This window comes from Antechinus flavipes, chromosome 4, assembly GCF_016432865.1.
Source record: "Antechinus flavipes isolate AdamAnt ecotype Samford, QLD, Australia chromosome 4, AdamAnt_v2, whole genome shotgun sequence".
Classification (NCBI taxonomy): Eukaryota; Metazoa; Chordata; class Mammalia; order Dasyuromorphia; family Dasyuridae; genus Antechinus; species Antechinus flavipes.
The window spans coordinates 195,603,239-195,654,485 of record NC_067401.1 but is presented as its reverse complement, the minus strand read 5'-3'; the positions used below and the strand labels follow the sequence as shown (position 1 = coordinate 195,654,485).

At 36.7% G+C, this 51,247-nt stretch overlaps 1 protein-coding gene and 1 long non-coding RNA gene across 2 annotated transcripts; both read left to right on the top strand.

The window, feature by feature from the left end:
* The first annotated feature begins 5,816 nt into the window (after window positions 1-5,816).
* On the top strand, window positions 5,817-19,057 carry LOC127559212 (uncharacterized). The gene is made up of 3 exons (XR_007953086.1): window positions 5,817-6,677; window positions 9,721-9,848; window positions 18,402-19,057. It is a non-coding gene; the product is annotated as an uncharacterized LOC127559212 (long non-coding RNA).
* Window positions 19,058-26,172: 7,115 nt separating this feature from the next.
* Window positions 26,173-50,386, top strand: ETV7 (ETS variant transcription factor 7). Its single transcript, XM_051996646.1, has 8 exons — window positions 26,173-26,384; window positions 28,990-29,092; window positions 35,080-35,244; window positions 39,691-39,816; window positions 42,510-42,728; window positions 44,698-44,840; window positions 47,359-47,459; window positions 47,591-50,386. Exons 1-8 carry the CDS (start codon window positions 26,280-26,282, stop codon window positions 47,706-47,708), a joined length of 1,080 nt encoding a protein of 359 aa, XP_051852606.1. The 5' UTR covers window positions 26,173-26,279; the 3' UTR covers window positions 47,709-50,386.
* The last annotated feature ends 861 nt before the right edge of the window (window positions 50,387-51,247 follow it).

Sequence of the window (51,247 nt, the reverse complement as noted above, 5' to 3'; positions counted from 1 at the left end):
TCTTTTGTTCCGTTTTTTTTTTTCATAATGTGATTAACATGGAAATATATTTAAAATGATCATATATGTATAACCTATATCCGATTACTTACTGACTTGGGGAAGGGGAGGTAAGGGAGGGAAGAAGAAAAAGAAATTTGGAATTCAAAATCTTACAAAAATGAATGTTGAAAACTATATATGTAATTGGAAAAATAAAATATTATTGAAATTCTTTTAAAAAAGTAAACACCCAGAAAATAATTCATGTGAAATCTTGGATGGACATATTAAGGAACAAAATATGCTTCTTTGTCTCTACATCATCGCTATCTAGGGTGGGATATGGAAGGAAAACTATAGCAATTAGTTTGGGCTATTAAATAGAGGATAGCATATGTGACCAGTGAAAGAGATGGGTCTTAAGGACCACGTGTGTTTCCCTAACCTATCTCAGAAATCTCTTGGATTTCTTTCCATTCCACTCTTATTTTCTGCTCAAAGCCATTATTTTGCTCCATGTTCCCACATTCTATCAGCTCTGAATGATGAATCCTCTGTGGCTACTCTATTGCGTCTTTCACCCAATATCACCCTTTTATAGAAGTCCAAATTCAAAATCAAAACCATGAAAACTTGGAATAGGAGAATTCTAAGTATTAGATAAGTATTATCTGCTCTGCCTCAAATCAACATTATATCCCTCTTCCTAGGTTTCCATGGCCTCACCTGTGGATGTGGCAAAGGCATACTACATAAATAGCAAATGTATCATTATTGACATAAAATTCTCTACTCAAACTGTATAGACAACTCTACTATTAAAGGACACTAAAGGGCAATCAAGGATTCTGGTGCATCATATAGAAGAGAGGAAAGGACATTTTTTTCAAATCTAAGGTAGCATACTGTAATCACAGAAATTTAAGAGTTAAAAGCCACCTATTGTCCAGTTTCACTTCACTCAATCATCAATTTCATAATTTCTTAAAGAACTTCATTTTAACAGAAATAGTCTCTCCTTAGTTACAACTTGCTATAACTATGATTTGCTTTTTAAATTACTTCTATATCTCCCAAAATGTATCCTATTATAAGAGGAAGGATTGGCAAAATTGGCAGCCTCAGCAGCTAGCCAATCAATACTGCTTACTCAAGAGCATTGAAGAATAAAATAATAGTTTTCTAATTGGGTGCCTTGTCACTAATCTCTTCTCACTCCAGACCCTCCTTCATGTGGCTGCCAAAATAATCTAATGCACTCTGAGCATGCCACTACTGTTTAAAAAAAAAAATTAATAATAAATCTTAGTTAATTCCCTATTGCCTGGAGCTAGAGAGTGAAATCAAACTTTTTATTTTTTTTAAAGGAATTTAAGAAACCTAAACTTGAGCTTCACTCCTAATTTTTCAGTTTTAAGTTCCAGGAAGACTGAACTATTAGCTGTTTCCTGAACCTGATCTTTCCCTTCATTCCCTATGAATTTACAAAGGTACTCCATTATATGTAGGCTGAGTCAGAAAAATAACACAACTTTGCGCTGCATTTTGGTTTCACAATAAGGCAAGCATCTAAATGTTTAAGTGCAAAAAGAAGAAAAAAGAATATTTCTCTACTAGATACCAGTATTCTAGTCATGCAAATTCCATATTTTTTGTATGGAATTTCAATTAAGAATTCAACAATTCAACAAGTATCAGTACTTAAAAACTCATGAAAATCACAGATGGAAATCTTTTTTTGTGTGGTTTGTTTATTTTTTAAAATTACCTCCTTGGGATTCATTGACACACGAGGGAAAAAAAAAATCCAATAGTACAATTACATTATAATTTTTGTGTGTTTGCCAGTTTCTTAGGATCCAGGATGGTGTCCAAAATTGATAGTCCTAGGTAGAAAATCTCTCCTAGGGCAAAATGTGAAGCCTCCCTGAATGTCCTGAGGGCCAGATAGGCTGCATTTTCCTCCTCAGGAAGTAGTATCCTTTTGTCTACTGCCATTAGTTCAAACTTTGACCATTATGTTCCATCTATTTTAGGAACCCAGTGACTAGCTCTCCACTATTTAGATACTTAATATTGGGTCATTTTTATTTAATTAAATTTAATGTTTAATAATTTAATTTAATAAAAAGTATTTAATTCATAGATTAACAAGGACAAGAACAAACAAACATTTCACACCATTGGCTCAGGGGCATAGTTCCTCCATATACTATCTTATGTCTTTGAGATGAATTAAGTTCTAATTTAGCTCAGCTGCCATGTAGCACTGATTTCCCCCAAGTCTATATACCAAAAAGACATTGCTGCTACCTCCTGTTGGACTTCAGCCTTGATAGACATTTCCAGTGATTGCTGTGTTCCTTAGGTCATCAGTGTTGAGCAGACTGCAGATTTCTATGGTCCATGTGGCAGGTTTTTAAAATTTGAAAGATTTGAGACTCTGAACTTTACATCACAGGGACTCTTATTGTGTTATGAGTAAATGAGTCATTTTGCTTTCCCAAATTCTAATATCTCAAAGAAGAGAGGGAGCCACAGATGAATCAAGTCCTTCTGTAGACACTGATAAGAATAGAAAAAGACTTTTCCCAAACTTGTGTTATATTAGTGGGAACCAGTTACAGAATGTCCACACACATGTACTTCTCTCACCCAGCATCATCATTCTCTTAGAAGCAGCTGCTTAGTGTCCTTTTTGTAGAGATGTGCCAACCCCATATTACATTATTATATTGCATATTCTCTTTATCCCTGTCTTTCAGAATCCTTCACTCCTATCAAAACCTAGTTCAGGTGCCAATAAAGTTTTTTTCTTATCTCCCTTGTTGAAATTATTTTATTCCTCATTAAATTCTCTCAGTGTTTTGTCTGGATCTTTTCTTTGCCTTTATCATACTCTATTCAGTCTTATTATATCTTTCTGTGTAAATCTCCAAGCCTCTTCCTCTAGTAAAATCTAAATTACGTGAGGGTAAGGACTGTGCCATTTTAATTTTCGTATTTTCATTAATGAATATGATGTCTTTCATATTGTTGACAATTTTAAAAAGAGTTTGTTAAATTGAACTAAACTGAATTGAATTGGAAAGATGAAAATAAACTACATTAGAAGAATATAAGACAGACTCAATATTTAAAAAAAAATCAATTCAATAGCAGAACTTCAGAGATCCTGTCAGCCAAAGCAAAAATCTTTTTTACAGGGATAAAGGCTTTTTCACATGTCAACAAAACCATATGCTAATTCATTTTACAAGAGAAGGTAAACAAATAAAAAGAAACATGGTGGCTCTATACAAAGTAATAAATTGTTACAAATCATAACATATAACATTGTTGGCAAATTCTATTTTTAAAAAGCCATACATGACCCAACTTGTCAGAGCACAGCCAGTCTTCAAACATGTCACAAAACACAGGTAAGGAATTATTTATATTATATTTATATTAATATTCTAATATTAATTAATTAATATTTATATTAATTTTTCTCTCTTTTGGATTGTGAGGAATCTGACAGGGTAAAAAAGTAAACTAACAAAAACTAATTCTATTGAAAAGGTATCAAATTTTCAATGTCCTAAAATCTTGAAGAAAAACTGTTGAAAACCTAAAAATTGTTTGATGACAACAATACCATTTAACTTTTAATTTGGATATAAGCAACACAGAATTGTGTTAACATCAAGTTCAAGTATGGTAACAAAAAGACAAACAAGAAAAACATCAAAACTAAGGCTTAAAGCATGTCAAAACGTTCTTTAATAGAGTTTGGCTTTGCATTTGATTTGAATGTATATATTTCTTTGTAAGATAAATTCCAAACAGAGACCTAACACCTATCTTGGTCTTATCTGTTTTGCTATAAATTTAATAACAGAACAGATAAATTATAAGTTTTGCTTTATTTTGAATTCACCAGAATTCTGTTGTGTTTTCTTAAGAATAAGAATCATTGAGAGGTTTCGTTAAATTTAGTATGTATCCTATTATAAGGATTTAGTTAAATTTTATGTATATCAGTTAGTATAAATGTATAATTATATATAAATGTATATTTATAAAATACATAAATTTAGTTAAATTTTATGTATAGTTTAGGCATCAGAAGAAAATTTTCTTTAGCAAAGGATTTTTAGTAACTGCAGAGTTAGGCCCAAACCTTTGATCCTTCAACAACAGAATTATAATTATAATTATGTGGCATAATTATAATTAGGTTATTGGTTCAATTAAATTATATCCATTCAACAGTAATCATAAGAAAAATGAAAAATTTAATCATTAGAAGTCCAGATTTTAAATTTATAATTAATAAAGATAAAATAATTAGCCAAGATTTACACTTTTTATTCAGATATTAGAAATGAAAAGACACAATCTTCTGGTACATAGTAAGTACAAAAATTGCATATTTTATCTAATATTAATGAGTTGTATAACGTAATATTTCAACATTCTGTAATTTCAGTATAGGTATTGGCTCCAATAACACTGATCATAATCTAATAGTTGGTTTTCCAGAATTATTGTGTCAAAAATATACTATATTTTTAGCTATAAGCTGACCTAGGGAGGAAGCTCTCTAAATTTAGCTACACTGTCCTTGGTAAAACAAAAACAAAACAAACAAACTCCCTTCCCCTCCCCCCAAACTGTATCCTGGGCATTTCCACCTCGGTAAATCCTACCAGCTGTCTTGACCTTTAAGAACTCAGGTGTACTTCCACATCATAAGATCAAAGGATTTGTGAAAAAGAATAATACAAACAGCTTTTAATATTTTTTTTTCAATGTGCTCATAGCCTTTCTCCCTTCCCCCCTCCCCTCCTCTTTACAGCATCCCTGATTATTTTCTCTAGGTACCTAATAAGGTACTTTGCAGCCTAAGTATTTTCACAATGTTATTTTCTTTTTTTCCTTTTTAAAGGCAGAGAGTTCAGTAAAGAAAATTAGTAGCTTGTGTTGGTGTAGGTAGATTGGATAGATCGATAATCAGACTCCCAGTGTTCGTGATGGGAATGCTATTATCCTCATTCCCTACAAGTAACTCAAAAGTACTTTTGTTTCCATCCCCAAGGAATACCTCCCATCTACTACCAAATATGGATAATGCTGTCAGTGACTGATCATTCACTTAAGTAAGCCATAGTTAAGAACGATATGTGAAAGTCAATCATGCAGATAGTACCTTAAGAGCTAGACAGTGGCAGATTTTCTAATCTTCCACACCCCTCTTCCCCCTCCCCCCCATTTATTATTGTTTTTTGTAATCAGATGATGGCCCATAATGCATTTACATTGAGATTACTCCCCTTTCCTCTCCGTTTCTACCTAGGATGGATCAGAAGGTGGGGGGCTGCAAGCGGCTGAATTTAAGGCTCTCAGCGGGGGGCGGGAGCTGCGGAAAACTCTTCAGGCTTAGGGGCTATTTTCTGCTGGAGTCCATGGACTCTGGGAGAGAAAAGAAAAATCCCTTCACTGCCACAGAGAAAGGGAGCTGAATCTCGTACTCTGGCGCCACCTTTCCCTTTATCCTTTTCCCGCCTGTTCACTCCTTTTCCCGCTTTCCTCCCCGCCTTTTTTGTTGCCTTTCCCCGCCTTCTAGTTTCATCTAATATCCATCACAGTGCGGAGGACGTGAGGGAAGGGTGGGAGGTCGGGGGAGCTATCTGCGCATGCGTCATCTCAGACCGACGCCCAACCCTGCAACTCCAGCTTCCCTTTCCCCTCCCCCCTACAATTCTCGTCTCCAGACCGCTTTAGTGCGCAGCCGCTCTGAATCTCCCTAATACTTAGTTCCTCTACAGAGCCCAGGGGAAGCGCGCACTTCTCGCTCTCCCTATTGGTCACTCTTGGGCCATGTGACCCAATAACCGTCAGACCCGCCGCCTCGGGAGTTTGAGAGGTCTCTCTCTGACTGCTGCTTGGCTACTGAGATGGCGGTTGGGGTGGATAGGGCGCGGCGGTTCAAAAGGTCCTCATAAAAATTGTAAACGGAATTTGACAAACAAAAACCAAAACCCGATCTCCTCCTACCTTTTGCTCCCTTTCGCTCAAAGTAAAGCTCCCGGGGAAGCCCACTTGATTATTTAAGGCTCTTACAAGTTCCTGCAGCCTTTGTCTATGTGGGTCGTTTCATCCTCAGCCTTTCTACGTTAGGAAAGCCTGTGTCTCTAGTATCTAAGTGTTTTCCATCCGCTCGTTCCCTGAAAAAAAGAGGGGGAAATAAGCCGCGTGCTGTCAGGAGCCTCCCTCTTTGAAAATGACTAATATTTCCTTTCATAGATGATCCTATGGTCATCCAAATGTTCATCCAGAGGATCCCAAAACTCATAAATAGAGGGCAGGAAATGAAAAGGGCAAGAATTTCTATACCAGGGAAGGAAAAAAAGCCTCTTGCAGTCGTTGGATGGGGACGATAGTAAATGAGGATAATTAAAATTTACAAACAAGGGCCTGCCTTGTGAAGAGTGCTTTTTAATATCATTCAATCAATACACTTATTCCGTGCTTTCCAAGTGCCAGGTGCTGTGCTGAGCACTAAAACACGAAGCAAAAACAAAAACCGTTTCTGCCCAGAAATGCATCGTTTTTTGCCAGAGACGAACAAAAGGGCAACACCTGCTCTAAAACGTGTGGATGGGGCTAGTGGATCTGCTTTCTTTTTAATCTAAAGCTATCCATAAAAGGTAAACCAAAGTCTGCTTTAAATTTTTTTTTTCAATTAATATTTTTCTCTTTCCCACATCTCCACTAGAAAAAAAAAGAAAAAAAAATAAACTCTTATAACAAATAATGCATAGTTAAGCAAAACAAATTCCCACATTGGCTTGTCCAAAAATCATCTTTTATTTCTCAATTGTGAATCCATCTTCTCTAAGAAAATAGCCTATTTCATCATCAGTCTTCAAATACTAGTGAATCATTTACTGTATTGATCAGTTTTCTTGTTTTTCTTCACTATGCTGTTATTCTAATACCATAATTTATTTAGCTGCTATTCTCTGTGGGTCCTGCTTTCTAGTTCTTTACCACTTCCAAAAGATCTGTTATAAACTTTTTTGTATATGTGCTTCCTTTTCTTCTTTGAATCCACTTTTGTGTGGCATAGAGAGATAAGATGAAGAACTTACAGGAATATGTGAATTCTTTTTCTGTATTTTATTTTCATTATTTCTGTGTTTCCCCTATGACCTGTATAATATGTGCAGGCCCATATTTACTTGAGCCTTGGCCAGCTATAAACATCTTTACTTAACCTGAGCTGATGACATTTATCAATATTTGACATTTATTGATATTTAGTCTATTAGCTTGACCACTATCTGCTTGATTATGTGCAGGTCCATATTTACTTGAGCTTTGGCCAGCTATATCTGAACCCTGATGGCCTGATTTCCTGTTTCCTAGAAATCAGGTGATTTCAGGGAAACAGAAACCTTCCATTCCAATCTCTTCAGATAGGAACAATTAATTAGATGCCTCCCCCTCCCCTTCTCAATGCTCTCTTACTTGTGATGTAATCTCTTGTATAAAAGCTGTATATCTTTACTACTCCTTTAGTCCTTCTACCTAGAGCTTTCTCTTTCCCTTATCTCGTGATAGATTATCTCGATAATCTATCAAAGATAGATTAAACCTCCTGAAGTTTAATAAACAATCTTTCTGCTTTCTATTTTGAGTAATCTCTGAGTAGTCATTTTGGGTAAGGGTCCTCTACATCCCTCACACTTTGGAATCCAAGGCTGCTTTTTAAAAAACAGTAAAGCATAAAACTCAGTTAATTGGTATTGGTGACTGGCTCCCCAGCAGCTTATAGGTTTTTAAATTTTATTTCTATTTTAAATAGAATAAATGAAGGAATCTTAACTTTTGAAATGAGTCATCCTATTAATTGATTCATTCTATTAATGGGTATTAGAAGAATGACTCATGGGTGGATCCCTTTTCTCCCCATCATCTCAACTATGCAAACCAGAATTTCCATTTGGGCCTTCTTTCTTTAGTTTTTGGCTGTGTTTGGAAATTCCCATGACCAATTTTCGCTGCTGTCATATTAGCTAGATAGCATTTATGTAGTGCTTTAAGCTTTGAAAAGCATGTAACATGTTATCTCATTTGATTTGATACCTTTCTGAAACCTCAGTTTCTTCTGATCCCATGTTATCCCCTTAGGGCCAGGTTCAAGTTGCCTTTCCAAAAGACAATTAGACAACCTAATTGTACATTGTGATTATGCAATAATGGGAGAAAACTAAAGAAGTTTTTTGGGTCCCTCTTTCCAGTTCCCACAATGTGTTTTTTGATCAAGCCTTTTGGAAATAATAATTTCACTGTTTTATTGGATTAAACTGTATAAAATAACCAAATGTATAAAACAGTACAGAAGAGCTTGTTGTAAAACCTTCTTAGCATCACTTGAAATGTTTACATTTTAATACTATATTATAATATATATCTATATCTCTATTAAAACATGCATAAATAGTATATATAAATAATAATAAATGCAGGTCTTCATGTCATATTTTAGGGATAATGATGAAAATGGTTTCTCTCAAAAATGTCAATCCCTAGTATAGGGAAAATATTTTTGTTGCTGTTATGAATAAAGAACTAATTTCACAAGTAGATATTACATATATATACACTTAGAATGAACATGATGATTTAATGGCTACAATTGATTTTTGTTTTAAGGTTTTTATGTTACCTATAACCTATAATAAGACAATACATCTATCTCTAATTTTAATTTCCTATAGGAAGAGACTGCTAATTCGCATTATACCATGCCTAATCTAAGGAAACTCCACATTTAATTATATAATTAATATCAAAACATCTTGATTAATTGGAATCTTTGAACATAACTTTTTTCTTCTGAACTCATTTGTTATCAGAAAGAGGTAAATGACAAAAAATATAATTTTGAAAATAATTTTAAGGTATGCTAATATTAAGTCCAGTGTGTAATTGGGTTAATTATAAAATATGTATATCTGTTCTGTGTAATTATAATTTGAGGTCATGATGAGTTTTGAGGCATATGGAATTTTAAATTATCTCTAGTATACTATGGCATGGCATAGTAAGTACAGGGTTAGTCTCAAAACCAGCAAGACCCAAGTTCAAGTATATATATCTCTTGACACCTACTGGTTATGTGACTATGGATAAGTCACCTAACTTCCTAGTAGACCAGGTAACTCTCCAAGACTGATTTACAACAATCAGTTGTAAAGATGCTAATTTGCTTTGGTAGAGAGAATTCCTTCACATGGGAGTTCCCTATTCTAATGAAATCATAAGTTCAGTCTTTATAGTATACCTACTAAGTTATATACTATATACTATATACAACTACTAAGTTACTACTAAGGTAACAAAAACTATTACTAAATGGATATTAGAAATATTTTCAACAGAAGTAGAAACATCAAGGCTCAGTAAATTATTAATGCTTAATTAAGCAAAAAGTCAAATACCAAAGAATTAAATTACCTAAAAACTCAATTATCTCAGCATTCCAGTTAATCAAGGTTTTACTATAAATACTTTTGGGAGATTATTGGGAGAGTGATGAGGGTCCATCTCTCCTATTCTCCAAAACAGTTTAATTGTCACTATAAATAACAGTTAGATGATTTTCTAGACATTAAAAGCATGTCTCAAATTTCAGTCAATATAAGTTTAAAACTTAACATAACAAGTTACAATCTACCCCCACAGGTGATTATACTCTTTCTCAGCTGAGAGACAACAGTAGCTGTATCTATGATGAAGAGGAAATGTTACAGAGATTGGCTTTGCAGCTGAGATGCACTGGAGATGGAATCAATAATAGCGTGGTTCAAGAGGTGAGATATTATATATACCATCCCTAATAGTGCTACCAAGTAGATAGGGAAATTAAATGAAGAGAAAATGTCACAAAAAATTGGGGTCATTTCCAGGAACTACTTAGAAAAACTGCTTTGCTGAAATTTTTAGAAATTTTACAAAAAGTGCTTTGTTGAAATTTCCTTCAACATGAAGAGAAAGCCATTTTACATAGCTATAACCTTCAAACACATAAATAATTACTCTGAGACAGACCTAAGTTTCATCAAACCCAGTAATCTATCTGACAAGAGATATCAAGGGATATATTTTGGAAAGAAAGCCTTGATCATCTTATTAATAATAGCTAACAAAGTTAAAAATATTATCCTCACAACAACCCTCAGAGGTAAGGGCTATTATTATCCCCATTTCTACAAATGAGGAGATTGATGCAGAAAAAAAGGTTTAAGTGATTTGTTCAGGTCACACAAATCATGCTAGATTTGAACTCGAGACTTTCTGACTTTAGAGTCAACACATTTGATTCACTATGTCTCCTAGCTGTTTTGTCTTTTGTAAATGATGTGCAAAAGATAAGAGACATAACCTCTAAACCATCTAGTTTCTGTTAATAACCTGCTATGGATCTGTGGATAACTGTTGTTTTTATTTGATGTCTTGGGTTGATGAACTCATAGATGATATTTTTTCCTTCTCTAAACTGCCTCTTTGTGGGAGAATGGAGGGAAATGATAGCATCACTTATCTATCACTGTTCAACTCAGGAATGTCTTTTCTTTTTCTTATTTTTTAAATTGGTGGGATTATATGTTTCCTTGCCATATACAATATAGAACAATTTATTGAGTGACATCTGCTTCCTTTTATGGCTTAGCAAATCTAGTTTTCTAAAGCCTGTTATTTCCCAATAGGTACTATACCCACAATTCAGGTAAGGTGGTGACACCTGACCTTATGCTTTATTGTTGTTCTAATAGCTGGCTTCCAAAAATTAATCAACAAGCATTTATTAGGTGTTGAGCACTGGGGATCCAAGAAAGGCAAAAAGTAGCCTTTCCTCTCAAGAATTTACATTTTAAAGAGATAAAATATCATATATAAATTATATATTTATATATGTATAATATATATACATATATATATATATGATTTACTATGAAAAGGGTTGAGTCAAAGAAAATATAGCATTCTTTCAGTTGCTTTCCTGTTAAAATAGAATTCTTTGATAAAAGGTAAGCATAAGAAATTTATCAATCCTATATTAATATTAAAGTTGTTGTTGCTCATTTCAATCTATGTACAAATCTTGGAATACCAAAATTGAAGATCTTGTGCTCACTTCTTCCATTTTTGCTCAAATGTTACTCACTATCAAGTTTGGCCTCTAATTTGGCCATGTTTAGTCCTGTGATATCTACTCTGATAATTAGTCACTTAATCTATTCTTCCTCATCCTTGCAATATGACCTGCCTCGCATCTTTTTGCAGGCTAGACTACTTCCAACACACCTATACTTGTCTTTTATATAGTTTCTCAAATTTTTTATGGAATTACATATATTTCTTTCCATTTACTGAATCTGAAATTCAAAGTTTTAAAAACAAATGTAAAAATGGTTTTATATATAACTGGAGAAAATAAAAATATTAAATAAAAGCACACACACAAAAAACTCTCATCTTCCTTCAAGATTCAATTTCAGGTCACCTCTATGTAATCTTCCCTGATTCCTCATACTTACTTGTTACTGCTCTTTCCCTTCTCAAATTCATATAGCTAGCTAACTATGGATAGCATTTTTATCATAAGTCATTCAGAGCAGTCTTGGATCATTGTATTGCTGAAAATAGCAATCATTCACAGCTGATCATTCCACAACATTGCTCTTACAACATAGTGCATTTCATTTTCCTTAAATTCATGGAAAACTTTTCAGGTTTTTCTGAGAGTATCCTGCTCATCATTTCTTATGGAACAGTAATAATGCATTTATAATTACATACCATATTTTATTCATTCCCCAATTAATGGGCATTCCTTCAATTTCCAATTCTTTGCCCTGAGAAAAGAGCTGTTATAAAGATTTTTGTACATATAGGCCCTTTTCCTTTAAAAAAAAAAAATTCTTTTGGGATTCATGCCTAGTAGTGGTATTGTTAAGTCAAAGGATATGCATGATTTTATAGCCCTTTGGGTATAGTTATTTTTTTGATCATTTATCAATTGAGGAATGGCTCTTATTTTTTATAAATTTAACTTGATTTTTCTTACATTTGAGAAATTAGCCCTTCATCAGAGAAACTTGCTTCAAAATTCTTTTCACAATTACTATTGCTAAATGTATTCTTTTTTCTCTCTCCTTTCACACTGTCCTTCCTCAAAAGTGTTTTGCTTTTGACAATCTCCTCCCCCAATATGCTCTCTCTGTCACCCTTCCTTGGAAGATAAAAATTTTAAGAAGAAATGAGAAGGGAACATGGGAGAGGTGGCTTATGTAAATTTAGGAGGTGACATTCCTAATTCAGGAAACAGCTATTAGTCCAGTTTTGTTGAAACTGAAGAAAGTAATGTAAGATAAAGTTGGGGAAAGGTAGGTTGTAGACTATAGCCACAGAATGGAGAATTGCCAATCTCAAGAGTTTATAGTTTCTTTTTCTGTGACTTTAAGAAAAAGAAAGCCTTCTTTATGACTACTTTCTATTCTTCATAAGAAAGAATTTGTTATCTTCTCAGGTCCCTCATTCAAAAAAATCATTCGTTCATTTATTCACTCAGCTATAGAGATAGAGCATTTCTGCACTGGCTAGAGGCTTAAAAACAAAAGAAGTAGATTAATGTTTTAGTGGTAGATATTTGTAATAAAAGAAGGAATGCAACACAGATCTTTATCTCTTGTTGTTGTTGTTGTTTTGGGCCATATCTTCCTTTGCAAAGCAATCTAAAAAATTAGAAATAAAGTTACTTTAATTGCTCTGGCCTCCATACAAATCTTGAGATTTTAGGCAGCAGAGTCCCCAAAATGTTTTGTAGACTCAGGTTTATAATCAGGTTTTTAATATGAATTACAAGAACATTTTTAATTCTAAATCAATAAATTTTCTGGTACCATAGACTTTTATCAATCTCAGCAAATGAGAGGATAGTTTTAACCTAGGAATATTCTTTTGATTTTCATTATTAGAAAGTTTTCTAGATATTATATTTTAATGAATTAATTTTATTAATTTTAATGAATGAGAGAAGTCTAGTGGATGGCCCTGAAGATCTGAAGCCCAACAGATGGTAGCAGAGATCAGCTTAGAGACCATAAGAGAAGTACAACAATGACAAAATAATATTTAATAAGAGTATGGAAAAGTGACACCTAAAAGATAGTAATACAATGTCATCAGAAGTATATGTAGTGAATATTCAACTCATACTCTATGCAAGTCTATAGATGTCATAAGAGGATGTCAACAGTAATATATGAGTTGTGAATTGCCTCTGCTATATGTACATCCTGATCCCATGTATTCCCTCTGTATATGCATGTATTCCCTTTATGGTTTATAAACCTTAAACATGTTTATCCTGGTCATATAGGTTTCTGACATATATATCTTTTTGCTTGGGTCCTCTATGAGTATCTAGTGTCTACAATATGTTCCCGAATCACATGTGTTCTTTCTATGAATGGCTTTAAAAGTATATCTGGGGGCAGCAAGGTGGTGCAGTGCCTAGAGCACCAGCCCTGAAGTCAGGAGGACCTGAGTTCAAATCCGACCTTAGACTCTTAACACTTCCTAGCTGTGTGACCCTGGGCAAGTCACTTAACCCCAATAGCCTCGGGGGGGGGGAGGAAAGTATACCTCATATATAATATATTTGCAGGTATGCATGTATATATAGATCTTCCCTTATAACTACTTATTTTTCTGTTTGATAAAATATCTTTTATTTTTAACTGTGTCTTCTAGATGGCCAGTACAAGTAAATACATTGATGGGGTGTATTAGAATATGGTTTCTTGAGCTATGATTCACAAAATCTCTACTTGTGCTAGTGTGCCCTAAATTCTACATAACAGAAATGTCTTGAGCTTTTGCTATTTGAAAAACACTTTGTTAACTGCATTGTAAATAGTCAACTCTATGACTAGTGTGGATTCCCTTTTTTCTTTTGTAAATAGCATTTATATAGTGCTTTTTAAAGTTTACAAAGTATTTTATAATCTCATTTATCTCCTTTAATTCTCACAACAGATCAATGAGATGGGTGCTATAATTATCTTGATTTAACAGATGAGGAAACTGAGGAAGAAGTTGAACAACTTGCCAGCTCACACAACTAGTAAGATATCTGAGGGAAGATTCAAAGTCAATTTTCCATTTCCAAATATAGCACTCCATCTACAATGCTACCTATTTTAAGGGAAAATGGAAGTTCTTTGTTGGTCAGAATTATCTGTATTATTCATGTATATAGAAATGCTTTTTGTATGGCAAAATGGCAATGGTGTTATGCAATTCAATAGAACACATATTAAGCTGGAAATACTTTTAAGCATTGTGCCAGGCTCTGAAAGTACAAAAAAAGAATCAGCTCTGTCCTTAGAGAGCTTACAGTCTAATGAGCATGAAGATACATAATCACAAATCACAAAGGTAATTATCACTAGTATAACATAAAGAAGTTTGGGGCACACCTAAATAGTGCAATGGATAGAGTAACAGCTCTGAAGTCAGAAGGACCTGAGTTCAAGAAATCCAACTGCAGACACATAATATTTATTAATTATATAATTCTCGGCAAGTCAACCCAAATTGCCTCATAGAAACAAAACAAAGAAGTTTGGGCAACTTTCTATAAGATATGTAGAGATAAATTCAGAGGAAAGTGAGTCAGAGAAGGCTTTTTGGAAAAAAAAAAAAGTGGTGTCTGAATTTGGACCTAAATGGAGGAATTTCAAGAGTTTTTTTTATGTTTAACTTAGAGGGTGAACAGTTTTAGTTTAGGGGAGAACAATGGTCAGGGAATGGCTCCGTATGATTGAAAAATAAAGTACATGAAGGAGAGAGATGTGAGGTGAGGCTGGACAGATAACTTGAAGCCGTGTCATATAAATTGTGCCTCAGAACCTTAATTTTAGGTTTACGTGGACTGGGTTCAGTATGGAGTGTAGGGGTTCTCCTAAATCTTTGATTCATTTCCCAGGAAAATGTAAATGGGTGTTAGACCAACGTGAAGCATTTAAACTTCATTAAATATAGGATAGTCTTTATTTTACTTGAAAGAAAATAGGAGACATAAAAGCATCACACTAGAGTCCATAAATATCATTTGATCAAATGATAAAAGTTTAGAAACTAATCTAGATTAAGAGATGAAGGATTTTGGCTTTGAGGTAGTGTGACAAGGCCAGTCAAATCAACCTGTTACTGGATCAGAATTACTTTAGGATAAGGGATCTGTCCTTCATAAATTTAGCCTTTTTATGCTTTTATTCTGTTTTGTTGTTCTCTTAGTTGCCTAATAAAGATCTTTTGAAAAACAAAAACAATTGTATCTCTGCTGAACAAAGAAAAAAAGTGAAAATTCAGAATTGGTAAAATTCCCTTAAAATTGGTAAAAGTCCCTTAAAAAAGTCTGAGGGTAGAAGGTTGGTCCATTATAAATTTATTATTGTTCTATGGTACTTGGATTCTTTCTTTTTTGCTCCTTTGAACCAGAAGCTCCTGATTTTGGCTATAATGTTCCTGGAAGTTTTCATTTTGGAATATCAAAAAGAGTTGTGAATCTTTTCTATTTCTATTTTGCCCATTAGTTTTAGGAGATACAAGCAGTTGTCTTTTAAGATTTCTTGAAATATGTCTAACCTCTAGCTTTGATTTGACATTCAGGTAATGTAATGATTTTTAAATTTTATTCTCCTCAATCTGCTTTCCATTTACTTCAATTTTTTTTATCTTTCTGATTTTGTCTTAATATTTCTTGTATTATGAAGTCATTGACCTTTATTTGGCACATTTCTAATTTTCAGGTTGTGTATCTTTTGTGCAAAGCCGCTAATCCTTTTCTGATTCTTCCATAGTTCTCATTTTCTAATTTTTTTCTTTTACTAATCTCATTTCATTTGTAACCACCTCCCTTCATCTCTTCTAGGAATTCTAATTTAATTTGTTTCATTTGTGGGTTGTTTGGTTATTTGTTTTGAAGCTTTGCTTGGAGATGTTTTGGAGTCCTCTTCTTCTGGGTTTTATGTTTTGAATATAGCTGTCACTATAATAGCATCTTATAGTAGAAATTTTTTTGTTGTTCATTTTCCTAGACTAGTGTCTGACTTCACATGAGGGTCAGGCTCTGTGCCCTTTTGAAGGGAAAGCCTAGGTCAGTCTTGTTGCTGCTCTCTTTGGTACTGAGTATTGTATTATTATAGATCACAAGGACAGCTTAGGTTGGGTCCCTGCAAGCTTTCAGTATTTCCAAAGTAATCTGATCCAGGACAAAGTCCTGTCCCGACCATCAAATTAGTTGTGCAAGTTCCTGATCTGAGTCTGTGAGTGAACACCACCAGACTGCTGCTGAATTTAGCCTCTATTGACTAGTTGGGGAGCTCTGCTGATATCAAAACAGTGAGTTTTCCTTTGGTCCCTGCTTAATTCCTCTATAGGCTGCAGATTGGACCAGAAGTTGGAACTGATATCCCACTTTAGTCCTGGCATCTGAACCATACCATTACTAATTGCTTCTGAATAAGCTCTTCACTAAGTGTACCACCTGGAGCCTATTATCTCTTTTGCCCCAAAATGCTTCCTTAGTAGGCGTTAGCCTCAGATAGCCTTGGATTTGTGACCTGGGATCTAATAGTGGACAACAAAACATCTGTTGCCATTGCAGTGTCCTCTTGTCCTAATGCACAATCTCTCTCTGTGCTGTGTTTCTCACTGTGGCTATGCCCCAACCAGACCCCATATCTAGTGTCCATAAACTTCCCTTTATGCTGAATTAGGCTGGAAAATAACTCATAGTGACTCTTTCTTGGATTTGGTCTAGTGAATTTTCTAGGTCTGTTTAGGGGGAGGATTATTTTCTAGGTCTGTCTCGGGGAGGAGAGCATGCAATACTTCCTGCTAATCCTATCTGGGTTCTACTTCTTTCTATTACTATTACTTTTTCCTGCCCTCCTAACTTTGCTCCACCCCCAAAGCAAACAGACATAATTGTATTCTTGTATTCTTATCCTGTCCTCTCTGATAACCAAGTCTTTACTATATAATTTCTTTCCTTGAAATGACTTCCCTATACTTTTTCTTGAAGTTCCTCCCTTCTTTTAAGATCCAATTCAAGTGCCTTTTCTACTAATCATCAGAATCATAGGATCATAGATTTAGAACTGGAAGACAAATTAAAGGTCTTGAAGTTTCTGCCCCTCTCCCACTTCTGTATTTTACAGATGGGGACCCTGTGCCCAGGGTCACACAGCTAATGTTTCAAGGAGGATTTGAAACCTGATCCCACTTGATTCTATGTCCATTGCTCTATCCATTATAACATGTTGCCTTCCCCCTCAAATGATTTCTCCCTCTTCTAATTTCTCAAAGCATTTGCCTAGATCTGTCCTTTGTACTCATCTCACTCTCAATTGTATCAAAGTTGTTACAAATGATGTACCTCTCCCCATTAGATTATACATTCCTATATATTCCTTGAAAGCAGAGTACATGAGATAATATATATGTATATATAAATATATAAACATATATATGTATATATATAAAAATGGCTTTTTAACCTTGGAGTGTTATATACATGTTAACTATACTACTATTATTATCAATCTTTTATATTCATATCCTATAATTTGTATGCCTATATTGCAGATGCTTAATGAATAAATATTCTATAATACTCATTTACCACTTATCATTTCTGCTTTTTCCTTCAGAATGTATATAATATATTTTCCCAACTAAGTGGTAAATTCCCTTAGGGCAGAGTTCACATTTTATCTTTTGATTCAGGTTCCTTTCCTAATTTTAAGTAGTAAATGAAATTCTGAGCATAATTTGTTGACTTGGGGAAACAATGTACACAATTCAGGAATAGATCAGACATGCCACCACCAATGCAATAACTATTCATTTTTCATTAAATATTTTTCCTTTAGCTTTTCTTATAATTGATCCTATTATCTACTTAAAATTTATAGTGTAAATAGGACCTCACTTTATTTCCACAAAATCTAAATCTTAAAATTAGTATCGATAACAATGCTGAGATTATTTAATGTGAAATTTTATTTTTACCAATTTTTGGACATTTGGGACATTTTTCTTGAGTATGTTTAGTACCTTGAATCAGTATGTTCATTGTCAAAATGGAAATCTTTTTGAGGAGGAAAGGAAGAGTAAAGTTTCCAAATTTCCAAGTGATTTTTAAATAGAATCTAATTTAAAAATCACAATAAATTTGGGTTTTTGAAGAAATTTATTAATCATAACTGAAGAAACTTATTATTGTAACAATAAGATTAATATTTATTATTATACTGAATTTCTAACTCAATGCTCTTGTCTTTTTACAGGGTCTTCAACTAGAAGATGTCAGAGATACGTTGGCTCATTTTGTCTTATTCTTGCTTAGAAAAGCTCATTCGGTTTTGAGATTCTTTTTGGCTAGGCGTCCAGTGTAGAACAAAAGTTCAAATTTAAGCTACTTTTTCTACTTTTTAAGACACACAAGTTCCCTTTACTGAACTGTAAAACCCTGGGGATAAAGAATGCACCGTGTTGATCTTCCTATCTCCCCGAGGAGTTTGTATATAATAGATACAGAGAAAAGGAGCATTTTGGTATGTGTCAGTGATATGAATTCTGGAATTGTAGTAAAATCTCAAGTTTAAATTCTGGCTGTGATACTGCCATGGGGATCCTGGGCAAGTCACTGAACTTCACTGAATCTGTTTCTGTATCAATAAAATGACACTAGAAAATGTCAGCTTCAGAGATGAACAGCAACTGTGAGAGCAGAATGAAATTACAGAGAAGTCAAAGAGCACAGTCAGGAGACTGAGCTGTGAGAAGTCTTCCAACAATGATGCAACTTTATAAATCTGAATTGTCCAAGGAAAATCTCAATTTTTGACACTGTTGGATGGGAGGAAATGGAGAATAGTTTTACTTGGTTTTCCCTTGTTTTGTACTTCACTGTTCTGTTCTAAATAAATGCTTTGTTATTTAATTTATGGCTTCTGCTTGGTTTCATGTTAGAAAAGACAGTATATTTGAGCACATTTGCAAATTTTGTTTACCCCAAATGTCCAAAATTGGAACCCAGGTCCTTTGTTATAGCTGCAAGATGGCTGGTGTATATGTGGTTAGATGGTACAGAAATCCACAGTTGTTTGGTTATATAGTATAGATAAAACTTGGATAACTTGGTCAGAATAGAAGGGTATGTATGCAGAGAACCGACTGGATTGAAGTGTGGGAAGCATGATGTGTTGGCACCTATAATTTTTTATATCTTGGCTCTTAGGTTGGTAATGTTATGATATTCATGTGTGTATTGATCAAGTTCATGTCTCATGGTGCTATTCTATTTGCCTTTTTTATCCACATCCTTTCTACCTCTAGCCTGCATCAGAATCAGGAAAGCAAACAGTGATAACTTTGATCAGATCCACTCTGGTAATGCTTATCAGAATGTACTATTCTTGTTTCTATTCTTAGAGCCGAAGGAAGCTTAGATGACAAGATAAATAACTAAAGACTTGAAAGTAAACCCATTGTCAAACAAGAACAGTAAAAATTGGAAAATAAGATTTAGAACCAAGAAGTGAAAGAAATCAAATGGGCTTGTAGACTTCATATTTCTCATGAACATGTCCTTTAAAAAGAGAGAAAACAAGAAATGAAAAACATAACCAAAAAATTAACCTGTCAGTTAAAAATATGAATAGATTGTCTGAATTGGTTAATTAGAAGAAGGGTCAAAACGAACTTACCAAGATAAAATGAGAAGGTTCTCTGTGTCATTAAAGCACACCCTGCTCCAATCTCTCTTCAGTCTACCGATTCCCAAAGAAATTGACTTTGGCTAATACTGTTTTCTAGTTTAAGTTTTAAAATGCACTGCAACTTTTGCGACACCTTATATTTGTAATACACTTTTTGTAGTAGCAAAGTACTAAAGATGAATGCCCATAAGCTGTGGAATGGCTAAACGAATTGTGGCACATGAATGTAAAGGAATATTACTGTGCCAAAAGAAATGATGAATATGGTATTAGGATCATATTCCATAGAGCTGGAATGAACCTTAGAGGCTATCCTCCATTCTCCCCTCCCAGAACTGGTGCTATGAGAAGCTAAGGGAAAGAATACAGAAAATCATGGAAAGATTTTAAATTGTAATAGGTTAAAATTGCACCTTTGGGACCTTTGGGATACCCTGTATTTTGAGACTAATTTTTTCAATCTTTGACATCCTTGGAACATATGTTTGCCAGTCTGGGTCAAAAAGAATGGACAGTTGAGTCATTTTCTTAATATAATAATAATGGCAACCATTCTTCTCCCTCCCCAACCCCCACTGCCTAAAGACCAAGTGTGTTAGATTGTATCTCTCTGGCAGGATTCTCTGTAACTATTAAAGGGATTGAGGTCTCTGCCAGTGGTTTAAACTTCAACTGATTGTGTTCACCCCAGTTTTAGGAGTCCACTGCACTCTATTCCTAATTAACCATTAAGAATGTTCACTGAAATGGTATATCAAGAAAAATCATACAAACACTCCCCCCAACACCTGAGTGACATAATCTTCCCTTTCACAATATGTATCCCTACCCCAATCATGGGGGAATTTGGTTCACAGCTTAATTTAATTCCTATATAGATTATTCCAAATTCTGAGTCTGGAATCCCTCTAGTTTTAGCTCTGGCAGCCTAGTTTCTCTGGATTTCCCTGATAGACTGACATCAACATACAACCTGATCACCATGTCTTGAGTTGAGATTGAGTTCCAATTTACAACCAGAATTGAAAAGGACAAATGAAAGGAAATTAAGCCTCAAGCCTGTTTCTTGAGACCACAGAGCTTAAAAGGAAGCGGGCTGAAGGTGGCCCCTCCCATATCTAGCTCAGGGCATGGCACCTAAGTTTCAGGAAACAAGATTGTCATCCTGCTGGATACTGCTGGAAAGAACAAGACTGTCTCAGTCTGTCATTTTAATGATACAGCCTGGTTTGGCTACATAACCAATGGAAAAAAAGCTATTCCTGCCTACAGGGTAAGGAAATACAAGATATCTTTTCCAAGAAGTATCTCCTACACGAGTGTCTCCATCTTAAATGATCTGAATATGAGAAATAGTCCTGTACTATTTGCACAATTCTAAATCGCTGTTCAGTGTCATTAGACCAATTTATAGCTTTGCCTGCGGGGTTTAAGTGTGCCTCTCTTTCTACGATCCTTCCAACATTGACTATCCCTTTTGTCATTTTTCCCAATTTTCTGGATGTGATTGGAAACTTCAGAATTGTTTTTATTTCCATTTATTCTATTCTTAGTGATTTGGAACAATTGTGTAATTAATAGTTTGCATATCTTCTTTTGATACGTATTTGTTCAAAATCTTTGGCCATCTGTTCATGAATGACTCTTAGGCTTTTATATCTGTACTGTGCTACACTGGGGAACCAAGATATAGAAGGTGAAACAATCCCTACTCTGAAGAAGCTCACGTTCCATTAGAATGTAACTTAAATTCAATTCAATGTAATAATATTGGCTCAGTCAAAATGCTCAGAAGAGCATTTTAAGTAACATGCTCTTCTGTAAAAGAATATTTTATAATTGTATCTATCCATGATGATTATGCCTTGGTAGATTGATAAGTTAATTTTTTTGTTTTATTTTTTAGCAATTTAGTTGTTTTTGTAGCAATTTTGACTAAAACAACTTTCTATCATTTTCTATCATTTGCTATTTTAGAAATGATGTAAATATTGTGGATTTATTTTGTATCTTGCTCCTTTCCTGAAGCCATTCTTTGATTAGTTTCTTTGCTGATTCTCCAGAATCTTCCAAGTTGTGTTATCAGTAAATAGGAATAGTTTTGCCTCCTCTTTGTTTATGATTATCATGCCTTTAATTTTTTCTCTTGTATTGATATATTATTACCATTTCTAGAACTATATTAACATTAGAGAAAGGGGACACCCTATTTTACTCCTATATCCATTGTGAAACCTTTAGTGTTTCCACATTAGATATAATGCTAACTTTGGTTTTACTTATATACTTTTAAAATAATTTTTAAACCGCCTTTCTATGCCTATGCTTTGTAGATTTTTTTTTTTTAGCGGAAATATTTTGTATTTTGTCAAAGGCTTTTCCCCCTACAGTTAGTGATATAATTATGTGTCTTGGTGTGGTTTTAATTTTAATAGGATTCATTAAATTAAATGCTTTCCCCAATGTTGAACTATTGTTGTGTCTCTGGTATATAGCCAACTTAATCATGCTGGAGATTTTTTTAATATATTGATGTATTTTTTCCAGTATTTTATTTTAAAATTGTGAATTGAGGTACAATAGACAGAGTGCTTGACTTTAATAATAGGAAGACTTTAAATCTTTTTAAATTTGAAGACTTTCTCATATAACCAGCTATAGAATTATCTGTGGCCAAGTCATCTCTCAGCTTCAGCTTCCTCATCTGTAAAATGGGGATAATAATATCACTTCTAAAAATTACTCTCAGGTTCAAGTGATAGAATATATGAAAGTTCTTTGTAAACTTTTGTTGTAAACTTCTTGTAAACTTAATTTCCCCTAGAGGTCTCATTTTCTTTTTTTCTTTGATGAGGAATATGGACAGAGATTCAATCACAGCAATTGAAGTCATAGGAACAGTTGGGAACCCAAGGAAGAAAGAAAAAAACAAGGACACAAAAAGTATTTTCTGCCTTCAAGGGAATCAGAATCAGATTGGGAAATCCAAAACACATAGCAAGGCTATGTCATCCTGGAGACACTCTAAATGTTTGAACACCTCTCTCACTTCCCAATACAGCTTCAGATGGGTGGGGTAAAGAAGGGAGATAAGAATCAAAACAATAATCAAGATGATTATTTCCTTAGTACTCACTTACTTTTAAATTCCTTGCACTCTGATTTCTGACTTTGTCACTCCACTGTCTGAAAGGTTAATAACAATCTTCTACCTTTAATTGTGTGATCTTTTTCAATCATCTTCTTCTTTGACTTCTCCATATCTTTTGATAGTCACCTTCCTCTTGACTTTTCTCTTACTTTATTGACCATTTCTTCTCAGGCTTATTCATTTATTCATTCATTTGTTTGTTGTTTGTTTTTTGTTGAATCATCACCTTTTTTTTTCTTTCTACATTCTCTCCCTTGGGGATCTCATCTGTTTCCATGGTTTCCATTATTTCTATACATTTGACTCCCAAATCTATATGTCCATATGGCAGTAAGCCCTTTTCTGAACTCTAATCCTCCACAATTCCTAAACTGTTTGCTTGCTGGATATTTCCATTTGGATATTTTGTCCAGCAAACATTTATTAAGCACCTACAACATGCCAGACACTGTGCTAAATTCTAGAGATACAATTAATAAGAAGAAAGACAACTCCTGCCCTCAATGAACTTATATTCTAAAGGAGGGAAAAACACACAAAATGAAGTGGGAAAACAAGGGTAGGAGTTAAGGAGATGGAATACCAGGTGATAACCAGCATGGGAGCATCTTTTTCCATGAGTTGATACCAGGTAGAGCAGCATATGCAAAGCAGAAAGATCTGAGAGTCTAGTTTCAGTCCTCCATAAAGGAAAGCACTGGGAAGAGTCTAGTTCTCTTTCCTTTCACCCTCAAACACAAAGGAGGTGAGGCTGAGGGAGGTAAAGTCAAGACATCATGGTAGTGAGTTTAAAAGTGATGACGTCTTATACTATGGAGCTGAAACCAAGCAAGTCAGGAGACGTCTTAAATGAAACTTATTTTTCCCCCCAGTAAATTTATCCATCCTCCAAAATTCTTATCTGTTGAGGTTACTATCCCCTTTCAATCATCTGATTTGTAATTCAGTAGTCATCATAGGTTCATTACCCTTCATTCCTTCCTCACACTCAGTAAGTTGCCATGTCTTGTTCATATTTCCACAACTTCTATTCAACTCTCTCAACTCACATGGCCATCCCCCTAATTCAGGTCTTCATCAGATCTTTCCTGTACAATTGTAATAGACTACTAATTAATCTCTTTATTATTTTAATCTTTTCCCTCTCCAATTTTTCCTCATAGCTACTTAAATTATCTCCCTAATATATACATCTAATCATACCACTTCTTAAACATTTTTATTATTTCTATGGTAAAATTCAAAATCTTCACTGGTATTTTATACACAATCTGGCATCTATCTGCCTTTCTAGTCTTATTTCACATTATTCTCTGGATTTAAGTCAAACTGGACTATTAGCTGTTTCCAATATTTTATTTCTTTCCTTCTTGCCTTTGTATAAGCTAAGTGCATGAAATGCACTAAAAATCACAGAATTTTAGATCTGTAAGGGACCTTAGTGGTCATCTAGTCCAATTTATATCCAAACAAGGCATCCTATTAAAACATACTCGAGAGTGGTCATTAATTCCTGTTTGAATGACTTCATGACTAGCAAAAAACACAACAAAGGAAGCCCATCTATTTTATTCTTGAATAGCTTTCTTTTCCAGACAAAACTTCTCAGTTCCTTTGCTCAGTTCCATTTGGCATGGACTTGAAATCTTTCCCTGTTTTGGTGGCCTTCCTCTAGATACTTTCCAACTTATCTGAAAAGTGTTGTTCAGATCATGATATTGTAGAAATGATCTGCTGAAGAATAACTACTTCATCATGTATGACTCAGAATTCTTATCTTCCTTCAAAGCTCTTTCAAGATATCTTTCTTGATCTTTCCTCCTGTGTCTTTCTCTCTTAAATTACCTCATTCCATATCAGGGCTTTTTAAACTTGTTGCACTCATGACCCCAGGGTATATAGATATATACTGATAATAAATTGTAATTTCATGACCCCCCTACAGTCAGTTAGGAGACTCCCTGTGGGGTTGACTACCTCAAGTTAAGAAGCTGGATTCTATAGGGAGGGTTCTTAAGACTCCAAGAGATCCTTAAATACATTTTCAGGTAGTTTGTGAATTATATAACAAATTTGTCTTTTTAATATTTTATAATGATTTCAATATAATTGTTTTCTTTTGTAAACCTATTCTTTCACTTTATTCATTTAAAAACATTATTCTGAAAAAGGTTCCATCCACTTCACTAGATTGTCAATGTAGTCCATGCCACAAAACAAGCTAAAAATTTCTTATCTATAACTATCTACATATATGGTATCTCACTAATAGAAGCTAGATTTTTGAGGGTAAGGACTGCTTTATTTTTGTCTTTGTATATGCAGTACTTTGTGCATTCGATTCTCCCCAACCAGTATGTAGTAGGTACTGAATACAAATTAATTAAATTGAATAAATTCCAGACTTAGGATGGAATATGCCATTCACATCCAGAGGGAACTGTAGAGACTAAATGTGGATGGAATCGTAGTATTTTCACCTTTTTTGTTTGTTTGTTTTCCTTTCAGTCTGATTTTTCTTGCACAACATGACAAATACGAAAATATGTTTAAAAGGAATGAATGTCCATGTATGCTAAATCAGATTGCTTGCTGTCTTAGGGAGGGGGGGAGGGAAGGGAAGGGAAGGAGGGATAAAAAACTTAGAACATAAAATCTTACACAAATGAATGTTGAAAACTATCTTTACATTCAGAAAAATAAAATACTATTGAGAAAAAAAGTTGAATTAATTGAATGGAGTTTCTTTGTATATGCCCAAATTCTAGTGTCAAGATGCCCGTTCTTGCTTCCCCAAATCCTGTCCTTCTAAATTATTTAATTAAAAATTTATTTCTTAAGTGCCTACTATGGGCCAGACACAAACTGGACAAGATAGCCAAGGCAGCCTGTAGCCAGAAGTTCTCTGGAAACTTCAGAGTGAAAGTTACATCGAGCGGTTTCTCAGTCGGGCAGCACCTCGGACAGGCGCTTCAGGAAGCGAGAGATGAAAGGGAGTAAGCGCTCAACGAACTCTCACTGTGAATCCCGCCCGACAGAGGTAGGACACAGGAGCAAATGTGGAAGTTCTGGGGGAGGGCAAGAGTCTTGTCCCGGTCTCCTGTCCTCCGCCTCCAAGGGGAGGGGGTAAGGGAGATCCTGCTCTTTCATTTTCGTTTCCCGGAAGGATAGCGACTACCGGCACTCATTACCGCTCGGGTTGGAGCTCCGGTGTCTCTACGTCCCTCCAGCTTCAAAATAGTTTTCTTACCCTCTCTCATCTTTCCTTTTCCTGGTCCGGAATAAGGATCTGGATGGAAGTAGGGTCAGAAAGAGAAGACCAAGGTTCTCCTGCAACAAGAGTCAGCTCAGCCTTCATTAAAGAAAGCCGGGCTTCCACTTCTTCACCTGTAATACAGGTAAGAGGCTCTGATCCTTGACCTAAGGAAGACTCATCTTCCTCTTCTTAAATCCCCTCCCCCACTTCACAGGAATCTATTCTCTATCCAGGTCTCTCCATAGAACCTACACTCACTTTTTCTGACTTCTTTCCTTCCACTCCCACCGTGCTTCATTCATCAACATTTGTACTGTTGATTTGGACTCAGAAGACTTGGGTTTGAACCTTGATTCTACTACTTACTTATTTCCTCTGTAATCTCCCTTCTCTGGACCTCAGTTTTCACATCTGCAAAATGAACTGTTTAAACTAGATAATCTCTAAGAATTCTATCCTAACTATAAAGTCAATCATTAAGTTTCTGTCCATTACCACTTTCAAACATAGTTTCCTCACTACCAGCATCATCACTCCCCTTTCTGTCATCCACAATCCCTATTCAATGCCCCAGTCAGTTTGCTTCTTCATATTTTCTACTTCCACCAGTCCTCACTTACTTTATTCTTCCAGCTCTAATTCTTCCAGTACCCATTAAATTTTTCAATCCATTGAACTCATCAGAACTCACACTCAGCATTCACCCTCATCCCTTAATCATATTCTTCCCTCCTCTGCACCCCACTACCTTCCTGTCAGAAGTTTTAAGACTCCTAGGATCACATTTCCCTTGCAGTTAGCAGTCTTGGAATTCCCCTATCTTTAGCAGTTATTACTTGACAGAAGTTGGAGGAGGCAAACATTGGATGCATGTGTTCAATCCAAGAACAGGTGGAGAGCTGGCCTACAGCCAGCATTGCAGGGGAGAGATATTTTTTTTCTTTCCTGGAGAAATATTCTCATTTCTAAGTGGAAAACCAGTAATAATAGTTGTGCATGAAACTGATGCTCAAAACCACAACCAAAAGACTTGAATGGAAATTTGATAGGAACTGAAACTGAACCCTAAATTCATTTCTGTTGATTTTTTTGCCAACTGGGTATTGAAGGCTTGGGTTCAAGGCTCATATCTGACATATTGGCTGTGTGACTTTGGATAAGTCACTCACTCTCTGTGCTCTTGACAATCCTTCAAGTTATAGAGGAAGTTTCCTTACCTGAAAGTTCCCTGGGAACTTCATTGGAAATGTCACTAAACTTTATTTGACCATTGAAATGGCAGGTTCAATCCTTATCCTCTCTACCAATCAAGTCCTTTTGCTCCCATCATTTTCAGAATCTTTTTGTACAAATTTAGAAGATTCTTGCTAAAAGAGTAGAAAGTTTGCTTTTGTTTTGTTTTGATATTTAATCTGAAACTAGTTTCATTTTTACTTTTCTTGAATTAGCTATTTGTTGTTGGCAAGGAGCCTCAAGTGATTGTCTACTTCTAAGAACAAGATCCAATACTGAACCCCTTTATCAGCATCAGAATAGAGTGGAGAGAACATTATATTTGGAGCTTAAGGACAGAAGTTTGAATGCTAGTTCTGCTATTTCTTATCCCTGAGATTTTAGACAAGTCAATATTTCTCTAAACCTTAACTTTTTTAACTGTCAAAAGAAAGGGTTATACTAGTTTCAGGGGTCCTTGACCTTTTTTGGTGTCACCAAAGTCACATGACTTTAGTAAAGTTTGTAGGTCCCATTTCTGAACAAAGTTTTCAAATGCATAAAATTAAAGGAACTACAAAGGAAATCAATTATGTCGAAATATGTGTATCAGTGCATGGTATAACCTATATTAGATTGCTTGCCATCTTGGGAAGGGGGAAGAGAGAGAGAGAGGGTGGGAGAAAAATTTGGAACTCAAAAATTTTTTTAAAAACGAATGGTGAAAATTGTTTTTACATTTAATTGGAAAAAATAAAATACTATTAAATTTTTTAAATTTGCATACATTGGGGCAGCTAGTTAGCACAGTGGATAGAGCACTAACCCTAAAGTCAGGAGGACCTGAGTTCAAATTTGACCTCTGATACTTAACACTTACTAGCTGTGTAACCCTGAGCAAGTCATTTAACCCTAATTGCCTCAGCAAAAAAACCAAAAAGATACATAGATCTAGATCTATCTGTCTGTCTATATCTAGATCTATCTATTTGTCTGTTTATCTATCTATCGAATCACAGACCCCCGGTTAAGAATCCCTTGATAAAATGATCTTTAAAGTCTCTTCTTGCTTAGAGTCTATAATTTCATTATTTTAGTGGCTGGGTCACTTTTTTAGGTTAAACTGATTTTAAAATGCTATAAATGGAGGTACCACTTTACTTGGGGGGAAGGGAGAGACCAGAGTAAAGGTGTCTTTACCTTGACTGCTCTTTTTGGTGTACTTTTTAAAGGGTTCTAAAAGCATCTCAGTGGGAAGTACCATCTGCATTTCAAACTATATTTTCTGTTCCTAAGATTTTATGCATTGGAAATTAATTTATATCCAGGAGTCCTCTAGTGGGGCTTGTCATAATGTATACTAGCAAGTTTGGATTAAATAAAAACAAAATAGCTATTTTTCTTTACAAAAAAAGAACTTACTGGATTAGACTAATAAGAAAAGCATACTTTTTTGAGTCAGTTAATGATCAACTATCTTGTTTTGTTTCATTTCTCTCTAGCAAGGAGAGTTGACTAATTCTTTTTCCATCCAGGTGTCAGCAACATCACCCCAAGTCATTCAGTTCCAAGCCAAATGTGAGTCTAGAATGCAACTTATCCAAGAAGAGGAGATCTGCAAGTTACCAGGCAGACTCAGTGAGTAGATGAGAGATCAATGATGATTTTTTTTCCTTTTAAAGATAAATGCATTTGATTCTTTCCAAGGTAAACCTACTGGCTCCTATCCCTAGTTTGCATTATCTGCCCTCATTTTATTTAGTTTTTCTTTGGAGATGAAATCAGAAAAGATAAATTAAAATTCTTTCTGTTATAGGATTTGACTGCCTATGATATATATAAATCCGGCATGATATCTATGGACAATAAGTATTTTCTTCCTCTTTATAGGAAGGGAGTGGAATTATCCCTTCCAATCCTAACATTCCATGGGCTATGAAAACCAAATATGTGTGTGTGTGTGGGGGGAAGTCACTGAATTGGAGACTGGCTGGAAGGGATCTTTGAAGATCATTTAGTCCAACCCCTTTCATTTTGGGGAGGAGGAAACTGACTTGGGCTCTCATGTTATATGTCCAGTGTTCCTTCCACCATGCCAGGAGAAGAAAGTAAAAACAAACACTCACATTTAAAGGTCTTTACATTAAGAAGCTTCTAGCCTTCTTCTGAGGAGGCCTTCCTACATCTTAGGAGAGTCAGGTCATATAATGAACAACACAGTGGATTTGGAGACAGAGTTTTCAAATCCTGAGTTTTCTTCTTAGTAATGACATTTATATAGTATTTTAAAGTTTGTAAAATGTTTTACAAGTATTCTTTCATTTCATGTTCCTAAAGCACAGGTCTGATTAAATCTTTTCTTCACCCCATCATTTCATAAGCTCTAGTGACTCCTATTATCTCCAGGATCAAATACACAATCCTCTGCTATTCAAATTTCTTTATAACCTGGGTCTTCTCCTACCTTTCTAATCATCTTACATCTTATTCCCAATGCTACCCTCCCTCTGCTGTCCAGCATCACTGATCTCCTTGTTGTATTTATTCATAAGATATTCCATATCCCAACTTTGAGTATTTTCTTTAGGTATATGCTATATATGGAATTCTCTTCCCCCTTATTTCTATCTCCTTTTTAAAAAGTCCTGGCCAAAACCCTACCTTCTACAAGAAGACTTTCTTCATCCTCCTTAATGCTAGTGCCTTCCCTTTGTTCATAATTTCCAATTTATCCTGTATCTAGCTTATTTATATATAATTTTAATTGTATTCAAAAATGTTCCTTCAGAGCAGGGACTATTTATGACTTTTTTTGTATTTCTATTACCTAACACATGGTAGGAACTTAATAAATACTTGATAATTGATTGATCTTTACAACAACTCTGGGAAGTAGATGCTGTTATCATCTCCATTTTATAGGTAAATAAATGGAGGCAGGGACACTGATATGCTATGAACTAATCCAACCGTTTGGAAAACAATCTGGAATTATGCCCAAAGAGTTATAAAACTGTGTATATCCTTTGATCCAGCAATACCAAGATTAAGTCCGTTTCCCAAGGTGATCAAGGAAAAAGGAAAAGAATTCATATGTTTTAAAATATTTATAGCAACTGTCTTTGTGGTAACAAAGAACTATAAATTTGATGTTCATCAATTAGGGAATGACTGAGTAAATTGTGGTTATTGTGATGGAATAACTATAGTAGTGTAAAAAAATGATGAGCAGATTGATTTTAGAAAAAAATGGAAAGACTTACATTAAATAATGTAGAGTCAAATAAGCAGAACAAAAAAAATGTTGTATATGGTAACAATATTGTTCAAAGAGTAACTATGAATGACTAAGCTATTCTGAGTAATATATATGCACAATTAAAATCAACTGTGAAGACTTTAAGAAGAAAAATGCTATCCACCTCCAGAGAAATAACTGATATATGGAAGTATGAATTGTATGCTTCCATATATATATATATATATATATATATATATATTATATATATATATATATATATCCATGGAGCTATATTAGGTGGTACAATGGATAGAGTATCTGGTCTGAGGTCAGACTTTACACTCAGCTGTGTGACTCTGGGAAGTCACTAAACTCTATTTGTCTTAGTTCCTTATTTGTAAAATAAATTAGAGAAGGAAATGCCAAACCACTCCAGTATCTTTCCCAAGAAAACTCCAAGTGGGGGTCATAGAGTCAAATGCAACTGAAAGGACTGAATAGTTATATCCATATCAAATGTTAGTTGTCTCTAATCCAGAGTGGGGATGGAGAGAGACAACTCAAAATGTAAGAGAGACAGACAGATAGATAGAGACAGAGACAGAGAGGGAAAGAGACAGAAAGAGAAATAGAGAGACAAAGAGAGAAACAGAGAGACAAAGAGAGAAACAGAGAGAGAGAGAGAGAGAGAGAGAGAGAGAGAGAGAGAGAGAGAGAAAGAAAGAAATTGAGGCAGACTTCTTCAGGGTTACATAAATTAAAAATTGAACTCAGATCTTCCAGACTCTACCTAGTACTCTATCCATTGAACAATTTAGGTGCCAATGTAACCTTTCAGTAAAGTCACTTCATTTCTCAGACCCTCACTTCCCTTCTGTATGAGAAGGGTAGAATTAAATGGCTTGTCAGATCCCTTCCAGTTCAAAGTCCTATTATAGTAGACTGATATTTCAAGCTTTTATGAATCATGGACATTTAAGCCTTTAACTTTCAACTTATTTACACTGACCTAAACATTTTATGACCTCAAAAGTCATGCAGCTTAATGTTGTATACAGTGCAGGAGGAATCTGCTCTACAATATCCCTCACAGATAGATGATCCTGAAGTTTATGTCATTTATTTATTTCTAAGAATGGGGAGTTCATTGCCTAGCTAGTTCTATTCCTGGAAAGTGAAGGATATTGTAGTCAGAGTGCCCCATTTTACATCAAATTGGAACTGCTGGGGTGCTCCTCACATCTGAGGAATCATGTAGGAATCAATGCATCATTGAGATGCTTCTGAAAGTACCTTTTATTGTTATTTGGCAATTGTTTTTATCACGTTTGATAAAACGTGATCCCTTTTGTGATCCCTTTTGAGGTTTTCTTGGTAGAGATACTGGAATAGTTTATTTCCTTGTCAAATTCATTTTCTAGATAAGCAACCTGAGGCAAATTGGGTGAAGTGACTTACTTAGAGTTATCCAGCTAGGCACTGTCTGAGGCCAGATTTGAACTCAGGGAGATGAATCTTTTTGACTCCAAGCTGGCATTCTATCCATTGTGCCACCTAATTTCCCCTGAAAGTACCTTAGTGGTATTTTGTGGTAAATACTTAACTGTTTCAAAAGACAAGGTAAAGATAATGATTAATTTTCATATTCTCAGCAAGAATATAAATAAATGAACTGTTGACAATTGGGAAGGTGAAGCTTTCATGGCATATTGGAGCTAGTTTGATCTGTATCTGAATAGGAATTCTTATAGAATTGATCAATGTCCCTGAAAATTGGTCATCTAGTCTCTTCCTAAAGATTGTGAGCTCTAGGGATCTGCATAGCCTTCTGAAGTAGTGTCTTCCACTTTTAAACAACTTAAATGCTATGAAGATTTTTGAGCTGAAAGTCCCAACATTTTAGAATTATATATTCAGAGATAATTCAGACCTTAGAAATTACCTGGTTAAACTTCCTACTCAGTACAGGAATCTCTTCTCTCTGTGGTATCTCTGAATACATCACCCTATAGGAAATTACTTTATAGATTAACTCTTCCTGTTCTGTCCTTCCTACCTCCTACATCTGAACACAGATTGCAAATTGGAAGGAAGGCTTAGAGTTTATCTAGTTCATTTTACAGTTGTGGAAACTCTTTGAGACCCAGGGAGATTGAGTGATTTGTCCAGTATCACACAGAACAATTATCAAACTTCAATTTTGTCAAGATGTATTTAGGGGAAGGGCAAAAATAAACTCTTTTTCTCCATAATCTGTTTCATCTGTCCTTCCTGGTTTTCTTCCTCATCCCCTTCCTTTCCTCCTTTGCACCGTCTCCTGGTTCTCTCAATTCTTATTGTAGTTCTTCTCCTCGTCCTCGTCCTCCTTCTCCTCTTTTTCTGAGTCCCCCTATCCTTACCCAGGCTGGAAATGCAGCAACCCTCTCCCAGCCCAATCTCCCAGACGAGAGCTTTGATTTATCTGTTTCTAACTTGGGCCAGTTTAGAAACCCTTCCCTGGGCAGTGTGGTTTCCTTCCCACCTTGTAGTTTGCCATATTGGTTCCTCTTTAGTGCAGGTACCCCATCAGCTTAGCTCTTTGCAGTTCAGAACTCTTGAACTGGAGCAATCCACTAGCCTCTATTCTTACCAACCAGTAACCCCTTGCTTCCTAATAATGAGAATTTGATTAATTATGTTGTTTTACTTTCACAGCAGGAAACAGTAAATGAGAACAACAAAATCAGTTTTACATGATTTTTTGATTCATAATAAGTGGTGCTTGGATGTTATTCCTCTTTCTCCTCCTCTTCTCTCCCAGTTCCTATATTTCCCTCTTAATTTATCCTACAGCATTGCACCATCATGTGTTTAGGGAGAACAAATTAAGGACTCTTAAGACATTATTTATAGTTTCAGGGTTTTGCCCTGATGGAAGGAGATAGACCATGGTAGAGATGCATGGCCCAATGACAGAACTGGCTGGGTCCAACACTCCCATCTTCATCTCCCTATTTGCATCAATAAATTTATATCTTTGTTTCCCTCTTTGGAAAATAGGGGAAATTTGGGAGAAGAGTGGGACAAATCCTCTTTTTTGGAGTCGCTAGTTCCTGTCTCTGAAATAGAACCAGTGGAGTAGTATTTATAATTGGATCTTATGTAGTGTTTAAAGCACTTTTTAGTCAATCAACAAGCATTTTGTTATTGAGGTGATATTTGAACCCAGATCTTTCTGACTCCAAGTCTAATGTTTTAATCACAGCATGTGAAATGTGTGATGTTTAGTATTCATCCTTTGTGGCAGAAAAAAAAAAGAAGGTCTTGTTCAATTGTGATTTCCAGCTGGGATAACAGACAGAGAGGAATGCAAAAGAGTTGTCTGAGATTCTATGGTTCTTTGGGAAATGAAGTGCTCCTCAAGGGAAGCAGCCCAAGGAAGCCCACACAATGCTAAGTATAACAATTCTCATTCCTCCAAGCATTTTAAGGTTCATTAAACACATGAGTAGGCTCTAAGAGGTCCAGTGTTTTGCCCAGGTCACACAGTCATCATATATCAAAAGCAGAATATGAACCTGTAAGGAAGGCTTGAATTCACTGTTTGCCACTCTGGGTAAGCATTGGTTCCACGTAAATTGTGAAGGTAGTGAAGACTGCTAGATTTGTAGCCCAAGGACTCAGGTACGAATTCTGACTCTGGAGCAAGTCATTCTCATTTGTGTTCAGGTCTTTCCTGGGGTTAGGCCTTATGTTCATTCTATTATGCCACGCTGATGCTAATAAAATAAGGAAAATTTTGAAATCGATCACATCAAATAATTAATAGCATAAACATAACAGAAGGAAAATGATGGGGGGAAATGAAAGAAAAGAGGACAGTCCTCTTGAGGTGACCCCAAAGAATGACTAAGGAATCGGGAAAGGTGGCCCATCAACTTCATCAAGAACTAGTTCTGTCCTTTGAGGCTACCCAATGACCAGCTAATGACTGATTCTCTTCTCTCCCCTTCTTCAGTACTTCCCTGGTCTGGAAGCATCTCCAACCCAAAGACACTAGAGTGGCAGCTTGGTACCATACATAGATCAGAGTACTGAAGTTTGAATTGGGCTCAAGATGATCTTTGAGTTCTGGGTCCATGAAATGAGAACTCCTAGGCTATCTGGACCCTGGCAGGAAGTCCTCAGGACAGGAAACCTACTTGTGGTTTTTCCATGTAAACTTCCTAAAACTCTGTCACAAACTCCATATGTGACCTTAAGCGAGTTCTCCGGGCCTCTGCTTTTTCCTTTATAAAGTTGAAGAGGCAGAATTAGACACTCTCAGGTCCCTTTGCAGGTCTATGATCTCATTCTCATGGCATCAGTGGTTCCCATTCTGATCTATGTGTGTGGTTGGTTACAGGAATTCACCCTTCACTATGGAGTAAGGAGGATGTGATTCACTGGCTAAAATGGGCTGAACAGGAATACTCCCTCCCACGGACAATGGAGCAGAAGTTTGAGATGAATGGGAAGGCCCTCTGCATCCTGACCAAGAGCGACTTCAGATACCGAGCTCCCAGTTCAGGTCAGCAAATGTAAAGACCAGTCAAAAAGGAGATGGCTAGGGTGGGCATAAAATGGATGTGGTCACTCGCCTCTGCCAGGAAGGATATCGAGGCAAGAACCTACTTGTGGTTTTTCCATCTGACCTTTTTTCACTTACGTCTCAGCTGAGGTTTCTCTCTGCTCCACATTTGGCCCTTGAGCAGGAAAAGGTGGTTTTCATTTAGGGCTGGGTTTTTGGCAAAATTGTGCCTTTTCTCCTACTCAGTAGCACCTACTGAGGACCTTCTTTCTTATCCCTTTTCTAGTTTGCTGACAGACATCCTTCCTTCCTGCAAATACACATATACATGTAATGCTATCTTATATTCTTATCATCCTTTATAAGCAAATATAAGTGACAGATAATCCCAAACACCCTCACTCTCAGGATTTGTCATATTGATGAGGTTTGAATCCCCTCAGTTCCTGGTGGTGATGAGGTTAGTGGCAATAAGAGAACTGTTAAAAAAAAATCCCCTTTAATCGGCTACAGGTTTAAAGTGAAAGAATTCACTTATTCCCGAATTATTCATTGCAAAATGAAAGTTTGTTGGATGGAAGTCAGTTTGCTAAGAGATTGACTTCTATAGTAGCAGAATCCTATTGGGAAATAGAATCTTGGTGCTGAGAGAATGCTCAGCGGGCAGGTTCCTAGCAAATTGCTTGGCCCTCTGCAAGGAGCTGAGCCAAAGGAAACTTGCTATATGGCCATCCTGGTTGGGGGCTGGGACAGTCTGAACTGAACTCAATTGAATGAAAATTTAGAATTTCAAAAAGATCTATAGGAGTTGATTTGATCTTGAATAGTATTGCTTCTCTTATCCTGGGAAGATGGGCCTTCTCTAGACTCCTTGGAGCCTGGGAGATCCTGATCTCTGAGACCAGAAAGGGGACACAGTTTCACAGTAATAATTTTAAAGGGAATACAGCTTCAGTAAATGGAACAGTTTCCCTCTTTCTTCAATATTAATATGGATTAAACCATAAATTCCTAACCTGGGGTCTGGGAATTAGAATTTTTAATATTTTAATAACTTACAAATAATTGATCTCTGCAGTGTTTGGTTTTATGCTTTTGAAAATATTATTTTGAGAATGAGTTCAAATGATGAGGTTAGATTTAGGAACCAAAATGAGATTAGGGTTTCTGATGGTCAGGGAGTTAAATGATGAGGTCTAGTGGCAGGTTCGAGGTTCAGGGAACCAAGTGGAGAGGTTTAGCTCCCTTGCAACCCCTTGGGATTCAGCTCAAGAGTAGGAAGTTTTGGGGACTCCCTTCTGGCGATGCAGAGATTCTCTGTAAAGGAATTTACAGACTCAAAAACCTAGATTGGTAAAAGAGGTTTATTATGGGGATTGGGAGTAAGGTTAGACATCCTGACAGAGAGGCGTAAAGTCTTGTGAGGGAAATAGGTGAGGGTCAAGAGAGGATAACCCTGGAAAAGAATATTTGAGTGGACAGAGGCTCTTTGGCATAGCAAGCATGGCATGGTTGGAACCTCTGCAAAAAGAAGGTTTTGGTCTGGCTCTTTTATAATGGGAGCTTTAGCTGAAGGGAACTCGTGGGTAGAGTCCCAAGTGGGCTCATTGCTGGGTTTCAGCTTGAGCTGGAATTTGAATTAAATTCAATAGAGTTTCAGAATTGAGCCCATCCTACCTAGATCACAAGGTTGAAACTTTTTCCCTTGGGGCGGCGTCCCTCACAGAGGCAGAGTTGAAGGAAATTTTCTCCTTTAAGGATTTTTAGAGTTTTGGGGTGCCCTCTTCCATGCTCTGGATCTCAGCTGGCACTTAATCACACCATTCACTCACTCTTCTCTTTCCTCACTAATGCATAACATTTGTCAGGTTTTTTTTTGTTGTTTTTTCTCTAATCTATAATTATAAGAAAAAAAGAGGAACGTTTTGAAATTTTTCCATTTCCTCCTCTTCCCCTTTTCCTCCTCCTTCTCTTCCTCCTCCTCCTCATTCCCTCAGTTCCTATTACACAGTTCCCCAAATTGGCACCCCTAATGAAGCAGCTGGAATGATGTTATCCTCACTGAGGATCTGGAGGCCAGGATCTTCCTTCCTTCAGAAGGGTTTCTCTTCTCCCTACAGTCTATAGATGAGTTCCCTTTCCTTGTAAAGCCTCAGTTCCTTACTACCTTTTCATCGTATGACTGTGACTTCAAGAGGGTGGAGGGTAGAGTAAACTACTAGGAGGTGGATCTATGATAGGACAGAGGACATACTAAAGTGTGGGAGACAGTGTTACTTTTTGAGGAATAGTGAAGAAGTGACCAAGACTTGTCTTGTAACTAATTAGGCTAATTACCCAAGTTTTTTTTGCTAGAAGGGGATTTAAAGATCATAGATCTAGTAAATATCAAAAGTAGGATTTGAACCCAAGTCCTCTGACTCTGTAGCCAGTACTCTTTCTCCTCACTTGCCATTCATTTTCTTGATGATGAGAAAACTAGAAGCCAGAAAGGAAAAAAGATTTGCCTAAGATCACACCATGGATGATTAGCAAGCTGGTATTCAAACCAAGATCCTCTGATGCCAACGGCAGCCTTCTTTTCTCTAATCACTGGCTTTTAATTCATTCCATCACTCCCAGGGTCCAGACACCATCCTCTTGCTATTCCCCATCCCACTGCCAGGTAGCACCAACTCTCAAATTATATCAGGGAGGAAGTTGTCTGCTGAGTAGAGCTGAAAGGCAAAAAACTCAATACAATTCCACAAATATATATATACATATATCAGATACTTCTACTGAGGACAGGACAATCAGCTCTGAAAGCTCCATGAGACTGTGGAATCATAGGATCGTTGGTTTAACGTTTGAAGAAGGGACCTTAGTAACTATTGAAATCAACCCTCTCATTTTACAGGTAAGGAAACTGAGGAACAAATTTGCCTAGGATCACACTGCTGGTTAGTGTTTGAGGCAGGATTTGAATTCTGCCTTCCTAATTCTAATCCCAGTACTCCATATGCTGTCTTACCTATATTTCTTGGGGATGCTTGGTCTGTATCTGATAATGTGGAGGCTGTATTGCCAGAATTCAATCCAATAAACACTGAGCATTTACTATGGGCAGAGCATTATGTTAAGCAGTGGTGGTGGTGGTGGTAAGGGGATAGCATTTTTTTTAACAACTGTTTTGTTGGCTTTTTTCTTTTTTTCTTTTTTTCTTTTATTCCCCTGAGGCTATTAGGGTTTAGTGACTTGCCCAGGGTCACACAGCTAGTAAGTCCTAAGTATCTGAGGTCAGCTTTGAATTCAGGTCCTCCTGACCTGATGCTCTATCCCCTGCATCATTTAACTGTCCCTGGGGATAGCATTTTAAAAAATTAACAACATGGAGATTTTATTATTATAAACTTCAAAACAAAATCAAGGAATTCCACATGATATTTATACTTTCAAAAGTATAATATTAATATGTGTTTGTCAGTCAACAATAGTTTGTTAATACTACAGAATTTTACATAAAGCCAGTTTAAAAATTTTAAATACTGGAAAGCAGTTGTGGTCCAATATTTATCTGTATATATAAATGTTTCTTTCAGAAAATTAAAAAAAAAATCCCTCACATAATTAAATATACCAGTATCATGAATAATCCATCCCCCCAAACATGTCATAATCATTATTCACAAATAAAGTTAAAAGAAAATATACAAAAACTCACTTAATTCTATTAAATAACAATAAAATACAAAAAATCCTGAACAGAAATTGTAGGACCTTTGAATGTTTTTAAAGTGAATATCAGGGGAAAATTTAAGTTGTCTATGACTGTTTTCATGATATATCAACCAGAGATTTACATTAATATTTCAAAATATCCCAATAAAGATTTATATGAGATGCACTAACCAACTAATTGTTAAAGGTGAATACAAATGTATTTAAAACACTGTGAAGGGATAGCATTTAAATCAGACACAATGCCTTCCCTAGAAAAGGGAATTTCATAGTAGGGATAGGACATGTAAAAGGTAGACTATCTCTGTTTTGGGGGGGAGGCAATTGGAGTTAAGCAACTTGCTCAGGGTCACAAGTATATGTCAAGTGTCTGAGAACTAATTACAAAGCAGAATACCAAAGGGACAAAGGGTAGATTAAAAGTGTCATTAAGGAAATAAGGAGAGCTCACTTCTAACTGGAACGGATCCAAGAAAGAACTTCATAGAGAAAGCCAAGCTCTAAAGGAAAAGAAAGTTCACAACTGCTTGGGGATAGGGAACGGCATCTTCTGGGGCTGGGCGGCAGCCTCCTCTTCATGTGAACGAGTGAAGGGGATACACAGCCTTCAACTTGGGCTCCAGGGACATATCCAGAGCCTGAGGAGGATGCACTAGTTATTTGCTCCGTTCACAGTCAGATTCAGAGAGTCCTGGTCAACAACCTCTCTCTCTCCTTTGTTTGCAGGTGATGTCTTGTATGAGCTGCTTCAGTATATTAAGACACAGAGGAGAGCCCTGGTCTGTGGACCCCTCTTCAGTGCTCCTTTCCTGCCTGTGGTTCCCTTCCAGCAGCCTCTCTGTCCTCTAGAAAGTGAGTCAGTCTTCTCTTCTACTTTGATAACTACCCAGAAAACCTTCCCATCCTTACTCCCAAATCTCAGTCTTGGGAAAAATCATTCTGTGGACACCTGGGGGAAATTGGACAAAGTTCCAGTTTTCCCATCTCTTACAGATATAGGGCAATTAGGGGGTGCTATAGGTAGAGCCACTGGACTTGGAACCCAGACGACTCATTTTCATAAATTTAAATCCACCCTTAGGCACTTGCTTGCCATGTGACCCTGGACAAATCACTTCCCTTGTTTGCCTCAGTTCGTCATCTGTAAAATGAGTTGGAGAAGAATCTGCCAAGAAAACCCCAAATGGAATCACAGAGTTGAATATGACTGAGACATCTGATCAGCAACAACAAAATAATAATAATATTTAGCATTTACATAGTGCTTTGAGATTTGCAGAGTGCTCATATATTACCTCATTAAACCAGTAATCCTGGGAGGTAGAAGCTATTGTCGCCCCATTTCACAGGTGAGGAAACTGAGGCTGAAAAAGGTTAAGGGATTTGCCCAGGTTACACAGCTAGGTGGGAACTAAGGCAGAATTCAAACATAGAGTGTAACACTCCTCAGGTGGAGAACTAGATCAGGGATGTGTTGGTAAAAATTTAATAGTCAACTTTTGGTGGGTGGGAGAGGTTGTTCCTCAACACATTTTAAAGTTTAATCTGCACAATTAACATTTCTCTCTTTCTTAAATCTAGATAATCAACAAAACAGTAAATCAGTTCTTGGTTGACAATGATTTCTGAGATGCTCACACTGAAAATTTAGCAATTGGTTCTTCCAGGACACCTGGACTAGACCTCTAAACTCACTTCTAGTCTTGGTGTCTGATGCATCCTGTGATTCAAAGATTCTCTGATTCCATGATTCAAAGTTTGCCTGTATTGACTTCCTTCTCCCTTCTTTTCAATATCCAGTTCTATCTGCCCCCTGCTTGCTGAACCCCCACTATTCTCATACTGCTCTATGTCTAGGATTCTATCCAGTGATATGTTTTTGATCAGAGCCCAAACTAGCTGTGATTCGTTCTGAGGTAAATTCAATGGTCACTGGAGGATGGAGGATGGAAAAGATGGTCAGAGAGGGCCCCAAGGTCACTGTTCCCTGCAAAGTAGCCTGAGAGATATTTGCAGTTAAATTATGGGACTATTGAAGGAAGGCTTTCTGGCCCCATTCAGACAACATCCCAATAAAGAGAATGAAACTGATACTTTTTTTTCCAGACTTTTTGTTTTGTTCTAGCATAGCACATAGGAATAAGTTGCATGAGGGCAGGAGGGCAGTGAAATCAGTATAAGTTGGACTATTATTGTGCACATTCATACATGTATAAAAACATATATAAGCATGTGTATACAAAGTACATATATGTGTAGACATAGATGTGAATATACAGGTGTCCCATGCATACACATGTCTGTCATGTAATCAGTTATAAAATCAGAGAAATCAATAAAAAATAAAAATGTTGTCAGTTATTGACCAATAGGGGCTCAAATCCAAAAAACATTATTAACTGTTCTAGACAGATAAATTGTTTATCTGCGTTCTTAATTATATAAATATATGATTAATGAACTTGTCTTAGGAACAGAGCATTTCTGATTATATTTAGCATCTACTATTTGACAGCAAACATATCCCTGAATTATGGGCAAATGCAACTTTCATGAATCAAATGTTTTAAAAACGTGGCTTATTATGAATAACATGGAAATTTGTAGTTCAGTTTTATTATACTATTATACTAAAGTATCTGTTTAAATTTTTAGTTATTTTTTAATTCCAGAAAAGTTAACTGACCAAAAATTCAACTTGACCAAAATATTTCTAATTTTATGTTTTCATAAGGCCTTCAAATAAGTAAGATCTCATGAGAAATTATAATAACTTATAAATTTAGCATTCTGCAAAGAGAAAAATGTGGTTATTATAAATGTGTTGCATAATATGAATATTGCAATTTATGAATGTATGCAAATTATGAATAATTATGAAATTATGTTGCGACTTGCCAGGTTGCATTTAGCTTACTGCAATAGAAATTATAGTAATGTAATACATTATATATTACTTTAATTTAAAGATATATTCTTTAAGAATAAATTTTTTCCCTTTTCTATATTTCATTTAAATGCCAGATAAATTGTCTTGTTTGTTCATCAATGTAGATCCCATGTACATTTTTAGTTAGTCTCTGGCAGTTCTCTCCCTTCCTTTTTTTTCCTTTTCTCTACTCTTTCCTCTTTTCACTCTACTCTCTTCCACCTTTCTGGAGTGGAATTTCTAGAAAACACTGCCTAGCACTTAGATTATAAGATCATAGTTTTTGAACTACCAGGGACCTCAGAAATCACCTAGTTTAATCTCATTTTACAGATGAGGGAACTGAAGTCCAACATCACACAGGTGTGACAAAGCTGGAATGTGAACCCAGGCCCTGAACTCCCAAAACTAGAATACTTCCACTATTCCACATAGTAAGCACCCCAAAATAAAGAAAAGTTGGTTGGATTTGGATGACAGGTAGAAAAAGCCAACATTTGAGAGGACTTTGGTGATATGTCTTATTGGTCACTCCAGAAAGGGTGGCAAAGGTTACTCTGGAGAAAAGCTCTAGAGGCTAGGAAAAAAACAACAGCAGTTTTACATTTCCTTGCAGAGGGGAACAGTCCCTTACAACTCACCTCTCAAAGGGTTTTGAAGACACCCCCCTGGAAGGAGAGGTCCAGCAACACTTCTGGTCATCTGGATCCTATCTCCCTGCCAAGGACTTTCTTGAGAGAAGAGCCGCTTAATCTCTCAGATATCAGCTCTGGGACAGAGGTCATCTATTCCTTTCACAGAGCAAAACAAGACCCTACTAATGGAAAACTTGCAGGTGAGTGGAGGGGAGGGACCCTGTTCTTCATATGGAAAGGAAGGACGTCAGTGGATGAATAATGTATTTATATGGGGAAAATATTTTTAAGATTGATTTCATCTGCTAATAAATGTTATATGTTCAGTAATTTTAACACTTAATTATGTAAAAAGAAGAGTAATTACTATTGGGAAAGGAGTTTTTCCTAGTTCATTAGATATTACTTAACACCAGGTATGAGGGGAGGAGATACAGTGAAGAGCTCAAGCTAATTAATTAAATGAATACAGTATTACAGTTTTATTAAAGATTTAAAAACATCTAGGTTAAGCTAGATGGTTCAATGAATAGAGAAGTCAGGAGAATCTGAGTTCAAATCTGGCCTCAGACACTTAATTCTTCCTAGCTGTGTGACTCTGGGCAAGTCACTTAACCCCAACCACCTCAAAAAAAAGAAAAAAAGAAAAGAAAGAAAGGCAAAAAGGAAAAGAAAATATACAATATGTGCTGATATTTTTCTAGAACTCAGGTTTATATTAAAATAAGAGGAGTCAAGTGACAGGTAGGAGAGTGACATTTAACTTAGAATGGATGACTCCACCCATGTATTTATTTTTCTACAACTGTACGTTTGGATTCGATTCAATAAATATTTATTAAATGCCTACTTATATGTCAAGCACGGTGCCAAATTCTGGGGATATCAAAAAAGGCTAAAAACAGCCCCTGCCCTCAAGGAGGTTACAATAGAAAGAGGAAAACAACAAAACAAACAAAGAAAAAACAAGTTTTATACAAAAAAAAAAAAGGAAATAAAAAAAAAAAAAGAAGAAGACATGGGAATTAAGAGGGATTGGGGAAAGCTTCCTGGAGACTTAAAGGAAGTCAAGGGAATCAGTAGCTGGAGCAAAGGAAAGAGACCACTTTAGGGATGGGGTACAGCAAGAGAAAATTTCTGGAACTGAAAGAGTATCTTCTTTTATTTGTGGAACAACTAAGGAGGCCAGTGTCCCTTCTTGGCTTCTGGTACATCATGTGGTTGTAATCTAGCATTAGACGGATCCTTCTGCAGAGAGGGACCCCAGAGCCTCTGGATTGAAGAAATCCAAGCCCACTTTTCTCACCAGGTTGTTATCTTTTGCTAAAGACAATTTGGATGCTGGCCAAATATTAAAGCTAGATTTTAAGGAGAAAATATTCATTAAAATAAAAATCTGACGAACCAATGAGAGACTAACTGATCAGCTAGCTAACCAACAAATAACTGACCAACTGATTTTAACTTGACTGACACTTATTTTGCAGGAAGTATGCATGAAACTAGCTCTTCTGAACAAATTGTTAAACTTTCAGTGTGATTGTTCCCTAAAAATTGATGATTGTTGTGAATTGGGTCTCAATGCATTGTTTTGTTGATTGTCTAGACTTAAGAAAGTAACAGGGAAGGTGTTGATAATATTGATTAACCTTTTAAAATGTATAGTGTGTACATTTCTTTTTTTTTTTTTTTTTTTTTGGAGAGCTTGGTGTTAAACATTTACTAGCTCAACCTTGACCAACTAATCAATTTATAGGTTAACTATTTGATTTATCAGTTAACTATCTCACTGATCAACTGATGACACTTTGAGTAGATGATTGACTAACTGGCTATCTTTGCAACTAATAGTCTAATTGATTACTGACAGATTGATTACCAGATTAACTGATAAAACTTTCTGCCTGACAGATTGATTGGCCAACTGACAAAATGATCAACTCTAACAACTGATGAACTGAGTAACTGGCAATGAGTTTGCCATTTCCTTCTCCGTCTTGTTTTACAGATGAGGAAACTGAGGCATTCAATAGGTGCTTAACAGCTATTTGCTCAGTGCCCTGCCTCCCTTATGACTATTGCTTTATTTTACTTAGAAAAATTCTTTTTAGACAGCATTTTTACATCCAACTACGTATCACACTTGTGTTGTCCTCTGATCCACCACAGACTGTCGTTTACTATGGGACTATGTGTATCACCTGCTCTCTGACAGCAAATATGAATCATATATCAAGTGGGAAGACAAGGACTCCAAGGTCTTCCGGGTGGTCGATCCAAATGGACTTGCCAGGCTCTGGGGGAATCATAAGGTACCTTGGTTTCCAGGAGTACAAGATGCCTTACAAGTTTTCCTTTTGGGGATGGTGGTTGGGCGGGGAGTGGGGAGACTGGCACTAGCCATTAGGCCCATGGAGCAAATGTTTGTTGGAATGAACTGACTCACTCCTGGTATTGGAATGCTTGAGCTCCTTCAGACTGCAACTTCATAGGTAGCAATACTGAGGCACAGATGCTGAGTTCTTTCATTAATTGGGAGAATCAGTGAAACCCAAGATTTGTACTTATCCACTTATTGGGTATTATTCCACTGGATAACAAGTAGCAGGAGCTCCAAGCCTGGAATCAGGAAAACCTGAGTTCAAACCTGCCCTCAGACACAGCCTAGCTCTGTGGCTCTGGGCAAGTTATTTTACCCTGTTTGCCTTAATCCACTGAAGAAGGAAATGGCAAACCTCTCCAGTGTCTTTGCCGAGAAAACCCCATGGCCAGTATGAGCCACAGGGTCACGAAGAGTTGGAAATGCTTGAACAAAGAAATCTTATTATTTACCACACCTGGGATGTCATTGGTATAAGGGGTTCTCAGTGTAGAATTCCCCCTATCAATGTAGTTTCACACCCACTTTGTAACTTGAAACCTGAGAAAGTTTCCTGCCACAAAAAAGGGGAGGAGGCGTCCCCAAAGTCACCCAGCTGGACGGTCGGGGGCGGCCCTTCAGGCCTCCCTTCTCAGAGGCTGCTCTGCATCCACCCACCTCTCAGATCACTACTTAGTACTGCTAACGTGGAAGAAGATTCTACACATCATTTTAGGGACAAGCCTGCTAGAGACAACATTAATTTAGAGCATTACAAGTACTTGTGTTTACGAGAGAAGACCAAACACAGAACCAGCCCATCACTCTCCAATAAAAATCCTTTTTGGTTAGCAGTTTATTACAAAACAACAGCCACAATTCCACAATGGGATAAAGCCTAGTTACCACACTTGGGATACATTTCACTTGTGACTTTGTTTTATGAAAAAAGTTTGATTTACTTCACTTCCTGCTCTCTCTCGGAGAATGGTTTTCCCAAAATCACTCAGTTCCCTCCCTTTAAGGCTTTTTCCTTCCGGTAGACAAAGTTGATGTCCAGCACGTTTCCATCCACTGATGCCGTCAGAGAGACTCCTTTCATTCCACCATTACCCTGAATCCCCTCCGCCGCAGGAAAAGGCAGTGGCCTTAGCTTGTGCTTGTTCAATTGGGTTCAGTTGTGTTTGACTCTCTGTGACCCCACTTGGGTTTTTTTTTTTTGGCAAAGATCCTGGAATGGTTTGCCATTTCCTTCTCCGGCTCGTTTTACAGATGAGGAAACTGAGGCAAACAGGGTGAAGTGACTTGCGCAGGGTCACACAGCTGGTTTGTGTTTGAAGCCACATTTGAACTCAGGGAGGACAAGTCTACTGGAATCACGGCACTATGGCGCCACCTAGCGGTCCCCAGCTGGTCTTAATAGAGCAGATGTTTCCCTGTTTGAAATTAATTCAATTTTCTTAATTCATTTAAAAAAAAAAACTTAACTTTCATCCTTAACTTTTTACATACTTAATAATAATTATAATGATAGAATTTATATGTAGCACTTGAAGTGCTTTATCTCATTTGATTCTCATAATTCTATGAATTAGATGTTGTTACCATCCTCATTTTATAAATAATATATAAATAAATGAAGAAAATGATTCTGAAAGAGGTGAAGTCACTTGTCCAGGATCACACAGCTAGTAAGTGTCTGGTACAGGATTTGAACTCAGATCTCCCTGACTACAACTTCTGTACTCCACTGAGTGGACCACCTGACTATTCAAAAGAAAGTGGTTAAGCTTTAGAATAGAGTACTTTAAAAATATACTTTCTTAGTTTTTCTAAAAGAGAAAGCAGGGGGTCCTTTATTCTGTATCCAAACTAAGGATACTTTCTATTTGTATTGTGACTTTGAAAAATCCTTCAGGACTCCCTTTGTCTGACAAGAATTATTTTTTGTTTGTTTCAAGAAGAGGTGCAGAGGCTACCTCTTAGAAATGCTATAGGGACCTGTCCCTCCCTGCACAAGCTGGGGGAGATTGGAGGCGTTGGACCTCCCGACTCCCACTTTTCCATTCATTTCTAAGTTTGTATGATTTGATTATTTCCAACTTCTTAATAGCATTTGCTGGATGAAGAAACAGATCCAGAGAGGTTCGTATTGAGCTGTTAGCAGAGATAGGACTGGAACTCGGGTCCCCTGATGCTTCCGGCCACCTCACACTTTTATCTCTGCATTGCAACCATATGCAGTGTTCAGCCTGCCCAGCGAGTAGTTTAAGAAGGGAATAAAACTCTCCCACCCCACTCCCACCATCTCCCCACACCCTCCTAGAAGCAAGAAGACTTCTGGATTAGTATAAGCAGAGAGAACCAGATGGTCACTTCTCCAACAGCGACAGGGGCTGGGGCCTTCAAGGCCAGAATAGTTCAATCGCTCCGGATCCCATAAGTCACATGGTGCCTACTTTCTCTTCCAGAACCGGGTGAACATGACCTATGAGAAGATGTCAAGGGCTCTCCGGCATTACTACAAATTGAATATCATCAAAAAGGAGCCAGGACAGAAACTTTTGTTCAGGTACGAACAGCTCAGATACCGCAGTAGAAAGAGGAAGAGATGGGCTGGAGGAACGAAGGGCCCAGTGTTGACATTTCTCCCTGGCTCAGGAGGTGAGCCCCTAAATTTTTCTCCACTTTTTTGAATTTCAGATTCCTGAAAACTCCTGATGAGATTGTTCAGGACAAAGCCAGCAGGTTGGAGCAGCTGGAACATCAGGATCAGGAAGAAGTGGATTTTAAGGAGGAAATGTTAGAAGTCTCACCCTAAGGGACAATGGACAGGCAGGGATGTATTTCTCTGATCTAGAAGAGTATTTTTTGCCTGGAGGAAGAGGAGGAGGAGGAAGAAAAAAAGGAGGAAAAGGAGAAGGAAGAAGAGAGAAAGAGGAGGAAGAGGGAAGAGAGAAGGAAGAAGAGGAAAAGAAGAAGAAGAGGGAAGAGAGAAGGAAGAAGAGGAAAAGAGGAGTAGGAAGAGAAAGAGGAGAAAAGGAGAAGAAAAAGGAGGAAGCCAATCACTTGCCCTTCCCTCCAGACTTAGGAGAAGCCAGAGATTCTGGATGAAGGATGCAGATGGGGAAGGAGACGTGCTCTTCCCAGAATTCACATATAGGACTCAAATCTGAACTTGGATCAAGGTCAACCCAAGGGCAAAGGATGACAGAGGAGGACAAGCTGCATGGTACCTTTACCCCTGTCAACTCTTCCTTTAAATGTCCCTTTTGATAGTTGTAAGAACTGAGTCCTGTTTCTTCGGACACTTTCTAACAATAATCTCATGATCACCAACTGCAATCTCTCTTATTTTGTTTATTTTCCTATTGTTTATTCCTTCCTTCCTTCAACAATCATTTTTATTAAGCAGAATTTGTTCTTAGATAATGAGATCAGTTATGTGACAATTTTGCCTTCAGGTTTATAAGGTACTTTACTTCTGTTATCTCATTTGATCCTCACAACAATACTAGGAGATAGTTGCTATTATTATTCCCATTTTCCAGATAAGGAAATTGAGGCTGAATAAGGTTAAGGGCCTTGGTCAAAGGCAGGATTTGAATCCAGATTTTCTAGACTCCAAATCCAGCACTTTCTATACCATTTTGCCACTTGGTATAATTTAATTTAACAAGTTAACTATCTTTCTACTAGCCTCAGAATCAGGAAGACATGGCTTCAAACAGTGCCTCTGATACGTACTAACTCAGACTGGGCAAGTAACTTGGCATCTCTGAAACTTAGTTTTCTCATTTGTAAAATAAAAAAGATTAGATCCAGTGGTCTATAAAGTCCCTTAGCTCTAAATCTGTGATTCTTTGAACACCTACTTGGATGCAAGATACTATGCTAGGCACAGAAGGAACTAAGACAAAATAAAATGTTGTGTCCCTGCCCTCACGTTCTGTGGGACACAATACTCCAACCAGGTCCTGCTTCAGATAAAACGCTGGGTCTGTCAGAAAGACCCGAGTTCAGATCCTGTTTAGACATATACTAGCTGTGTGACCCTGAGTAAGTCATTTGACCTCAGTTTCCTCTTCTGTAAAATGGGGATAGTAATAGCACATAGCTCCCAGGGCTGTCATTAGGATGAAATGAGATAACTGTTGCAAAGCACTTAATACAGTGCTTGGCACATAGTAAGTGCCATATAAATGTTAGCTGTCATTATTATTATAATGGCTAAGATAATGTCCGTAGGAAGGCTGGTTATTTATACAATAGGGAAAAAAAAACTTTTTGAGGTTCAAATCCAGACTTTGTTACTTCCTGCCTCTGTGACCTCAGGGAAGCCATTTGACTCCTCCAGACCATGGTTTCCCCAATTAGGGGATAGGAGGATTGGACTGTTGATTCCTGAGCTCCCTCCCACCTCTAAATCTGACACTTGCCATGATCAAGTTAGAAGTTTAGTAGGAGATAAAAGAGACACACAAGGAAGTCACTAAGGTTCTTCTGAGATCCCTTTCACCTCTGAGAGTTTGTGATTGTGTGAAGATGGAAAGAATAGGAAGAAGGAAAAAGAAGAGGAGCAGCAGGAAAGAAGCCAGGTGTCAAGATGGAAGGAAAGGGAAAGAGAAACGAGGGAAGGGGGAAATTGGAAAGAAAAAAAAAAGAAACCAAAAAAAAAAAAATGGACTGAGACTTAGAGGTCTCATCATCTAAAGGGATGGGAATGAGAATGATGAGAAAGATCATATTTAATATAGAGAACTCAGTCAGTTAAGTAACAATCATATGTGAAAAGTCTTGTGTTCCCACTATGAAGATACATAGTTGATAAGTATTTATCAAGCACTTACAATGCAGAGGATACTATGCAAAGAATTGACTCTCCATGTTCCCATTTAGGTTTTTTTTGGAAGAGACACTGGAATATTTGCCACTTCTTGCTCCAGCTCATTTTACAGATGAGGAAATTGAGGCAAACAGGGTTAGTGACTTGCCCAGGGTCACATAGTTAGGAAGGGTTTGAGACTATTTTTGAACTAAGGAAAACAAGTCTTTCTGCCTCCAGGCCTGGTGTTCTATCCATTGAGCCATCTGCCTGCCCTTACTAAGAACTGGGGACATAAAGAAAGGCAAAAGACCCTGCCTGTTCTCAGAGACAAGATGTGTCGGATGTGGTCCATCCCCTCTCACAAGCTCATACTCTAGTAAGGGACACATGGGATACATCCAGAAGAGAAGGTAACACCACGAAGTATCTCAGACCAGAGCATGGTTGGTGAATGTTGTGGCAACTGGCTTCCCATCTGTACTGGGTATATGATAAACTTACTTCCTGTATGACTCTGGGCAAATCCCTTTCCCTTTTGGGGACCATTTTTTTCATCTGTAAAGGGTCTAGTTCTAAATCTATGATCTTTCAGATTCAAAGAAACTGACAATAACTCACCTGTACTTAACACTAAGTTTTATAAAAACACTTTCATCACAATGATTCTCACAGTTCAGTACTGGTGGCCAGTATGAACCTTTGGTTTCATTTTCATGGGGGACTCCTGGTAAGGAAAATTAAACTATAATAATGGGATTTGACAATTCATCAGCAATTTATAGATTCTGGGGCCTTATGAGGTTAAGTTTCCATAGTTGCACAGCTAGTCTCTCAGAGGCAAGATTTGAATCCACATCTTCTTGAGATCCATGGCCAGCTCTCTATCTAATAAACTCTATGGACTCTCAAGGAAAGTAACATTTAGTCCCATTTTACAGATGAGGCAACCAAGGGTAAGTAAGTGTCAGGGTTGGAATTCATGGAATTGAAGAATTTTAGTGGAGGACTTTCAAAGCCATCTAGTCCAACCCCTAAACCCAAGAAAAAGTCTTCTCTGTAACTGAGAAGTGAACTTTCTCTTTTCTATGTGAAACATCACTGGTGCCTTGAGCTGTTGTCATCTGTCACATAGTCTTAGAGTCCTTCTTCCTGGTTGCCCCCCTCTGGACACCCACTAGCTTGTCCACAGCTTTATGAAATTGTGGCAACTAGAAATGAACACAATAGGCTGGCTGTGGTCAGTCCAGGGCACAGCATGAAAGAATTATCTATTTATTTCTGGAGGCATCACACCAGTCTTCATTTCTCTCTAGGCTGGATTTAGATAGTGGGAACACAAGACTTTTCACATATGATTGTTAATTAACTGACTGAGTTCTCTCAAGCTTGCATCCTCCCATACCAACTTTTCCACTCTCTTTAGTATGTTGTCTTCCCCCATAAGAACATATACTCCCTGATTGACATTTTTCATTGCATCCTTCACTCAGCCCCTTCTCCAGAGAAACATCCCTTTATAATTACCATAATCC

Coding starts and splice junctions, on each gene's coding strand:
- ETV7 (XM_051996646.1), top strand. CDS start 26,280: ATGGAAGTAGGGTCAGAAAGAGAAGACCAAGGTTCTCCTGCAACAAGA. Junction 26,385..28,989: donor CTTCTTCACCTGTAATACAG/GTAAGAGGCTCT, acceptor TTTTCCATCCAG/GTGTCAGCAACATCACCCCA. Junction 29,093..35,079: donor CAAGTTACCAGGCAGACTCA/GTGAGTAGATGA, acceptor GGTTGGTTACAG/GAATTCACCCTTCACTATGG.